This window comes from Cynocephalus volans, chromosome 4, assembly GCF_027409185.1.
Source record: "Cynocephalus volans isolate mCynVol1 chromosome 4, mCynVol1.pri, whole genome shotgun sequence".
Taxonomy (NCBI): domain Eukaryota; kingdom Metazoa; phylum Chordata; class Mammalia; order Dermoptera; family Cynocephalidae; genus Cynocephalus; species Cynocephalus volans.
In genome coordinates, this window is record NC_084463.1 from 156,350,833 (window position 1) to 156,402,979 (window position 52,147).

At 49.1% G+C, this 52,147-nt stretch overlaps 1 protein-coding gene and 1 pseudogene across 1 annotated transcript; one reads left to right on the forward strand and one right to left on the reverse strand.

The window, feature by feature from the left end:
- Nucleotides 1-476: 476 nt before the first annotated feature.
- LOC134376672 (protein disulfide-isomerase A6-like) lies at nt 477-15,944 on the reverse strand (annotated as a pseudogene).
- Nucleotides 15,945-31,653: 15,709 nt separating this feature from the next.
- Nucleotides 31,654-50,074, forward strand: CD6 (CD6 molecule; the record flags this gene model as incomplete). Its single annotated transcript, XM_063095706.1, has 13 exons — nt 31,654-31,675; nt 39,144-39,224; nt 39,951-40,301; nt 40,907-41,218; nt 41,316-41,618; nt 42,805-42,867; nt 45,098-45,238; nt 45,684-45,782; nt 46,769-46,891; nt 48,496-48,567; nt 48,791-49,045; nt 49,316-49,420; nt 50,003-50,074. Coding segments are annotated over 13 exons (1,992 nt in total), but the record flags the coding sequence as incomplete, so codon positions are not given.
- Nucleotides 50,075-52,147: the final 2,073 nt, after the last annotated feature.

Consider the following 52,147-nt stretch of genomic DNA (forward strand, 5'->3'; position numbering starts at 1 on the left):
ATAGGGAGAAAAGACATCAGGGTCTTTACTTCATAATATTAATTTACTGGCTAAATATCACTCTGAATTTATGATGTGGACACTAACTTCATACATTTATCAGCATTTTCCAAAATACTGTTTTATTGTTTAAAGGAAAAACTATTGGTATTCAAATGAAGGAATCACATTTAAAAACCTGTATATAAGAAACAGCCTCCAAAAACATTCAAGCAGCAGTCAGAGGAAGGGGAATTTCAACAGCTCAGTTTTCTTCAAAATATTATGTGACAGAATACAATCCAATTCACAGGCTACAACAATTCATACTATTCTTCAATGTTTTCTTGAGATGCAATAGTTCACTGTTGCAGTGTTTTCAAATGGTACTTCCTGGTTAAAAAGGCCACTGGTAGATTCATCTGATTGTAAAAAAAAATGTTCCTTCACTGCTGGAAAAATCCGCTTGCACCCAAGAAAAGCCTCTGCTGTGGCTCTCACAACTCATCCTTCCCCAAGTCGTCAAGGTCCACATCGCTGAGGTCAATGTCATCCTCCAGGGGGAGCTCCCCATCCCTGCCATGCCAGGGCTCTTTAATCTAAATGGTAGGGAAGGTCCTGCCTCCTACAGGTGTTGTAGAGCCACGCCCAAAGGAGAGCTCCCTGAGAAACTCATTAATGCCTTGCTCACGGACAGAGCCTTTTTAGCAGAGCAAACTTCATCTTGCGGGCATTGATGGCAGCCATTGCAAGGTTTCCAAACCCTCCTATCCCCACGGCATTCTCAAGTTCATTCTGGGCTCCAGCTTCTGTCCACAGCCACCCCTGCATTTTCTTTTTGTATTTGTCTGCCAACTTCAGAAGAACTTGCAAATAAGAATTTCTGCCTGCAGCTGCAGAATAAAGGATGTGGGACAGCACAGCCACCACACAGAGCTGATGCTCCTCACACGTCCTCTTGGCAATGTCCTCGTTGATTATCTCAAGCAGCTCAGGAGGTGAGGCATTATCAGAAGACAAATCAAGGGCCCAGGAAACTACAGCGGATCTTGTCCACCCACCATCATAATCCACAGGAGGCTCGCCCTTCTGAAATAACTTGATTGCAGGAAATCCCCTAATCCCGTGCTGGATGGCTAGAACCTGATTGACTGCAGCGTCCACAACTGCTAGTTTCACTTTTCCTCTTGTTTGCATTTTCCACCTCTGTCGCTGCAGCAGCCCATTCTGGCCCTAGGTTTTTTACAGTGTCTGCACCAAGGAGCATAAAATTCTCCTTGGCAAAGTTGTCATCCGTCAGCTCAATTACAACCTTCTTACTTGAACTATCACTTCTACCTTGTTTTCTAGAACTATATCCCCCACTCCTTCTCCCAAAGCAATCCTTCACGAGCTGGTACACAGCATTGAGCACAGCATCTAAGTGGCTTTACCAGTTCTGCCACCCTGATAATCCTCAGGTCTGTTTTTGTTAGATCCAAAAAATCTTGATGGTCGGATATCCCTGAACACCATACTGACCTCCTGGGGATTGATGTTTATCTGCATCAACTGCACTGACTTTTACAACATCTTTTAAGCAGTTGCTGCTTTCTTTCATGCTGGTGTTAAACGTTGGCAGTGACCACACCATGGAGCACAGAATTTAACAAGCCACAAACTATCACTTTGAATAACTTCTTGGTTGAAATTTGATGGAGTTAATTCGAGTACATCATCCGTAGAGAAATATAGACCATTCAGTGCTAGAAAGAAGGTACAGCCCGCCAGACTGAGCCCCAAATGAGTGTAAGAAAATGATCTAAGTGATTCATTTTCAGAAATGACTGATCTGAGGGTGTTTTATTGAGATGGTAATTAGTTGTTAGCTCCTTTTGTTTTCTTCATTCCCTGGTGTTTCTCCCTTCACAGGGCTTTAGCAGGCCTTTTTCGCAGGCTTGTCCTGAGCCCCCAGACAAAGGAATTCCTTGCAAGGGAGTATTAAATTTCAGGCATCCTTTGGGAAGATTGTGCACCCCATAGTTCTCAGCCAATGAGGAAGTGGGGGGAGGGACTTGCTTACTAGTGAATAAATCGCTTGCTGCAGCCCTTTTCCATGTGCCTGTCTCATTCACAGACACCCGGACTTGCAAAGCTGTAATTAAAGTCTCTCTTCCCTGTGCCTTGTGTCCCCGTGTCCATCCTTTGGCATTGGATGGGTGAGGGCATTTCTCACAATGAGCCATGCCAAGCACCAGGCCCATACAGTCCTGGCCACTGCCACCTTAGCTCAGTCATGTGCTGCACCCCCCATGCCCACATCCCACCCTCAGCCGCTCAGGCAGCTACAATTACCTTTAAGAGGCTATTAAAATACTCGTCCTGTTACCAACTGCATATTGTGAGACCAGATTTTTTCTCCAGATACTTCAACCAAAATAATGTATCTCAACAGATTGAATGAAGAAGCAGATAAGAGAATCCAGATGCCATCTATAAAACCAGATGTCCAAGATATTTGCAAAAATATAAAACAATGCCACTCTTCCTCATAATTTTGTTTGTTTGGAATATGTAGTAATTGTCACAAAAAGTGTTATTTGTGTTGACATGTAATAGTTTATTGTTGCTGTTTTTAAAGGAATTAAATATTTTAAATTTCTTAGTTTCAATTTCTAATATGGTAAATATAAACAAATAGAACCCACATAAACAAAGTTCTTTGGGTCTTACATAATTTTTAAGAACATAAAGGGGTCTTGCGATCAAAAAGTTTTAGGACTGCTGCCCTCTCTGTGCTAAAAGGTGGGAAATACACCCCACAAAGATTTAGGTGGCTGCCATATTGGGGAAGGCTTAGGGGTCTCAAGGTCTGGGGCATGCTGGGACATTGCCTCTAGGGTAAATAACAAGTTTTCACACCTCTTATGCCCCACCACTAAGAACAATGCACAGCACATGGTAGTCCTCTTTGAGTTTTGGAGCATATGCCATCCTTGGGAATTCTGTCTAACCCATTTATCATGTGACTTGAAGGGCTGCCAGGTTCTGAGGGGAGCCCAGAGCAAGAGAAAGCTCTGTAGCAGGTCCAGGCAGTGGTACAAGTGGCTGTGCCATCCTGGCCATCAGACCCACAGGTTTAGTCATGCCAGTGATATCCAGATGGATAAGGATTGTGAAGATTAATTCTAGGTGTCAACTTGGTTGGATGAAGGAATGCTGAGAAACCTGGTAAAGCTATCTTTTCAAGTGTGTCCATGAGGGTGTTTCCAGCAGAGATTAGTGTGAGAGTCTGAGTGGCCTGCATGGGAAAGACCCACCCTCAATGTGGGTGGGAACCATCCAATCCGCTGAGGGTCTGGAGAGAACAAAAGTCAGAGGAAAAAGGTGAAGCTCTCTCTCTATCCGCTGGAGCTGGGACACACTCTTCTTTCCTGTCCTTGGACATCAGAGCTTTTGGGTTCCAGGACTTACACACCAAGGACACCCTCAGCTTCCCTGATTTTGAGGCCTTCAGACGTGGACCAAGCCAGTGTGCCAGCATCCAGTTTATAGATGGCCTATTGTGGGACTTTTCTTCACAATCACGTGAGTTAATTCCCCTAATAAATCCCTCTCATATAGTTATAACAAATCCTATTGATTCTGTCTCTCTGGAGAACGCCGACTAATACAAGGATGCTGTGTGGAGTCTCTGGAAAGCTCCAATGGTAGACAGTTTGTAGCACAAACCTCTAGAGTGCTGGACCAAAGCCATGACTCCTGCAGCAGAGAGCCGCTTGTCATTTGAAAATCATCTCTTGGGGTGCTTCTGAGTCCTGAGAGAGACTTGTACCTGATGATGGTCACAAATGACTAGGTGCCCTGAGGACCCCATTACGAGCTGGGTATTATCATACACACCAGATTATCAGATCTAGGGAGAGGGGCAGCAGCAATCCATTGCACAATAGCTTCAGGCCCAAACAGAAACAGCAAGCACAAGTAAGTGACACGACACCTCCCTCTGTTACATCCACATTCCTCTTTTACCTCAAACTCATGGCCTCAAGGAAGCTCCCCTTGATGGAGGAAGAAAACCTCAGGCATGATTCACAAAAGGGGCAGCACAATAGGTTATTAATAACCAGAAACAGACAGAAGGTGCACTACAACCTCATCCAGAGGTGGCTCTAAAGGACAACGATGAAGGGAGATCCTGGCGGGGGGCAGAGATGGGAGAGTACCGTTGGTCACCCACTGTATATGGAAGGACAAGTGGCTTGGGATATGAATATACACGGACTCTTGAGCAGGCGCCCAGAAGAAGCAAGACTGGAAAGTCGGCAACAAGGACACCTGGTGCCTGTGGATGGGTCTGCAGGAGTGGGCACATGGCATGCAGTTCTTCATGTCTTTAGTGCCCAGCAGAGAAGCTCTACCACAAGGAAGCCTCCAGCAATCAAGTGGACAGGATGCCTTTTCCTGTGGATATTAGCTGGCTTCCCTCCATGGGCCACACTGGTGCTGGTGCAATGGGTGGCAGGGATGAAGGCTACACATGGGCAGACAGTTGAGAAGTCTGAGATCAAGCACACGTTGCCCATAGTGTGACCAACTCAATGGTGCATCCTTTCATGGACACTTCTTCTTTTTCTATTTCATGCCTCCTTGATCTTCACTTCTGTTCCCTGGGGTCACATTCCCAAATAACCTATCTGCAAGCAAGCCCTTGTCTCAGGCTCTATTGGAGGGGGAGCCCAGGCTAGGGTACTACCCTATTTAATATGGTAACCCCTTCCCAGCACTCCTAACCCCCTATTCAGCTCTATTTCTTTTCTCCATATAATTTACTTATTTATTATGTCTATCATTTATTACGTGACTCTCCCACTAAAATGTAAGCTCTATAAGAACAGGAATTTGTCTGTTTTGGCCCATGCTGTGTGCCCAGCACCTAGACCACAAGAAAAAGTTGTGCTGAATAAGTGATTAAGTGATTAGAGCGTATGTACATTTAGGTGCTGAATATTTGGATCATGGTAGAAAACTCCAGGCCTCAGGAAAGACAGGGATTGGCTGTGGCTGTTTGGGGATTGTGGTAAAGGTAGGAGTTTCAGGACTCTGAGGAGTGGACTTGGCTTGGGCTGGAGGCAGGGCTGGTCCAAAGGTTAGCACCTCATAGAACCAGAGCCTTTCCTGGCAGATGCTTAGATAAGGCCTATGCTTACATAATGACACCCCACCCCCAAGCAACAAAAGGGCTGAATTGCCTGTGGTTAAGAACTCGGGGTCTTGGGTTGAATAGAACTGACTTCAGAGCCTAGCTCTATAATTTTTTAGCTGTGGGATCTTCAACAAGCTACCTCTCTAACTTCAGTTTCCTTATCTACAAGGATGTGCTAAGGGTAGCAATTATTTAGTTAGGGTGTTGTGAGAATTAAGGGGGGAAATTCCATGTAAATTGTTTGGCACAGTAGGAGGTGCTCACTAAGTGTCAGCCTGCATTAAACTTTCCCTGTGCCACATGGTGGGGTGGGAGGTACACAGTTCTAGGTCCTCCCTTCTTCTGGTTAGAGAGTTGGGCTTCCCTCAATAATGTTGCCTATTCCATTTTGCTGGGCCAAGGTCAGGAGAGAGATACAGTCCAGATGCAAAATGCCTGGATCTCCCCAGGATGGAGAACCAATAGGTGTCCCTTGCAAATTGAGTTCAAAAGGTCCTGACTCCAAGAGTGAGAAATAAAAATGAGCTCATGGATTTGGGCATCCTGCTGGGTGTATCTCCCAGCTACCTGATCAAAGCTTCGTGTCCATGAAACATGGGCTACTTGGAGTGAGAAACATTCACATCGTGTTGCCCTGTCTGTCTTTACTCTGTGCCCCCTGCCAGGAGCTCCCTTTCTACCACCGAGCACCCATGTCTAGCTGCTGAAACCTGCCCATCCTTCTGTTTGTTCTGTTCTTACTATTCCATTTCTTTCTTTGCCTTTCCTGCCTCCTCTTGGCTTTATAAAAGGCTTTTCTCCCCTCATGCCATTTTATTGCTCTACGAGGTTAGCATGCACATTTAACCTAGAGTCAAAAGGTAGTCAGTATTTTTCCCTCCAGTAAAATTACAGAGCTTTCGAACTCTGATCACTCCTTACCAATTCATTGATGTTTTCTCATTCTTTAGCTTGATCTACTTTACTTTTCTAACCTCAGAAATTAAACATTATTATAATTATGTTATACAATCAATACCTATTTAATTTGCCTCTGTGTTTACATATTTCTTTGCACACTATTTCTACTTGAATCTTAGATTTTCTTTCTTTTCTTTTTTTTTTGGCTTGCCGATAAGATTGAATCTTAGATTTTCTTTCTGGGATTGTTTTCCTTGTTTTTGAAGAACATCCTTTAGAATTCCCTTAGGTGAGGGTCTGTTAGTTGTAAATGCTCTCAATATTTATCTGAAAAGGTATCTTTTCAACCTCATTCTTGAAAGATATTCAAGGTTGATGGTTATTCTCTTAGCACCTTGAGATGTCATCCCACTGTCTTCTGGCTTCAGTTGTTGATACTGAAAAGTTCGCTGTCGGTCTACTTCATAATTATCTTTTCTCCAGTGATTAGCAGTTTTGCTACTGTAAGTGCTTGGCATAGATTTCTTATTCTAAAATCATGCTTGGGTTGGGGGAGCTTCCAGGATCTGAGGATTGTGTCTTTCATCAGTTCTGGAAATTTTCCATGTCCTTCTGGAACTCTAATTAGACATATTCAAGTCCTTGTTCCATCCTCTATGTCTTTAAAACTCTTTCATATTTTCCATCTCTTGGTCCCTCTGTACTGCATTCTGGGAAAGTTCTTCAGATCAATTTTTCAGCTCACTAATTCTCTCTTCAACTATGTTAATCTGCTGTTTAATCTGTCCATTGGAATTCTAGTTTCAAAGATTACGTTTTTCATTAAAACAAGTACTACTTGATTTTTTTGTCACATCTTCCTGGTCATTTTTAATAATCTTTCGGTTCTTATCTATACCTTCAATCACCTTTTATTTCTTTAAGCATATGAAACATCTAATATTACATAATGCATAAATTCAATATCTAAAGTTTTTGACTATCTGAGTCTATTGTTTACTGCTTTGTGACACTCTCACTGAAAGTGCTTTGTGTCTTGTGTTTTATGGGGTTTTTTTGTTTTTTTTTTTTTTGCATGTGAGCTCATGTTTCTTGGAAATCTTTGTACGAAAATTCTTTGAAACCTGAGTTTAAGAAGAGTTACTCCAGAGAGGATTTTTGCCATTTGTTTCTGTCAAATGTCTAGAGAACTACTGTCTACTTTAGGTTCTTTTGTTGTTGTTTGTGTTTGTTTGTTGTCATGTGGTTGTTGTTGCCACACAGGTGCTGTGAATTCCACCTGCAGACCTATTTGCAGGCTGACTCGTGCTTAGGAGCATTCAGGGTTGACATTCCTCTGTCTTCCACTGAGTCAATGCTGAACCAGGCAAGTTCTATGCCAGCTCCCATTAAGTTTTACTCTCTGAGTTCACCCATGGTGGGCGGTGTTTTTCAGTACTCTTTGCTTCAGATGGGGGTTTCTGATTTTGATTTTCACTTTGCTCAGGTCCTAGGTTTTGTCCAGGCCCCTTAAACTGCAGTTCTTGGCCATGTGGGATCAGCAGAGCCCTCATGTTTTAACCTCTGCTTTTGCTTAGTGATCTCTTTGGATTTGTGCTTTGTTGTCATTTTGGATCTCTGATGATTTCCCTTCATTTCCTGCCACCTCAGCTATGCATTTTTAAAGGTGATTTAAAATATGTATACATACATACATACATATATATATATATATATATTTTTTTTTTTTTGGTATTTTGCATCAGGAGAATTTCTCAGCATGTGCCATCTACTATATTGTTAGAAATGGAAGTCTAGCCATCCTTCCTGCCCCATTTCAAACATGTTTCTCTCAGGACCAGGAGACCTCCCGTTGCATTAATTTGGTCACTCGTGTTTATGAACTACATGCTCCTTGAGGGCAGGAGTGTGGTCTCCTTTCTTTCCCTTCCACTGAGTCCATTCCAGAGTTCCTCACACAGAAGTCTCTTTAAATGAATGGAATTGAACACAAGAGCTGGAGGCAACCATGTGCCACCCTGTGCTGCCAGCACCCGTCCACAAGAGGGCAGCCGCAGCTGGTACCACAGCTGGCTCCCCCCTGCAGGGCTGGGCAGGGTCCCACTATGGGAGGGGCCTGGCTCCCTGAGGCTCCATCATCGCCACACCAATGCCTCCTCAGGACTGGGACCTAATGGAGGAGGAATTGTCCACATTCCACAGGCAGGGAAATGAAGACAAGTGAGGATGAAGGAAGTGGGAGGCCAGGAGAGCTGAACCTGAGATGGTATCTTGTGGGGCAGGGCCAGGATGGAACCAGACCCCTTCTGGACTCAATCACTTCAAGGGTTCTGCTTGGACAGCCAAATTAATCTACTCCTTCATTCACTCAACATACATTTATTCAGCACCTACTGCATGCCCCAAAGGGAGTACAGTGGTGAATTAAACCCACTTGATCCCTGTCTCCATCCTATAGGGTCAGTCCAACTGGACATCTCAGTATTTCCCAACCAACCCTGGGCTTCCTTCCTCCAGCTCTTTGCTCCTGCTGTTCCTTCTGGTCCAGAGGCCCCCCACACACACACACACCATCTCTGTATATTGAAATCCAACTCCCATACCTGACTCCCACAGAAGAATGCCCAGCCCAGTACCCAGAGGTGGGGGGAAGTGGACCTGTCTGTGCCATCTCAGGGGGCAGCTCACACCTGGGCCTTGACTCCCTTCTTTATAGGATGTGTGGGACAACCATCTCTCAGACTCTCCCCAATTTATGTGTCTCTGAGGGGAGACTTAGGCTCTCATTTCTCAAAAGTGCATCAAGACCACACCCTCCTTCAGTCCAGCCACCATTGCACCCAAGGATAAGGCAGACTTTGGGGCTGAATCCCATGAGATCCAGATTCGGTGCAATGGAACAGACGTTCACTCTTCCACTCATTCATTCTTCCAACATGTATTGATTGAACATCTACTACATGTGAGTTCTCCCTTCTGGCCACCAAAAATGAGGCATGGCACCTCCACTTCCCTTGTCCTTAGAAGACCCTTGAGGAAGGGTGCCCATGTGTGCATGTCTGACTCTGTCGCTCTCGGGGTTCAGCCAGGCTTGGTGGGCTCCCAGCAGAGGCAGCTGGGGCTCTCCCACCAGCCCCAGATACACCAGCCTGGCTTCCTGGAGACCAAAACCACAAGCTGAACGTAGAGGTGTGAGAGATACTTGCAGACTGGGTTTGATCGCATGCGTGTAAGAGAGAGCAGCAGAGAGAAAGACGCGAACAGGAACAGCAAAGGGCAGAGCGGGCGAGAGGGGCACACAGCGGCCCCAGGATGGCACCTCCCACGGCCAGACACGCATAGCAGAGATGGCACCAGACATGTGGCTGTTCTTCGTGATCGTCGGATTGCTGACGGCAGCTGTCTCAGGTAGTCCCCCCACCACCACCATCTCCTGCCACTCGTGCTGGAGGACCTGGGTCCTGCCCTTTGGGCCTCCTTTCTGGTTGTTTCCTTGTGGTCACCTTTCTGGAGTCTTTTAGCCAAGACTACACTTTGGAACCAGGGAGGCTTCAGCTGTGCCAACAGCAACTGGGCCTTGGAGAGGGCACGGGCTGTGCCTGGACAGTGCTCCACTCCTAAGAGGCCTCTTGGGCATGAGATCAGGCAGGCAGAGTGCTTGGTCATACCAACGTGTCCCCAGCATCTGAGCAAGGAGGTGCATCTCCCACCCATAGGCTCAGGAACCCCCCATTTCCTATTTCTTGCCAACACTCAGGAAGGAAGCGTTCACTTTCCTGTGAGGCAGGAGCACTGATGATCGTATTTTCAATGCCAAAGCTGAGGCTTGGGGTTCACCAGGCTTGTACCAGTCACGGGAGAGCAGTCCCAGATCAGCACTCAGGGAAGCCAAGGAAGGTGGCTTCAGCACAGCCGGTGGGGTAGTTTACAGCACCAATGAGCAGGGAAGCCCTTGAGGGCCAACCCTCTCCATCCTGAGGTGCCCCCAGGTGCCAAGACATCCTCTCTGCCTGCATTGGGGGATCAGGTGGCCGCTGGGCTGTGCTTACCATACTTGTTGGCCCCTGCTGAGCATGGGGTCTGAGCTGGCTGGAGCCAGGCAGGGGCCCAGAGACACAACAGATCCTGTCCTGTTGGGAGTTCACATTCGGGAGGTGGGGAGACAGGCGTGGAAACAGAAATCTGGGCCAGGAGAGTCTGGGTCCACCCCGCAGCAGCGGAGACAAGAGCTTTCGGTCTGGTGTAAGAGAGATCTCGGAAGGCCCCGTCAGGAGGGGGAATCAAGCTGGAGCATGTGGGGGGCTGCGGCGGCGGGGAGCTCTTCTTTCTGCCTCCATCTGCCCCCTGACCTCACGCTGGCTCGGGGAAAGCCATTTAGAGCTCTGGGAGGAGGAATTCGTGCCCCCTGTGCCCTGTGGGGTTGGGCCTCAGCTTTGCCTCTCCAGCCGCAGCAGAAATTTACAATGCAGCAGCTCCTGGAGCTGAGCTGCTTCTGCCCCAAGCTCAGACCAGCTGGTTGACCAGTTGTCTGAGAGTGGCTGTTCCCTTCCTATCTCCATTATTGTTATTTTTTCTGTTTTTCTCCATGAGGCTCAGGATCAAGTCAGGGTCCAAAAGGTCTGCAGGCCACCGCCAGCATGGCAGGCCACTGTCTGCCCTCCCCATCCAGGGCTTCAGACCAGCTCCTTCCACAGCCTCACAGCAGCTGTGAGGGACCGGGCTGAGCTAGACATGGGGCGGCTTCTGTGCTGGAGCCCACGGCAGGCTGGCCCGGCAGGCCTGGGGAACTGGCCTTCACTGGTGCCTGGAAGGGAGGTGGAACCCAGGGGCCTGGGCAGAGCTCAGGGAGGTCGAACCAAGGGGCCCCTAGAGCCCAGCTCCCCCCACTTCAGTCTTCATCTCAATGACTCCTGCCCGACCCACTCCATTCCCCGTCCCCTTGTTTACTTCATGTTTTTGAAACTGTGCTGATATTCAATTGACTCACTTTTTGCTACTCACACAAGTTTAGTTTTGAAAGGAAACTTTATGTGACTATTGTAAATGGAAAACTGATATCATTTGCCATAAATAAAAGGTAAAAGGAAGTATAAAAATAAATGGCGGCAAAAACCAATTTCTATTACATTCTAACAAAAAGTTAAAAAAATGGAAAGGCCCTTGAGCCCGATGCTGACGCCACCCTTTCTGTTAAAGGGGAGATAAGGGAGGTGGTAAAGACATCCTGGCTCCAAACTGTTATTGTCTTCTTGATTTTTTAAGACTATCTGAAAGCACTTTGAGCAGGGAGTAGTTTCCCCGCTATGCAACCGAATGGCATAAAATGCTGCTGTTTCAACTCTCTCAAGGATCACTGGTTGTGGATGTCCTACTGCTGAGAAATACAGGCTGGCAGGAAGGGCTTTCAGGGCAGAAGGAAGACTGCACGACCAGGCAGCCCCTTCCCCCTCCAGGGCTGATGTGAGGGGCTGATCCGCTGTCCCCCTGCCTGCCTGGGCTTTCCTTCCTCCCCACCCTGGCCCAGCAGGACCTTGCCCTGCAAGGGCAAGATTGACCCAGATCTGCACAGTCAGCGGAGGTGTGGGGGGTGGTTGTTGGGGAGAGGGAATTAGGGCCTCCAAGGAGAAAAATGACAGAGAAAAGGGAAAAATGGGAGCTGGAAGAATGTGGCCTGTGAGGGAGTTCCTGGGCCTTCACCCCAAGAGCCGTGTCCAAAGCCTGGGTGGGGCTGCCTGGCTCTGCCTGGGGGAACACAGGCCGGTGGAGTCTGACCGTCTGGCCCTGGAATACCCGGCCGCAGCCCACTGGTGCTCAGGCAAACCTCCCCTCGGCTGTTCCCCTCCCAGTCCCGGCACTAGGTCCTCTCTCCTGGGCCTCACCTGGCTATTTCTCTACCCTGGGTTCTGGGCTGGCCTCTGCCAGGCCTTGGTGTATGTTGTTGAAGGATCAGGGCTGACAGAGCCAGGCCCTCCAGTTCTTTGCTGGTGTCCCCAGAGGCCTGGGTTCAGGACCCTCCAATTCTGTGCCTCAGTTTCTTGATCAGCCAACTGGCGATGAAGGGGCAAAAGAGAGTGAACTAGAAGCTCTTGACTGGGAAGGATTGGATGGGATCAGTAGATCTGGGGTTTTGCCCTGGTCCTGCCTATAATTCACAGTATGGCTGTGCTCCTTGTCTTCCCTGGGCCTCAGTTTTCCCATCAGTGGAATGGGGGTGCTTTGGGCAGACTGTAAGGACTCATCCAGATCTGACACTATGATGCAGTAATGAGGGACCAGACCTTCCCGCCAGGGCGGTGTCGAGGTCCGTGACTCTAATTCTATCCGTGCTGTGGTTGGTGAGGTCCTCAAGGGCTGATTTTGTATGCTGAAAAGTCTGTTTGTGGCTAAACAATAATGATATTTTGTTTCTTTAATTAACAAGCTTAAATATCTGTTTTTCCTTCACTTGTAAGTTCAACATATAAAAACTTATTTATAAGCTTAGTAATTTTTAACAATGACTTTCAAGGAGCCTTTGAAGGATTAATTATTTGGGCAAGTCAAGTTAAACAGATTAAGCTTCCTTACATGATAAGTACCCTTACAAATGTGGCTAATTAAATTCCCTTATATCTGTGCTCTTCAATACAGTAGCCACTAGAAAGGTGCATTTAAAATATGGTAATCCGAATTGAGACTGATAAAGAATATACACCAGATTTTGAAGATAAGTTCTATAAAAGGATGTAAAATATCTCATTAATTAATTTTATGTGAATTATATGTTGGAATAATAATAGTTTAGATATGTTGGGTTAAATAAATGTTATTAGGATTAGGTTTACCTATTCCTTTTTAATTTTTAAAAATGTGGCTAGTGGAAATTTAAAATTACATATGTAGCTTGCCTTATATTTAGGATAGAACTGCCTTTGATAATTCAAAACTGCATTTACAAACATAATGAATTTGATTTTCTTATGGAATAAGAAATAAAACATTGCCAAGGATTTCAGAGAATGCTTTGAGATCTAAAAAACTGACATAAGAAAAGTGAATATTAAGTTCTCTTAGATATTCTAATAATGTTTACAAACATCGTCAAATTCTTTTAAATTTTCAGCTTAAAATTTAAACTAAAGTCAATTACTTGATCACTTTCATAAGAAACTCTAATGGCCAAATGTTCTTAAAAATCACAAATACAGGACTTTTTTACCCATACACGGAACTTGATCTAACATACAGTGAACATGAATATATAAATACTACTGGTTTCTGTTTATGTAATCATCTCTATTTTCTTAATTCTAATCTTCCTGGGGTTAAAAGCCACTTTCTAAGGAAAAAAAAATTGTACCATCGCGGGTGACTTGGGTTATCCCAAGCAGGTTGGAATTTTTCATCTCAGTGGACTGAATTGAGGTCGGCTTTTTTATTATTTTGCCAAATCATAAGATACGGTTGTCCTGTGCTGCGGACGGACGTGCTGCACCCTTTTTGATAGCCCGTGCCCTCTGATTGGGCTCGTCCCCTGACCCATGACCTTTGGATCCAAATTATACAAACCTAATCCCCAGCATCTGCCCCTCACCCAGGGGCCTCACCACTTGACTGGATTAAATTAAACACACGTGTTTAACTTTCTATTCTGATTTCTTTTCACGTTCTTCCTGCCTGGCAAGACTACATCTCCTAGGTATATAAATGGTGTCTGACAGGCTGCCACATATTTCTTCCAGCTTCGTGTGGCTCTCTGGCCAACATCAATGACTGATGGGGACAGTGAGCATGCATGCCTCCCCATAGTGGTGGTGTGCAGCTCCCAGGGTGGTGGGGCTGGCACGTTAGCCAAACGTAGATGATTACAGAGGGATCCAGAATGAGTGAGAAACACTACCCACCCCCTCCCTCATTCAGTCCACATTTATTGAGGCTTCTCTGTTATCGGCTGCACCAGCCGCAGTTCCTGATAGGAAAACTCAGGAATTAAATTGGGCCCCTGCTGGTGGATTCTGAGGCTAAGGAATGAGCCTTCTCCCTGAGGCAAAGAGGAATAAGCAGGTTGCCCTAAATGAGGCTTCAGGACAGAGGCTTGGAGGGCCTCCAAGGACCACCCGCAGGAAAAGACCACCCAGGTACTGGGCCACCGTCCCCCTGCCTGGACCACAGACACGAAACCACCAACTTTAACACCTCTGCCAGGTGCTCACGCCTGCACTGAGCAGACCCTGTGGGACTGGAGTCCCCGAGCCTCATCTCCCAGCCACAGTGTCCTCCAGGCCCTCCAGCTTGTCCTCAGCGCCAGCCCCCTCTGGCCCAGGTCCAGGCCTGGTGAGTTATCCTGAGTGAGCGGCACTTCCTGGGGCCCCTCATTCCAGTCCACCTTCCCAGTGTCTGCTACAGTGCCATCCACCTGACCATTTACTTAACTCTGTTCCTTAATTGATGCTTTAAAGTGAAAATATATTGATTTCTAGAAGAAACGTTGCTCTCTCAAAGGGAAAGCCATTATAAATCACCCTAAGGATTATAACAGTGAGAATAAAAATAATGGAGAAAAAACAATGTCATTGTATTCTCGCCAGATGCATTGCCATTTTCCCTTTGCTAAAAGGAAGGGTCTTAGGTATTAGAGAGGCATTAATGATTAGACCAGCCCCGCAAGAAGGGAATTAAAGGGGCATGACTTCCCCACCACACAAATGAATGGGGTATAACGTCACGTCGGTGACCACCTATAAATCATTTCGCAGACCTTTGGGTATGTGCCCCCCACTTTGAAAACACTGATCCAGAGAAAGGTCAAAGGGGGTGGGCAGCACACCCCCCTTACAGGGACATCCTGGACTTGAGGGCTCCATATCAGGTGGTCCCCAGGCATCCGGGCAGCCCTTGTATTTCTCTGGTGAGTCTTGATATTGGGCATGGCACCCAAACTCACATCCCCAGTTCAGCTCCAGGAAACGGTGCCCCTGCAGTGTGGGGGGAGAAGGCATCCTGAGGAGGGAGAGGTGGGGGTGGACTTTTGGAACTAGCTCTAGCCCTAACTTGCTGGGTAATCTCAGGCAAGTTCCTTCCTTCCTCGGGCCCTAGTTTCCTCTCTGGAAAAATGGGTAAATTGAATGCTCTGAACCCAGCCTAAAAATCCTTGTATTCTTCACACATTCCTCTAGACTTTATAGGTTGTGGAACAGGACAGCTGACTGCCTATGAGGAGCAGAGATCCAGCTGTCAGAAACTTAGCCCTGGGGCGGGCACAGTATAATAACCACAGCCGGCATCCTGCTGTGCAGAATCATGACCCTAGAGTCAGGCAGACTTGGGTTCCGAATTCCAGCTCTGCATGACCCCAGGGTTGTTTCTGTGCCTGCATGCTAGACGTAAAAACACCCGGCTCACCAAGGCGTAAAAGTCAATGTAGATTTTCTGAAAATGCCTGAACAAAATGCAGTGCTCAAAAATGTTAGTTTATAAATGTTACACAGCAAAGCCAAAGATAATCTCTTGTATATGTGAATACAGGATTTAGCGGTTCACATAGCACTGTTTGCACAGTGAGCTCCTGTACCCATGTGACAACCCCATTTTGTAGATGAGGAAACTGAGGTTTAGCGAGGCTAAGAGACTGGTCCAAAATCTGTGAATGCCAGGACTTGCGGTGAGGTCTCCCAGCTGGCAGCCCAGGGCTCTGTCTACCATGAAAGAGTGGCCTGGCTTGGTTCCAGGCTGGCTGCCCTCTGGGCTCCATCTGGGTATGAGATTTGTCCCCAGATGCCACCCCCTGGGCTCACAGCACCACTGAGTCCAGAGTCAGCCCCGAGTGACCTCTGAGGTCCTGGGGCCACCTGGAAGGCTTCTTAGTGACAAACAGGATCAGGTATGGCTGCTCCCTCACCATGGCCCGGCCCCATGTGGTTTGCCTGGCAGTTGCCACACACATCAGGGCCAGAAAGGAAGGTGAAGTTAATGAGGCACCATGAGCCAAGGAGAAGCTTGCCCGGCAGAAGGCTCCATGTTTTCACATGTATTTAGCACCTGGGTGCCAGGCTCTGTGCCGGTACTGAGATATGAGACATGAAGGTTTGCTCTTGAACCCTTGATCGTATTGTAAGGAAGGCAGTAAAACAGGCCAGGGTCAGCGTGGGATGGGTGTGACTACAGGTGCAATCCGTGATAACTATAACCACCACCCGCTGCAGGGGACTTATTCTACAAGCACCCGGTGTGCTTATCCTGTTCCACCCTGACAACATGGGGGCAATCACCCCCATTTTATGGGTGGGGAAACTGAGGCTCAGAAAGTTATGTATTTTGTCCCAGGCTGGTGGCTGATGCTGAATTTAGAGCCATGTCTGTAGGTCTCCAAAACCCATGTTCTCAACCACTCAGCTGCCCTGTCTTCTGAGCTGGGAGTCAGGGGAGGGACAGTGTCACAAGGGGCAGCTGCCCAGAAAGGGGGACATCGCTGTCTCAGAGGGGCGAACATGAGGACAAGAAGGTTTTTACATACAGGGAAGGATGTCAAAAGCACTCTAGGCGTAAAGATGAGAGCATGCAAAACCTGGTGGAATCGGGTAAAGTGTGTAGTTGCATCAATCATTCTGCCGACATCACTTCCTGGATTTGCTAATGTGTTCTGGTTACATCATTTTTCTCTGCTGGAGGAAGCTGGGCGAGGACAATGTGGGACTTCTCTGTGCATTTTTTTTTTTTAAGTTCGAAATCTCTGTGCTATTTTTGCAACTTCTCATGAGCCTATAATTTCAAAATAAAAAGTTAAGGCAAAAAATTATTTCAGGGAGAAGGATGCACTTGAGCAGAAGCCTGGAGGTGGACAGCCCATGAGGGGCTGGCTGTGGGAGCCGCTGACCTGCCAGCCCTGCTGGTCCCATGGGTCATGTTGGGTGGGTGGGACCACAATTCTCAAAGGAGCTGACCTCCAGGCTCTTTCCTTTCTCCTGACTCCTCTAGACTGGTGTGTCCTGAGGATTCAATGAACTACTGCTCATGAAAATACCAAACAGTGACTGACCTGTAAAAGGTGCACACTCAAACACAAACTTGCAAATGTTAGCTGGCCGTGTCACAGATAATGGCCTCAGTGCAGTGCTCTGTAAATACATGAACCTGCCTTCTTACCCCCATTTTACTGATTGAGTGATGGAGGCCCAGAGAAGTGAAGTTACTTTTCCTAGATTGCACAGCTAATAGATGCCAGATCTTCAGCTTGACCCTGTGACTCCAAATCCAGTGCTCTTCTCCAGCCCTGGAAATTGGGCAGGGTTTGGGCAGGGGACACCCACCCACCTCAATATTCATGCAGAAAAAGTCCCCCATTCTGTGGGGAGTTTTCACCTCATCCACCATCAGCTGGACTGTCACAGAACCATGTGAATTCTGAGCTCTGCCACTTCCAGGCCGAACGGCCACTCTGAGCCTCAGTTTCCTCAGCTATAAGGTAGGGTCAATAGCAACCCTCAGAGTTCAGGGCTGAGATGGGGCTCCATGAGATGTTGGCTGTGACAAACTTAGAGAAATACTAGGCTCCTTGGGATGCTAGGAGAGCCCCATAGCCACAGCTGTAGCTGGGGCCAGGGCCAGGGCAGGAGCTCATGGGGACAGCAGAGGGAAGCCCTGGCTTCTGCACACCATTTTGTAGGCTCCAGCTGCCTAAGAATAGCAGCTGAGAGAGGCCAGGAGTCAGAGGCAGGGCTGGTTGCCGAGGAGGAAGCTGTGGGACTGGGCCTCTGGCCCTCGGGAGGTTCTGCACAGGAGCCCATTGTAGGAATCCTTTGCTTCTGCTGCAAGGGAGGGTGCCCCGGGGTCTCCACCATGTGTCGGGGGTGGGAGCGCATTACAAGTTCCAGACTATCGGTTTCCAGGCCACCCCTGACCACCATCATGACTCTGAACCGGGCTGGAGCCTCTGGGCGATGGCAGCAGATGCCCAAGGAGACCGTGCATGGGGCTGGGTGGGGGCCAGGGCCATGTGGGGACACAGGCTGTGAGAGTGAGGTAGAGCCTCAGGGCTGGGGGCTTCTCAGTGTGTCTTGAAAATCCCATCTTAACACCCCATTTCCAATTTGGAGTCACCCACTGAGCCCTGTGCCACTGAAGTCGCTATGTCCCCGAGCCAGGCACAAAGCCAAGCATGGCCCTGCCCATTTTACAGAAGAGCAAACTGATGCTCAGAGAACTTGAGCAATGCTAGGCCCCCAGTCGCTGACAGAACTGGGACCAGAGTCACTCTCTGGCCACTGGCCCACCCCCACCAGCTGCCTCTGTCCAAATAGGGTTTGGGGGAAGGATTTTATCTGCACTTCAGTATATATTTTGCTAGGGTGTTCAGCTCTTCTGGGAGAGGTGCTTGGGGGCAGGGACAGAGGCAGGAAGCACCCCTAGACTAGGAGGAGGCCCACTTCCCACTCTGCTCAGCTACCTTGCTTTCCCTCCTTCCTTTGGCCAAACTAAAGCAAACATGCTCACCAGTGAATTCAGCTCCCTGGAGAAAAGTGTTGCCCCACCCCCCAGCCCCAGATGGGATTTTAGAAATATCGCGACAGTATCTGAGCTAGAAGAAACCCCAGAGAGCTGCCAGCCATCTCCTCCTATTCATCAGAGGAGGAAACTGAGGTGCAGAGGTGGAGGGGGGGTGATGTGTCCAAGGTCAAGAGCAGGGTGAGAAGCCAGGTCTGTGGGGCCCCACCTAGGGCCTCTTCCCGCATGGCCCAGCAGGGCAGGGTTGGGTCCTGGGTGATCCAGGAGCACACTCAGCTCCCACCTCCATGGTCAGGCTGTAGGGGAGAGCGATGGTCCCACACGGTCCCACATGGTCTGACCTGAGCACAGGTGACCTGAGTGCAGGTGAGGCAGGGACCTAGCTTTGTGCAGCCTCTCTGCATGCTCCAGCCAGCAGCTCCCCCAGCCCTCAGCCTCTGCCATCTTTTTCGCCCAGCTTTGTTTTTGTAAACCTTTTATTTCCACATAATTTCAAACTTACTGAGAAACTGCAAGAATGATACAAAGACTTTCCATAGGCCCTTTCCTCAGACTCCCCAACTGCGAACAGTTTGCTTTAGCATTTTCTCTCCAAGTCTGTTTTTCTGTCTAATACTTTTTTCCTACCCCACTTGAGAAAAGGCTGTAGACATAATGTCCCTTTCTCCTAAATACTTCAATGTGTTTTTTCTTTAAAAAAAAAAATGACATTCTGTTACATAACCACAGTTCACTTATCAAAATCAGGAAATTGACATCAATATGCTACTACTAGATAATCTACAGGTCCTATTCAGATTTTGCCAATTGTTCCAATAATAGACTTTAAGACACAAAAATCCCGTTTCAAATGTGCTGCATTTAATTCTCACGTTTCTTTATTCTCCTTTAATCCAAAACAATTTTGCAGATTTTCTTTCTCTTTCATGACATTGATCTTTTTAAAGCATACAGGCCCGTTATCCTGGTTTGTCTGATGATTCTTCATGATTAGATTTAAGTCATGCCTCTTTCAGAGGGGAAATCACAGAAGTGTCGTGCGTCCTTCTCAGTGCATTGTATTAGGAGGTACATGAGATCAGCTTGTCCCGTCACTAGTGGTCTAAGATTGATCACTTGGCTAAGGTGCTGTCTGCTAGGTGTCCTCACTGTGAAGATATGCTTTTCTTCTTTGGAATTAACATGTATCTTGTGGGTAGATTCTTTGACAATATGTAAATATTTCTGTCCTGTTCAAACCTTTGCCCACTGGTTGGAACATTATTCTGAGGGCATTTGTGCAGAGACCTGAGTAATGAGACAAGCTGTGAATGCTGAGCTCAGGGAGGACATTCCCAGCAGAGGAAACAGCAGGTGCCAAGGCCCTGAAGTGGGAATGAGGTTGACATGCTATAGGAGATTTCAGAGGGATGGGAGAGTCGGGGAGATGAAGAGGTTGGCAGGGGTTGGGGGCACAGATCATGGGGTTTGGAATTAATACTAAGGAAGTGGGAAATCATCAGAGAATTTGAAGCATAGAAGGATGTGATCCGATTTGCCCTTTATGCATATATAATTATTTAACAATTTTTTTTTGACACCAACACCTTTTTTAAACCTAAGTAAGTTTATTTAAACCTAGAAATCTTTTGTCACTACCATATATCTCAAACCAATATTACTTCAGTAAATAGAATATATCCGTCTAAACAAATAAAACACTGAAAACAAATGAGTCACTAAATGGCCTCCCATCCAAGCCGGGGTCAGCTCTCCCTTTGTTAAAAAGCGTTAGGTGTTAAAGGCTGAGTAGTACCACTCTGAGACTTTCTCCTTAATATAGTTAGAAGGAATGAAGAATTGGAAAAGGAATGAGTTGCTTACTATGTAATTTAATACTATCTAATCTTAAATTGTCTTCTGTCCCAAGCCTGGTTTGGAAAATATTTCCCTAACTGTTAGAAGGATCAGGTGAGTGGAGACAGTAGGGACAGAAGGGGCTGTGTTGTGAGGGAGGGAGGTTGGAGGTGGTCATAACTGGAGAATGCCTCTCAGCTCCTGCAGGCCAGACCCAAATTGGCCCAACGGATTCATTTGCCCATGAAGAAATGGAGGTTCTGGAAAGACGCAGGGACTTACCCAAGATCATAATAATGGCAGGTCTCAATTCTGCGAAATTTCGTGGTTCTTCTACCCAATTGTAGCTAAAAATTCAGACACGATGTAAACATTAGTCATCCTTATTATAAAAACGGTATAAAAACCACATTAAAAGGAATGCAAAGAGAGAAAAGAAATCTCACCCAGCACCTTCATACAACATAGCCTTTCGTTCTTGAAGGAGGGAGTTTTTAAGTCTCTTGCGCATTGAGGGCATTTAGTCCAATCAGCATGAAGGTGGGTGGGCTGATGGGCGTCAGGCTGGTTAGGATTAACATTTGTCAGTGGCTGTAAGAACAGGGACTCTGGGTGAGACCGGCACTAATTCCAGGCTCCTCCACTCCTGCTGTGACCTTGGGCAAGTCCCTGGACCTCTTGGAGGTAAAATGCCTCCGACCTCTATGTCAGCTCATCAGCTCTTGTGTTCTAGATGGCCTCTATAGCCCTCCCTGAAGATCACTATGGATAATTTTTAGTCACCTGCATCTGTGGGGCTGTCTCAGTTGTAGCCACGTCAACGTAGATTGGAAAACCAGTCCTGAGAAGCACTTGTGGGTTTACAGACCCTCTGGCATCTGGGAGGAAAAAGAGGACATCCCTCCATCTTGCTGGCTCCTCTCCCCACCCCCAGAATTCCCTGGAAGTTCCTCTGGGCTCCCTCTGGCCCCTGCCCCTGGAGGGAACTTTCGTTGAGGTATGTGTAGATGTGTGTGACTTAATTTGCTAGGGCCAAAGTACCACAGACTATATGGCACAAACAACAGGAAATTATTATCTTCGAAGTGTGAGATCAAGGTATCAGCAGGTTGGTTCCTTCTGAGGGCTGCAAGGGAGCATCTATTCCGTGCCTCTCCCCTGGCTTCTGGAGGATTTCTGACCATCTTCGCCGTTCCTCACTTTGTAGAAACGTCACTCCGATCTCTGCCTTCATCTGAACGTGGCGTTCTCTCTATGTGTGTGTGTGCCTGGGCCCAAATTTCCCCTTTTTATGAGGACACCAGTCATATTGGCTTAGGACCCACCCTGATGACCTCATTTTAACTTAATTTCCTCTGTAAAAATCTGATCTTCAAACAGGGCACATGCTGAGGTACTGGAGTTAGGATTTCAACCTGTCTATTTGGGGTTGGGGGGGCACAATTCAACCCATAGCAGTGTGTGTGTGTGTGTGTGTGTGTGTGTGTGTGTGTGTGTGTGTGTGTGTGTGTGTGTGTGTGTGTGTGTGTGTGTGTGTGTGTGTGTGGTGACTACTGAGTCATTTGTTACTGTGGGTTCAGATAAAAAAGTCAGAAAGCCCTACACTTCTCTGGAGTGGCCTCTCTGGGTCATTACTACAGAAATGTCTTCTAAAGTGGTTGTACCAACCTTGTCCCCCCAGCAATCAGCAGAGTACTTCCTGACCCCCTTCTCACCAGGCCTCATTCTTGCCACACTTCTTTGCCCATCTAGAGGGGGGGTCTCTCTGCCATCTTCCTTTGCATTTCTCTGATCACTACAAGGCGGGGAACTTTTCGTGTTCATGGGTCCTGCCTGCTTCCTCTTCTGTGAGGTACCTATTTCTTCTGCTTTTTGCCTATTTTCCATCGTTTGCCTTTTCCTTATTCATTTATAGAAGAGATCCTTTTCTGAGGAGGGTTTCTATGGGGGCACGGGAGAGAGAGGATGCAGAAGGGGAGGTTAGGGCGGCTTTTCTGGCCTCACATTTTAATTGAGAACTGATCATTATGGCCACTCCTTCAGGGGAGAGACGAGAAACCATTCTCAATCTCTTTCTGGAACCTGTGGGGCCAGGGGCAATTCAGAATTTAGAGTGTTTTTGGATTTTAAAAAATACGATATGCTACATATATCGTCTATTATGTAATGTCTCAGCAGGGGCCTGGTCAGCCACTGTAACCAAATGCATTCACATTTCTGCAGCAAAGTATGTGATCTTTTATACCATGCAGAATAAAGACTGTGAATAGCCTCACATCAGTTCAGGTCTTGCCACCAACAGAGTTATGACAACACTTTCAGTTTGGGGGTGTCAGGAGCTTCAGAATTGCAGTAAGGGACTGTGTAAGTGCTCTCAGAATGGCTAGTGAGAGCCAGGCTCTGTGGTGCCCATTCCATCTTCTGCTCTCCCAGCAGCCCTGAGAGGTTACTATTAATGTCACTGTCTATGTTGACAAGGGTCATTGAGGCTCAGAAGGTTAAGAAATCCAGACACTGATATTAAGAGGAGAAGATGGGATTCGAACCCACATCAGTCTGATTTCAAAGCCCACTTGCTTCCAATTCTGCTGTGCTCTGCCCAGCCCCATGGAGGCTGACTTCTAGGCTTCTTTTATCTCTAGGCCTCCAGAGTCTGGGAACAATGTCACCAGCCAGAGAAGTAGACTGGGGGAACAGGCTGGAGGTGAGTAGGTGGGAGGCCAGCTGGCTGGGCCAGACCCTCACCCCAAAGCAGTGGGTGCTGGTTGCCAGAGACAGAGATGCCCACCTCCAACCTTTTCAAAAGTTCCCAAGCGTCCTTCATACTTTAGCACTGACCAAACATTCATCAAGGTCTCTGCTTGCCCCAATTTGAGGGCCTAAACACATTGCACCATAGGAGAGTCATTGACCAAAGACATTAGCCATCTTTAGAGTTCAGTGGTCGAGAAAGCAACAGTGCCTTCCCAGGATTAAAGTCGTGGCTTGGGGCCGGCCCCATGGCTCACTCGGGAGAGTGCGGTGCTGATAACACCAAGGCCACGGGTTCGGATCCTATATAGGGATGGCCGGTGCGCTCACTGGCTGAGCGCGGTGCGGGCGACACCAAGCCAAGGGTTGCGATCCCCTTACCAGTCACAAAAAGGACAAAAAAAAAAAAAAAAAGTCGTGGCTTGAGTACCTTTGCCAAGAAGGATGGGCAATCCCCGTGACACCAGGCCACCAGAGGGTAGAAGTGTGCGTGTGTGTGGTGGGGCTGGTGTTCACACTCAGTGGCAGGTCACTGCCCTACATCATCGCTCCTCTTAGCCAGCTTACCCTCTGGAAAGGTGCAAGTTAGATCTCTCAGGTCATTTGGCAAAGGCCTGGGTATCCACTTCTCTCCATCACTTTCTTATCCTTGAGAGCTCCTGCTCATCCTCTAAGGCCCCTCCCAATTGTCCCCTGCTCTTTATTCCCTCCCACCTCTATTTTTTCCCTGAGCACTTTGTTCTGAGCTCTGGGATAGCACTTATACCTGATCATAATCAACTGCAAGCACATCTGTGTCTTCCTCCAGGGCATGGAGCCTGGCACGGAGCCCGGCTGAGGGTAAGGAGTGAAGGAAGAAATGAATGGATGGCACCCCTGACTAAGGGTTTGAGTAGGTAGGAACCTGACAGAACGTTGAGCCACCTTAGAAGCACCCTAGATGTGACATATGGCCTGACGGCTGAGTGTGGCTTCGGACGTAGAGAGGCCTAAAGTCGAATTCTGGCTCCACCTGTTAGTAACTGTGACCTTGGGCAAGTCATGTCATGCTGCAGAGCCTCAGTTTTCTCATCTGGAAAACTGAGACTTCACAGGCCCCATATGGAGATTAATAAGAGAGCATGTACTGTGTATACAAAGTAGGGGGCACACAGTGGGCATTCAGATGTCACCTGATGTTCCCTCCTAGGGAACCCACATTTACTTCCTGAACCTGACTCCAGGGGTCCAGTTGGACCCTGAGCCATGTTGACCCATGCAGCCATTGGCCACTGCCAGGCCCCAGCTACTAATGACACGAGGTGGTCACGGGGCATCAGTCTGAGTATCCCCAGTGTCTCCCCCAGCTTCTCTTTCAACCTGGATTCAAATCTGGATTTCTTTAAAGAGAGGAGGTGGGTGGTGGGTGGGGAGGGGACTGTGGGAATGTGGAGCTGAGGGGCACAGGACATGTGCCTGGTGAGCCGGGCTGCTGAGCCGGGGCTGGTCCCTGGTGCCCCCAAGGAGACATTCTGGTCCCAGCCAGCTGAAACTCCTGCCTGCTTGGGAAAGGCTGCTTCCTTCCAGGAGGGATGCTGATGACTTCCAATGGCTTCTGCATGCCCGACCTCAGGGAGTTTTCTCTGAGAGGGCTTTAGGCCACCTCAGAAAGGTCTCAACAACACCCCCAGACTAGGGAGGATTTTCATCCCTTGCCCACGCTTCATTCATCCAGAAACTGCTATGCCAGCAGCTCTGGGAGACTTGGAACCAGGCCCCCCTGAAAGCCGGTGGGTGGGGGCAGGCCCTGGGAAGTCACACAGGCTCAGCAGTTTCAGCCTCCACCTTTCCTCCAGGCAGCGGAAGCCCAGCCCAGCCTTTGCATGGAGGCCTGCACTGGGGATTCTATTCTTGAACTTCATGTCTTGCACACCAGGTCCTGTCCTGCCTCCAGGCATTTGCCCACTGTGCCCTCTGCCCAGAATGCTCTGCTATCTCCTCTCACTTGCCAAGGACACCTGGTACAATGAATAAGTGAATTGGGGGAACAAATGTGGATTTGAATTCTGGCTCTGTCAACTCTAAGCTGTGTGACCTTGGGCTAGTAACATCATTTCTCCAGCCTCTTTGTCTGTAAAACGGCTTTTATCATAGCACCTCCTCACGGGGTTGTCATGAGGTCATGTACCAAGAACTTCTTCACATGCACTTAGCACAGAGTAAGTTCTTAGTAAACGTGGATCTGCTTCCCTTGCCCCAGTGAAATGCTCCTTGACCTTCAAGCCCTGGTCTGAAGATCACCTTCCCTGCGATAACTTCCTGGACTCACTACTCCCACCACTATGCTGTAGAGCCCAGAGAGGCAGAGCAGGTCTCTCCCTCTCCGGGTTCCTGGAGCACGTCATCATTCATGCCTCTGTCTGCACCTACCTCGGAGAGATAGGATTGGAGTCAGCTCTTGACACCTGGGCCTCCTCCTGGACACTGGGCTGAAGGCAAGTCTGGGGTTCCTCACTGCCACCCTCCTGGAGCAGTGCCCGGCATGGGCCTGACCCCAGGCATAGCTCAGGAAATGCTGCTGGAGGCGAGGTGAGTTGTAGAGCCTTCCATTGATAATAAGAGTCTTTGAGATTTGTTGAGCATTTACTGTGCACCCTGAGGTGGAAATCGAGGGAGTCCAGGAGACTCTCTGTCTGGGTTCAAATCCCTGCTTTGTGTTTGATGAGCTCTATTGTTCCAGAAAGTTGCTTGATTTCTTGGATCTTAAATTTTCCCATCTGTGAAGTGGCAATAATAATAGTACCTACGTGCGAGCATTGTCAGGGAAATTTATAAAAACCCATAGCTTTCTTGCCCATGGAAGAGCACAGGAAACATCAGCAGGGTGCACTGATATGGCTCAAACAATTGATAAAGGGTTTCACATATGCTTTTGTGGACTGAAATCAAGGCTGTCGAGGCAGAAATAATTTTATAAAACTTTATGGGAAGCCAAGCTTGAGGTTCAACGCAGGAAACACAAGCCAACAGAGCTGGAAAGTGCTCCAAAGTCTGCTACCGGCAAAGGCATTTTATAAGGGAGTTTCACAAGAGAAGGGAAAGCTCCAAGTACAACCGTCCTTTTCTCACAGACACAAGAATCACAGTCACTGGTTACCGATTACAATCTGGGAGCCAGAAACGTTTACCTGCAACCTGCAGCAGAAGCTTCATGCTTCAGCTATTCTTGACAATATCTCAATGGCTTATTCAGAACTAGTAGATTACACATTAATCAATAAATCAGCAGTTCTAACCACACACATTGTTTATCTTAAGAAAAAGATGTCGAGGGAGGGAAGAAGGAAGGAATGAAGGAAAGAAAGAAGGAATGAAGGAAAGAAAGAAAGAAAAGACCACAATACGTCGAACTTTCAGAAAGAGAGAACAAGCCTAAGGATACCAGAGACGGTGGGAAGGGGAGAGGGGGCTTGGGAAGTGATAGGTTGGGCGAAGGGCATAAAGAAACATCACAATTTATAAGAATGAATATGCTAATAATAAATTTTTTAAAAAAACACGATGTCAACATTAAATTCATGAAACTTATCCCAAGACAGCAAGTTTTGGAAAACCTACTTCACATGGATTATTTCCTTCATCACTTTTATTTTTTTTTATTGTTGTTTTTATTTATACTACAGAATTTAGAAAATACAGAATAACAAAGAAAAGGAAAAAAACTTATCAATAATGCTACCTTCAAAGAAAACTCTTGTTACCACCCTGTTGTAGAATCTTGCAGACATTTTGTTAAAGAGAAATATTGCAAACACACTGAAATGCACTGAGAGTGTTTTAACAACCCCCAGGCATCCCTGCCCAGGGGATGAAATGTTTACATTTTCACCCAGGTTTAAGAAATGTTTACATTTTCAGCATATTTGCTCAGATCTATATGAATAAGAAAGAAAAGAAAACGATACCTATACTGTTAAAGTACTTCCTTATTCTCTCCTCCAGAACACTTGCACTCCAGAGTGTGGTGTGTGTACCCTTCCTTCCACATTTTTATACTTTTATTACACAAAAATGTATCCATATACAATGGATGGTATGGGGACATGCTATATCTTATATAAATGGTATCCTACTGGACATACTCATTTTCTCATTGTTTTCAAGATGGATCCAAGTGGATAAAGATCTAGTTCATTTGTTTAACTGAATAATCCAGTCTATGATACAACACAGTATATTTATTTCTGCTGTTGGGCTGTTATATTACTTCTGGTTTTCTTTTATTACAAACAGTGCTTCAGTGGACATCTCTGTACACATCTGCATGTAAACATGCCAGAGAATATTTTTCTAGAATTTATACATAAAAGAATCATTTGGGGATCTAGGTATGAGCATCTTGAACTTTATGAGCTATCATACGCCATTTTCCTATGCACTATATTTATACGGATATGATCATCCTGTATATTTATTTTGTAATCTGCTTTCTCCACCTGCTATATATATGTTTGCGGGCACACATCTATTACACACATGCATTTGTATTCATTGACTCAGCAAGATCTTCTTGGGCACTTACAGTGGGCCAGGTACTGGGTTTTTCTTGTAACCTTACATCAATCCTGTGAGGCTTTTATCCCTATGAGGTGAAGGAAGCAAGTTGGGCATATGAAGAGACTTACCCAAGGTGACCCCGTAGTTAGCAAGAAGCTGGGTTTCAAACCCAGGCACGTCTGATTCCAATCCAATGCTCTTTCTGCTACCTAAGACCTGGTAGATGGTTTCACCCCAACCAGATGCAAGGGCCCCATCCAAGACCAAGTGAATGGAAATTTTAGAGGAGAAAACTGAATATCTTCCTCCTCCTCTCAATGGTCTGAATTTTTATGGCAGATCAGGAAGACGGAGTCTGTGAAAGGTCAGTGTCTCTGGCCTATTGGGCTCCCTTGAAGCCAAATCCTTACGGTTATTCCTTGGGATTTTTATTGAGTTGCTCATGACCCTCCATGCTTTGTGGTGTCTTGTCTTACCATCTGGTAGCTGCAAAGAAGGAATAGTCTGGCATGGAGCCTGAGCAAGCCTTGGGGCCAGGACCACAGGAGTCCTTTCTTTTGGAAGAACTCCTGTTACCATGGCAACCACAGCCCATGTCTCTCCAGGAACACTGGATGCCATGTTTGCAGAGCCAGGGAAGGGAGCGGCCAACTTGTGAGTCTGAGGCAGTTCCGATAAGGTTCATGAGAAAGACGGAGAGAGAGGAGGAAAGAACGCAGCCTTTGGGGACCTGGAATCGTCCTTTGCGGAGAAGAAGGCAGATGGGGCCCTCAAAGTCATCTTTATTCCTAGGATGGAATATAGAATTGATGGCCAGCTGCGCCATTGTGTCCACTCAGGACTGAATGAGAGAAAGGGGGTCAAAGCCTCAGGATGGGGGATGATAACAGCAGCTGCCATATGCCACGTCCCAAGCATTTTACATATATCATTCATGCACCCCTTCAAGCAATCCTGTGTGACCTGTGTATCATGCACAGTGCCTGGTAAAAGCTGAAACCTGGCTGGGCTTAGTGAGTTTCCCAAAGTCACACAGCTAGTGATCAGCAGAGAGGGACTCAGATCACTGTTCTATCTGTCCCCAAAGTCCCTGTTCAAAATCATGAAAAACAGATTTCCGGAGAGTGCAGGCTGTTACAAAGACAAATTGGTACCGAGAAGGCTGTGACTCTGCTCCTCTCCGGGTCATCCCATTTACTCTTATCTCCCTAATACCAGCCCCAGTTCCCAGCACGTGGAGCAAGTTCAGCAAATGTTAATGGAATTGAACGCAGGCTGGCAATAGACTCATTTCTCAGCTTTCAGGAGGAGAACGTGGCTCACACACTCTCACTTTCTTGGGCAAGAGAGAAAGAGGGGAGTTCCAGAAATTGGACATACTCCAAAGCCTATTGTGTTGCACTGATCTTATCTGTGAGCTTCCTGACAGAGGAGGTTATGAATCGTCTTGTCCTTACTTCTCCTTGGATTTGGTGGAGGGGAGTTAAATCACAGGTGTGTGTGGAAGATGCCATGCAGGGGAACCTCCTCTGTTGTGTGACATGGTGACAAAAGAAAGTTAAAAAGCTTGAATTTCTTCGTCCTGCATGGCTAAAGTCCTTTAGGGCCAAGACTCTGAGCCTTTGCCATCCACTTGCCTCTGTCAATCAAGTGAGTTGAGTTTTCCTTGTGTCCCCAAGCCCTTCTTGGGTATAATGGAAGAGTGTGAAAACAAACAAACAAAAATCCTATAAAATAAAGTAAAATAATACCAAAACACCACACTGCTGACTTTCCCTTGGGCTCTAAGAGAACAGAAGAGAAGTTGCCCCAACCTTTCTGGGCTCCAGCAGATACAACCTGGTCTGTTCGCTGCCATTAGTCACCTCTGCAAGCAAGGGTGACACTGTCTGCCTGAGCCCCCAGCACAGCCTCAGTTCCCTGAAACAAAGTAAACTCAGCCCAACTGGTGTCACAACCTCTCCAAGTCCCTTCAAAGGTAGAACACATCTACCCCTTTCCAATCAAATTCATTTACCCGTGTGAGCCAAGTAACATGAAGAAAGAAGGAAAAAACCTGTATAAATTGGAAAGAATTACAGGCTTTTTCCTTCTTTCAGGCTTTATTGATTGCTCATCATTAACAATGTCAAGGGAATTTTTTAAAGAACATTCACAACAGTCCTGGCACCCTCCCACTCTGGGCTCCTCCCCCAAATTCGATGGTTCTACCAGTCTTTGGCCCTCCCTTTCCGGCTGGCCTGTCTCTCTTCTGGCCTCAGAATTGGAACAAGGGGGTTTTAGACAGTGTTGGGGCCAGCTGGTGGGGAAGGGGTGGGGATAGCTTGGGGCTAGATCACCAGAGCTCATTTTGTCCATGCTGTGAGGGCTATGGGACAAACACCACCGGGGACCTGTGCCCTGAGAAGGAAGGTCTTCTCATCGTGTGTCACCATTGGGGGAAGGGGTGGGTTGTCATTTCTAAGTTCAGGGCTGGTTGAGCTTTGCAGAGTTGGAAGGATTTGGAAAACCACCCAGGCTGTCTCTCACCTGTGGAATGGTCATTGAAGCAATTAGGATGTTGGATTCCAGCCCGGTGGAGTGGAGTGGTTAAGAATGTGGGCTCTAGAATCAGACAGCTGGGTTCAGATCCCAGCTCTGCCATTTTCTATCTCAGGCAAATTACTAAACCTCTCTGCACCTCAGTTTCTCCACCTTGTGGGCTTGCTGTGAGATTTAAATTGGTTAATTCAATCTGAAGTATTGAAAAAAGGGGGGGGGGCTCATGTGTAAAAAGCACTGGGTAAGTGTCAGGTAGCATCACAGAGCTGTTCCAGGAGGTTTGTGATGGATGCTTGACGTGTCTTGTGGCCTCCCCTTTCCCCATCAGAGCAATGGGAAGTGTCACAATGTCCTTCTCTTACTTCCCTACATTTTGGACCCAGGATGCCCAAGATAGGTAACTGCTCCCATCAGTGTGGGTTGGAAGTAGAATACTAGGTACCCATCTGGCTGCCTCTCAAATATCCACCTGCAAACTAGGAACATCAGTCCATCTGCCCACCCATTGAAACTTGGGGACAGGGACAGATGAGTATTTCTGGACAGCTCCCTGAACCAGCACTGCTCCCTTTGAATACATGGAGCCTGCGCCAGGGCTTCAGGAGGCAAGCCAGCCAGGGTTCTCATAACCTTTGTGATCCTTATTCAGGACACAGAAGACCAGTCTGCATAAACAAGATGTGTGGTGGTCTCCAGGTCAGCAGGGCCCACACCTCTCTCAAGGCTCCAGGGTACTAGTCCCAGGGGCCTGGTACCAGTCATGCAGAGTACTACCCCATCCCCACCCAGCAGTGCCCCAGAACAGCATCAGGGCTAACTGGGAGATCACTGCACTGGAAGTCTGACTCCCCATGGGCCTTGGGGTGCACTTCCGCCAGGCCTCAAATTTTGCAACTGTTCAGCAAGATCATTGGTCTGGGCAGTGCTAATAACCACATCTGCATGGTCTCAACACTTGCTCACAAAAAGCCTTCTGAGAGAAGCAATATTAATCCAGTTTATGGATGAGATACTAAGGCTCAGACTGGCAAAGTGACTGGCCAAAGGTTGTGCAATTAATGAGGGACAGAGCTGGACTGCAGCCGAAGCCTTTGGATGCAGGTCCATGTCCTTCACTCCATACACCTCTGTCTGGTACAGGTATGATGTGAGCCACATTTTTAATTTTGAATTTTCTAGTAGCCACATTTTTGAAAAGCAAAAAGGTGAAGCACTAATGTAACGTGTCAATAATAGGAGAAACTATGTATGTGCATGAGGTGAGGGGATGGCCACTATCTGTACTTTCTGCTTAATTTCTCTGTAAAACTAAAACTGCTATAAAAATAAAGGAAAAAATATGACTATTAAAAAAGTAAAAAGAGGGCCGGCCCCGTGGCGCACTGGGGAGAGTGCATCGCTTGGGAGCGCACCGGCGCTCCCGCCGCGGGTTCGGATCCTATATAGGAATAGCCGGTGTGCTCACTGGCTGAGCGCGGTGCGGATGACACCAAGCCAAGGGTTGCGATCCCCTTACTGGTCACAAAAAGACAAAAAAAAAAAAAAAAGTAAAAAGAAACAGGTGAAGTTAATGTAATAATATATTTTATTTAACCCAATATATGCAAAATATTATCATTTCAACATGCCATCAATAAAAAAATTATTAATGAGATATTTTACATTTTTTCCTTACTAAGTCTTTGAAACACAGTGTGTATTTTACATTTAAAGCAAATCTCAATTTGGACACTGAAGTTTCATCAGAAATACTGAATCTGTATTTAGACTTTATAAAATTACACTTGAAAAAGAATTACATATCTAAGTGGTTCAAATATCTTTAAACGTTTTCCAGTGATTGAATTGAGGATCTGTCTTTAAAATTAAGTAGGAATGAACTGAATTAAAGGAAAGGAAATTTTCAGTTCTTCATTTGCATGAATCATATTTTAAGCACTCAGTAGCCACATGTGGCCAGTGGCTACTGTATTGGACAATGCAGCACTGTATGATTCTCCGTCCAAGCTGGACAGAATGATCTGTAAGATATCAAGGTTTATGCTCCTCCGCTGCATTTATACAAAGGAGCTCTTTGCATACGATGACGACGATGGGTCCAGCCTCTGTAATGGCAGACTGAGGGTGCAGAGAAGATTTGCTGTTGATACGATACAAGGTTGGAAGCTGTGCACTGTAATGGTTAAAAGGGTGGTGTCTAGAGCCAGACTGTCCAGGTTCAAATCTTGCTTCTCTTACTGACCAGCTGGGAGACTTTGGGTGACTTAATTAACACTTCTGTGTCACAGTTTTCTCTGTGATGACACAGGGATGATCATAGGATAGTTGTAAAGATTCAAATCTATGCTATATGTAAAGCCCACAGATAACAGCTCTCACCTATCAGGTATACAGTAAGTGCTCAATAGATGTTGTCTGTTATTATATATTTTATCTAATTATAATGAAAGAATGTAAGGACTGGAGCAGATCAGAAAACTCCTCAATCTGTTGTTTATGCAAGTGAGAAAACAGGTCTAGAGAGGGCAAAGGACCCAAGGTCACACAGCAAGTTAACGACAGAAATCAACCAGAACCCCTTCTCCTAATGCTCAGCCCAGTGACCCGTCCACTATGCCACCCCCAGTGCTGACATTTTCAGAAGAAACGCCCTGACCCACCAGCCACATGAGCTATTCATTTCTTCCCAGGAGCGAGTTCCTAGATTTTGTATTTAGATCTAAATTTACACCTAAATCTAGATGGCTCTGCTGACAGAGTCACATGAGTCTGCCCAGGCCTTCTGCTCAGGCTCGAGGAGGCAGAATGTCTGCGTCGTCAGTGTTAAAACTCGCTGTTACCTCATTAGTACTGCGAGCTAGACACACGGCCCCCTGGAAACAGCTCTGTGTTTTTATTTGGAGATTTATTTTGATGTAGAGCATTTGAAAAATTTAGAACACAAAGGAAGGAGAAAACATGGATACTTGCCATATGGGCATGTGTTTTATATCTCCAATAATGTTTTTTTCTGTAGTAGAGATTGAATTTCATTGATTTGTATCCTTTTAGCATCTCTTCTGGGCAAGACACTATGCTGGGTGCCGAGTGTATGGGAGTGAAAAAAAACAGATACAGTCCCTGCCCACGTGATGTTTAGGATCTAGTGGGACTGATCGATGATCATTAAACAGTTCATGACCAGAGTAACTATGTAATTACATATGGCTGGGCTCACAAAGGAAAAACCCAGAGTACAATGAGTGGATATGGTGGGGGACTGAACGTGGGCCCTCTCTGCGTCCTGGAAGACCTTCAGAAGCTTTAAACCTGGCCGAGGGCAGAGGGCAGGGGACTGGCAGGGAGATCACAGACCGTATTAAAAATTGTGTGCTCGCTTCTGTCACTGAACATTGCGTTAAGTGACAGAAAATTTCCTCCACACCATTAAAAACCCTGTAAATATATATATATATATATATTTTTTTTTTTTTTTTTTTTTTGCAAATAATTTTAATGTGTTATATTTTCCTAACCAATTCCCCACTCACTTTTAGACAATTCAGCTGTGTCCAATTTGGGTTTTGTTTATTGGTTTTTTTTTTCTTTTCTTTCTTGTTTTTGTGTGCTTTTGTTTGGTGGCTGGCCGATACAGGGATCTGAAACCTTGACCTTGGTGTTATAACACTATGCTCTAACCAACCAAGCTAACTGGCCAGCTTCTTTCTTCCTTTCTTCCTTCCTTCCTTCCTTCCTTCCTTCCTTCCTTTCTTTCTTTCTTTTTACTATCAGAAACAATGTGACTGGAAGCTTTTTGTCTCCACCAGCACAGTGCCTCAGAGCACTCAGCTGCCCTAAAGGCTATGTGTATCTCATTTTATTTAATCCTCGCGATAAGCATGCAACATGGGTACATCTCATCCCCATTTTATGGAGGGGGTACCTGAAGCTCAGAGAGGTTCAATGATTTGCCTGAGTCACACAGTTAGAAAAGGGCTCAGCTGGAAAAGGGAGTCTAGCACCATCCAATTCTGAAGTGTGGACTCCAATCTCTGTGTAGTATGGTATTCAGGATTGCTTCTTTAGGGTAGGTCCCAGAAGTGGGACTACTGAATCAAAAGGGCTTGCGTGGTGGTGGCTGTTGCTGTTGTTAAGGCTGCTGACCCATGAACCTGCAAACACTACCGATTTTTTTTTTAATGTGCTTCTAGCAGCAATATATGCTACACTGGCCACATGGTTCTTTGTAGATTCCTCCTCCATATTTCCAGTTCTCCCTTTCCAGCCTGCCTCCAGCTGTATCCAGCATCTCTTCATCCATCACCTGCTCACCAGCATTTATTATGCACCTACATTTTTCCCAGCACATCTGACAGAGCCAAGGGGCAGCAGGTGCCCTCAGCTATAGCTGACACTTACCTAACACCTGCCTGCAACTGGGTGTGCCCAGGGCAGTGTTCTCTGAGCCCCTGAGGAGACCTGAAAGTTTCCCCACCGGGCTTGCTCTGACACTGGGCTGACCAACTGGGGCCTCAGCTTTCCTCAGTGTCTGTGCGTCCTCCCTCCCCAGGCTCCCCACCTCTCAGAAGCCTACAGGAAATCCCACCGGCCTGGGTGACACGAGAGGAGGATTGGTGTCGCATTTTCTCAGGCTCTGGGCTAGGAGGCTCTTCTTTTCATTCTTTCCGTGCTGTTTCCCCTGCTGCACCTGCCCTTGCAGTCTTTTTCAGACTCTCCTGTCTGAGGTCCTGCCCTACTCAGGGCTTCTGCCTGGGACTGACCTAAAAAAGCTGCCTCCTCCCTGGGCTGGGGGCAGCTCTCCCAACCTCTTTCTTCTACTGTGAAACGTCTCCCCTCTGGTCCATCACTTTCTAGAATGCAGGGCACAACCGGTGATGATTTTCGGAGGCACACAGGATAATTTCAGGTGGTAAATGAACTTAGCACTAAATAACACTGAATCATACAGTAATAAAGTTTAAATAATTATTTCATTTTCGGTGCTCCGTCATGCCTTCTCATTCTACCAAAGAGACAGTCTATTTGGTGATGAGGTGTCTTTTAACATTTCTAACATGGTTTTATTTTTAGCATGCTTATTTTCAATTACCTTTGATTTTAGGCAAGCAATATAAAAAGTCCCTTTATGTTTCAATATTTTCCACCTTTTTACATATCAACATCGGTACCTAATTTTACATAAATGCAATCATATCACACATGATCTTTTTAAAGGACAGCCTTTCATCTTTTCCTTTCATTGCTTGCTTCCTCTCTTCCCCTCCTCTCTTCTTCCACTGGCATGAGTCTGCCCCAGGACCAGCTACATAATTTGCAGAAGCCAGTGTAAAATGACCATGCAGGGTCCTTTGTTCAACAAATTATTAAGACTCTCAAGATGGCAACAGTGCAGAACATTAAACCAAGTCGGGGTCCTTTTAAGCACCGGGCCCTGTGCACAGGCCAAATGCCCCTGGAACCCACCTTTTCTGTTTATCCATTTTAATCATCTGCTGTGTGTCCTTCCACATTTATCTTCATATCCATATAATCATGCCAGTTCATAGAGGGGTGTTTGGGCGATTTTTTTTTTTTTTACAAAAATTGTATCATATATATTTACCTCCATGTCATGCTTTCTTTAATCAACATAGCATGGAAATCCTCCAACCGATGTAGGTCCATTTCTCTCTTTATAAAGGCTGCATAAGATGCCATGCTGTAAATGGACCAGAATTTATTCACCAGTTCCATGGATGGGCATTCACTCTGTTTCCAATTGTTTTAGCTGATCCAAAAACCTACGATGAACATTTTTATGTTCAGTCATTTTAATGATTTAAAGCAAACTCACAGGAAAGGGTAAAGGTTCCTTTTCATATAAATTTATTGCAGCAAAAAAGTAAAACAATTCAAAGAAACGTGTGATGCATAGTGCCAGGCAAAAGTGACAGTGACATCTAGGAAGCACGATCCTGCATCAGGCCCACTGGGAGCCAAGCCCTGGACAAGAGGAGGGTTTGAGGTGACTTCTGCTTTTGTCCCTGCAGCACAGAAGTCAGAGGACAGAGAAGCCACGGATAGAGGATGGGAGGATGCCAGTGACAGAAAAAGCAAGATCCTTGAGTATATCTGATTTCAATAAACTGCCTTGGTGACAGTTTTCCTCAGAGCTGGCACCTCTTGCTCCTCATTCAGTCAATCAACAAACACTGTGTTGGGCACCCTGGGGGACACAGAACTGGCCCAGCCTTGGGCCCTGCCCTCTAGGGTTTTCTGATCTAGTAGAAAACATGTGTGCCTTTGTGCATGAAAAAGTGGTTTCCAGGGCTGGCAACTTAGCTCAGTTGGTTACAGTGAGTGGTGTTACTAACACGAAGGTCAGGGGTTCAGTTCTCCATACTGGCCAGCTGCCAAAAATGAAAAAGAAAATGGTTTCCCAGACCCAGACAGAGACGATGCAGAATTCCATACACACACACTCACATGCACACACACACTCACTCACACACTTACATGCACACACACACTACAATCATACACACTGCAGCCAGCTTCCACACCCCCCACCCATTGAAAACTACACTGGAGCATTGGGACCGTTGCTGTGGGAACCAGGATTCTGAAATCCTAACTCATGGGCATCTGAATTCTTGCTCTGAATATTATGTTAACCGCAGAGTTTGTGCTCTGAATTCTGACCAGTTTCCCCTTCAGGGGGTCAGGCAGGGCAGCCAACCAGGGAGTTAGTGAGGACGGGCAATTAAAGACCTGATGACTTTCGTCTGGGTGAGGGAGAGCCTGCGAGGGCTGTGTCTGCAGGGGTGCGTGTGCACATGCTCATGTGCATGCTCGTGTTCATCTGAGTGTGCATCTGTGGAATCTTCTCAGGTGAAGCTACGAGAATGCTTCATGCTTGAGTCTTCAGCCTCTGTATCAATGAGGCCAGGCTAGGCCAGGCGGTGGTAACAAGTCACCCCCAAATTTTCATGGCTTAACACAATAGAGGTGTACTTCTTACTCAAAATCCAAGGGGGGTCAACATCCCCTCCATTTTGTAGTTGCTTCTGGAACCCAGGGCATTGAATATCCTACACCAGGGAAGGAACAGCTGGAGGGGGGAGGCTCATGCCTCTTACCTGCCTTGGCCCAGAAGTGGACATGCGTGGGCTCCGCCCAGACTTCAGTGGCCCCCACCTAACTGCTAGAGAGACGGGGAATGCAGAGGAGCTCGTTTGCAGCACAAGGATCCCCGTCTAGCTCTCTCTTTGTGCTTTGCAACCAGAACATCCTGACCAGAGTGGAGCCGATTCCTCGAAGACACTTCAAATCCTGACTGGCTAGCTGTATGGCCTTGGTCAAGTATCAGTCAGGGTCCCAACAGGTGGCATACTCAAAATAGGACAGTTGGAAGGAGCTTATTTACAAAAGGACTATTTACAAAGGATAATGCAGTAACCAGGAGCTAGGAGCAGCTGAGCTGTTACCACCCTGGTCCCAAGGAGACAAGACCAGGGAGGGGTCAGTGAGACCAAGAAGGAGATAGTCAAGGAGGGGCAACTACCTTGAGGGAGCAATGACCTTCAGAGGAGGGACACAGCCTGCCCAAGGGACCGCACAGGAAGGGAGCCAGGGAATAAGCACCTGACTTCTCTCTCCTCCCTCCGTCCTCTCTCTGCTGGGGCTCCCCATTAGCTGGACCCAACAGAAGCCAAAAGGTAGATCCCGACTTAGGTCAACTTCCCACGGCAGAGTGGACAGTGCCTTTGGAGGGACAAAAGGGCGCTATCTGGCATGGGCAATCGATTTCTATTCTTTGGGCCTCCCTTTTCTTTTTCAACTTTATTTATATTTATTTTTGTGGGGTACAGTGTGTTGTTTCAGTACATGCATATACTGCACAATGACTTACTTAGGGTAGATGGCATCGTTTTGTCCCATTAGTTCACCCCTCTTTCTCCCTCTCCACGTCCACCCCTCCCAGCCTCTGTAATCATTATTCTACTCTCTACTTTCTCTTTTTTTTTTTTCTTTTTAAACACACAAAAATTAACATCCTTATTGCAAAAAGAACTCTTGAAAATGAATTAGAAAAACCTAAGCAGAAATTTGGTGGAGGACATGAGCAGATAATCGCACACCCCAAAGAAACACACGTGGTTAATACATACATTCTAAGATCTGGTAGTGGGCCAGGGAGGGGCTGGCCAGCCCATCTCAAGACCCCCAGGCTTTGGCTGGCTCCACTGCTTACCTGGATGTGGGGCAGAGGCAGGACTAAGGCCCACAGCACGTCTCAGGACCCCGGGAAGTCGGGGCCTCCCTTTCCTAATCTATAAAATGGGACTGTTAATTAATACCTACCTCGCTGTGTTGTTGAAAGTAAATTGATAATATATGCAAAGACCTGGCACATTATAGGGCCTCAGTGAATGTCAATTTCTCAGTATGTGAAAGCACTTTGCAGTCCAATGGTTCCCAACCTGGGATGTGCCAATTATCTTTAAATCTGATACAAAATTCTCAAACAAATTCTCCAAACAAAAACGGATCACTCCCATTTTGGAACTTCTTCTGAATGTCAAGCATTTCACAGGTGTTGTCTCCTTTTAGCCTCACCATACTCTCCTGAGTGTTACTGCCAACCAAGTGAGACTGGCAGAGAGAGGCTGAGTCACCTGTTCATGGTCACACAGCAACTTTGTGGGGCTGGCCCCAAAGCCCACGGTCATTCTGCCCCGCACTACTCTGATTTCTGAGGATGTGTGTGCAATTAACAGATGAAGTAGAGGATACTGCAACTCCAAAGCTTGAGAATTCTCTCTGCCCTGAAGGGAGGCAAATGCACCCAGGTCAGGCACCCTGTCTTTCCAAAGGCCTCATGCAGCCACCACAGGCTCCAGGAAGTCCCCACCCGTCCCTATGCCTGAGCCCCCTCACCCATCTTGCTGCTGCTGGTTAATTTCAGGTCATGGGTCTCCAGCCCCCTCCGGCCAGCTGAACACCAGCAGTGCAGAGAGCGAACCCTTGGAGCCAGGTGAGCAAATCTCTATGGGGGGCCCACTGTCAACTTTCTGAGACCAAGCAGGTGGTCTCCCAGGGTGACAAGAAAGGGAAATGGACTTTTAGGGTACTAGGAATGCACCCGGACTTCAGACAACACTTCTCCATCCTGACCCAGTGCCCAAAGTTCCACTGTTAGATTCATTTTGAGATCTTAGAACAATCATCTTTGAGAGGCCACTGATAACTCACATACACGTGGGCAAGGTATTTATTCACCAAGCACTTTAAGAGGATTTGTTGACAATGAGCTAAAGAATTCTTTTGGGGTGGGGGGTGGTAACCTCGAGCAGCAGAGGGGCTGGGAGGGGAAGCATGGCACCCAAGGGGCCAGGGCCCCTAAACCCAAAAGGGTGTGCCCTGGAGACAGTGGCAAGAGAGGAGGGTTTCTGGGGATTGGACCTCTGGTTCACTGTCACCCCAGGCCCAACCCTCCTAACCTCTACAGTCACTGAGCCCCACCTTCTCCTGACTCTAAGGAGAACCAGAGGGTTAGGCCTCAAAGGGGGCTCAGGGATGGGCACTGCAGCCCCATTTTGCGGACTTGGAAGGCTGAGGCCCAGAGCCGGGCACAGCGTTGACCAAGGTCAAGCGCAGGGTGAGTGGCCGAGCCTCGGCAATGGCCAGCCCCACCCCTGCCCCCAGGATGGCCATGGTCAGAATCCCAGCTGAGGTCCCAGCTCACGTCTGACTCCTCCAGGGGAGCAGGTCGGGGTCCGCCTGGTGAACGGCAGCAGCCGCTGCAGCGGAACGGTGGAGGTCCGGCTCGAGGCGTCCTGGGAGCCAGCGTGCGGGGCGCTCTGGGACAGCCGCGCCTCCGAGGCCGTGTGCCACGCGCTGGGCTGCGGCGGGGCGGGGGCGGCTGCCCAGCCAGCCCCGCCGACCCCCGAGCTGCCGCCCGAGCTCCCCGTGGGGAACACCAGCCGGGCCACGAACGCCACGTGGGCCTTGGCACCAGCCATCCTGTGCAGCGGCGCCGAGTGGCGCCTCTGCGTGGTGAATGACCACGAGTGCAGCCGCGACGGGAGGCCGGCCCAGGTCACCTGTGCAGGTACGAGCGACCGCTCCCCGCGCCCGCCACCCGGACCCTGCCCTGCCCACTCCCCAGGCCTTCAGCCACCGCCCCTCGCTCCCACCACTGGACCCAAGCGTCACCCTCCCGACTTCCACCCCCAGCCCCCATCCACGCAGACACAACCGGTTGGACCGCGGGTGGTGTCGTTTTCAGATCTGAGCATTGCCTCAGACCCCTCCTAGACTAGCTTTTCCAGATTGCCCGCCTGGTCCCCATCTGACCCCTTGAGTTCCCAATGCTAAACCGGTCTCCGGCCCTACTTCGGGCCCGCCTTCCCGCCCCCTCCATCTCTGGTCCTTCTCTGCCCCTCCCCCATACCCCAGGTCCTTTCGCGCTGTGGCTCCCCCGCCCCCCACCTGCTCCCCGGGCCCCGCCCAGCAGGTGTCTGGCCCCTCCCACCAGCCCGCAGCTCCGCCTGCCCGCGGGCAGCCCCGAGACGATTCCCAGTCCTGCCGGCCGTGTTTCAGCCCCTCTCACTGGGCGCACAGCCCGGCCCCCCACCGTGCTGCCCGGTCCCGATCACCCCTCCCGGCCCCGCCCAGCCCCGTGCCCCGCCATCCACAAACCCTTCCCACCCCCAGAGAACCGCGCGCTGCGCTTGGGGGACGGTGGCGGCCCCTGCGCCGGCCGCGTGGAGATGCTGGAGCGCGGCCAGTGGGGGTCCGTGTGCGATGACACGTGGGACCTGGAGGACGCCCACGTCGTGTGCCGGCAACTGAGCTGCGGCTGGGCAGTCCAGGCCCTGCCCGGCTTGCACTTCGCGCCCGGCCGAGGGCCCATCCACCGGGACCAGGTGAACTGCTCCGGGACCGAGGCCTACCTGTGGGACTGCCCGGGGCTGCCGGGAGACCACTACTGCGGCCACAAGGAGGACGCGGGCGTGGTGTGCTCAGGTCAGTGCGTGGCCTCGTGGACGGGGGTTCTGGGCTGGCGGGGATTTCCCCCCACGAGGATCCTGACCTGACCCTGCCCCGTGCGCCTCCCCCGCAGAGCACCAGTCCTGGCGCCTGACCGGGGGCGCGGACCCCTGCGAAGGACAGGTGGAGGTGTACTTCCGAGGGCTATGGAGCACTGTCTGTGACAGCGAGTGGTACCCGCCGGAGGCCGACGTGCTCTGCCGGGCCTTGGGCTGTGGGACCGTGGTCGAACGGCCCAGGGGTCTGCCCCACTCGCTGTCGGGCAGGATGTACTACTCCTGCACCGGAGCGGAGCTCACACTTGCCGACTGCTCCTGGCGGTTCAACAACTCCAACCTCTGCAGCCAGTCGCTGGCAGCCAGGGTCCTCTGCTCAGGTATCCCTAACATCTGTCCCCCCCTCCACACACACACACAATTTGGACCAAGAGTTCCACCTGAGTCCAAATCCTAAGAGCTTGCAGCCCAAGGACCACAGCTTGGACTAGATCAGCAATGGCAAATACTGGCATAAGAGAGACCATTGCCCTTACCGAGCCCAGGCAGACATCACTAATCAGTCAGGGCGTTCTTTTCTACAGAGGCTCGACTCAGCCCCAGCATCGTGAATCAAATGTTTATAAAGGCATTGATATGCGCTAAGCAATGGTCCCTCCCCCTTGACTGGAATTGGCTCAAGAGTTTAAAACAATTTGTGATCCCAGGACTGGTGATCACAGTAAAAATAATATTAGGATACGCTAATAACAATGTCCATGACAGCATCTGGAACCCTAATCATGTGCCAGGCAGTGCCAAGCACTCGGTAGCTCTTATTCCAGCTAAGCCTCATTTTCACTCTATGAGTTGGGTTCTACCATATTTCACCAAATCTAAGATGGCATTGATTATGTCATGCCCTTATTATTTTATGTACCATAAACTAAAACAAAGGCTGTCAAAATAAACTCTTGATATGCCATCAAGTATAATGATTGAGGCCATCATCCTGATTTCACAGGCCTTTAAGTGTGAAAAGTGTTAGACCTGAAGAAACATGGTATTAGCATTCTTACAGAGTTCAGACACCTGGTTACAAATTCCAGCTCTGAGGCTAGGGCAGTCCCTTAACCTCCTAGGGCTTCAGTTTCGTAAATATGTGGATGCTGATACTAGGCACTTCACACAGTAGCTGGGAAATCAGATACTATCTACAAGGGGCTTTGTAAGCTCCATTCCATGGTAAGCATACCTGTCAAGTGGGAATGCTGATTATAATAATGAAGATAATGTCAGTTCCCCATTGCCTGAGACCATAAGAACAAATTAAAGACTGAATGGAAAAGGGATTTGTTGTCTGTAGCAGATTATACAGAAAGAAGGGATAATTCATCTGTTAGCTGCTTTTTCTAACCAACGAACCTTCCCAGCATTTAATCTTTGAGCTCCTGCTTATTGCAGGAGGGTGGGAAAGGCCCCAGTTCCAGGTCACTTGTCTGTCCCATACAGTCTCTAGCACAATGCCTGGCACACAGTAGGTGCCCAGTAATATGTGTTAAGTGATCGGGTGGTGCTTTCTGATAGGTTCCCGGAGTCTGCACAATCTGTCCACCAAAGTCCCTGCAAGTGTCCAGTCGGTCACCGTAGGTGAGTGTTGCTGGCTGTGTGGTGTCTCAGAAGTTGAGGTGTGCATGGACGTGTGTGTGTGTGTGTGTGTGTGTGTGTGTGTGTGTGTGTGTGTGTGTGTGTCTTTCGGGGGTGGGAGGGACTGATGGTTTGTTCCCCAATCCCCCATCTGCAGCCAGTGGACTTGCCTCCTGGGGCTCTCTGGGTACTTTGTGCTCCTCCTGCCTCCCTTCCCTGCCAAGTCAGCCCACAGCTCACTGAGTCCTGATCTTTGGTGGACAGGAGTCCACACCCTCCCCCCAACTCTCCTGTGAGCTCCTGTAGGGCAGGAGGATAGAGCTGGAGAGAGAGCCAGAGCTGGCCCAGCCAGTGGTGGGGATGCCGAAGCCCAGCCACTGTGTTTATTATGTTCCAGGAGCCAGGCCTAGCACTTTACAGCCATTATTTCCCAGCCCTTTACTCTTCTCAGCAGCCAAATGGGAGAATTCTTGTTGTAGCCCTTACAGTGAGGAAGAAGCTGAGGCTCCAAGGCTGAAGTGACAGCCAGCTCTGTTGGTCTGAATTTGCATCCAAGGCTCTAACTCCAGACCTGTGCTTGATCTGTCCTCCAGCTGTGTGTATCTCGGCTGGCGACAGGGCAGACTCCTGGGACTCAAATCCCAGCCGTGCCTTTTGCTAGCTCTGTGATGCTGGGCAATTCTTAACCTCTCTGAGCCTCAGATTCCTCAACATATAATGGAGATGATAATCATAGTACCTTTCTCCTTGAGTTGCGAGGCTCCAGTGAATTAATTTTTGTAAAGCACTAAGAACAGGGCCTAGTGCCCAGTGTGCCTCTCAAGGCGTCAGCTATTCTTATGATTATTCAGTCCAGGCAGAGAGCCTCTTGCCACCCTAGGACACCCACAGGGGCAGGCCTTGATTCCCTTTCCCTGTCCCCTGGCTCCCTCTCACCCTTTCTTGGACGCACCAGAGGAGGGTAGACAAGGGCATGGGGACAGAGTGAAGGGGCACCAAGTCCTGACGGAGACCATGGCCATGGATGAGGGCACAGAGAGGGAATGAAATGCTGGAGACCATACGCAGGCTGTGGGTGAGCTCCTGCCAGGCCCATGGCACCCCTCATGCACTCTATTTGAGGTCAGGGTGGGGAGCCACGCCGCCCCAGAAGAGCAAAGAGGACCCAGCCTCCAAGGACCATGCCCCAGCCCACGATTCATCAGCCCCTTCCCCGGCCATAGCCCCTCTGGATTGGTCACCCCATAGCCCCCACAGCCCAGCCTCTCCCTGGCACCCACATCCTGCTGCTATCCAGCTCCCCATCCTGGCCCGAGCTGCTCCCTTCGCAGATAGAAAGGGGAGGGGAGAGAATGAGGACAGGGAAAGGGTCATCTCCCAGGGGAAGCAGACACTGCCCCCAACCAGGGTGCTGGGATGATTTCATCTGCCCTCTCCCTTGCTGCCGTCACCACCCTCCCTCCAGCCCTTGTGGTCGGGACACCCCAGGACCCCAGGATTGCTAAGCAGGTGGGAGGCCAAGAGGGAGCGGAAGGCAAGAAATCACCCGAGCAGGGTCTGCAGAGCTGGGAGGCCCGAATCACTGACCACGCTCCTGCCCTCATGGAGGGTGTGTCTAGTAGGAAGGAGGGGTCCAGGCACAGAAAGAAGGCCCAGCTCTCTCGATAGTCTGCTCACGGCCAGGGGTGGCTCAGAGTCACCTTCTCTGGGAAACCAGCCTCAGTCCTCCCCCACAGAGAATGAGGTGTCCCTTGTCGGGCCACATGCCCCCAACGTGCCTGTTCATACCTCCCTCACAGCAAGTGTCTCACCATATTGGATTGGGTCTACTTGTTGACCTCCCCACTAGACAGAACCCCTCAGGGCCTGTGATACTGTTGTCATATTTGTATCCCCAGGGCCTCGTGCCCGGCACATGGTGGGCACTTAGTAATTATCTATTGGACAAAGACAAAGGACTAAAGGGCTAAAAGAGAGAGATCCCTGTAGGCTGGTGGTCAGAGGAAATTTTCAGGTAGTTAATTCATTTAGTCAGTTACTCATTCATTCAACATGCACTAATTGAGCAGCTACTATATACCAGACACTTAAAAGCAGCTGGGAAAAAGTGAAAAAAGGAAGATAGGTTAAAAAGGGAAGTAGGTCAGCTCTAGAGAAAACGCAAAGGCAAGAAGGATGAAGAGAAGTCTGCGTCTGTTCCTCTTTCTCCCTAAATTGGGTTTCTTGTTTCCAGAATCTTCTGTGACCGTGAAAATGGAGGACAAGGAATCTCGGGAGCTAATGCTCCTCATCCCCTGCATCATTCTGGGAATTCTCCTCCTTGCCTCACTCATCTCCATAGTCTTCATCCTCTTGAGAGTTAAAGGAAAATATGGTAGGTGCCAAGTTCTGGGAGCCATGGGAAAGGTGCAGGAACAGGAAGAAAGAGGCCTGGGGTACAGCCATCCCAGGGGGATGTGAGCCTCTGGGGAACCCCAGCAGGAATGGTGTGATCCAGCAATGGCCCCCCAGCCCTGGCCCTGGGGAGCACCTCCTGATGGAAAGGATTTTCCCAGCATGCCCAGCAGTGTGGGTCCCACGGGAAGACCAGATCCTGTGTGCGTGTGCGTGTGTGTGTGCGTGTGTGCATGTGCGCGCATGTGCGTGTGTGCGTGTGTGTGTGTGCGTGTGTGTGTGCGTGCACGTGCGTGCGTGTGTGTGTGTGTGTGTTGGGGGAGTGAGCAGGGATGAGAGTGAGCAGTAGGATGAGAACAGAACCAGGTAGATGGGGAGAGAGGGCAAAAAAATGACTTGTAGAATCTCTGCCTCCCCTCCCTCAGCTCTCCCTGTTACAGTGAACCATCAGCACCTACCCACCACCATCCCAGCAGGGATCAATAGCTATCAAGCGGTCCCCATCACTATCCCCAAAGAAGAAGGTAGGATGTCACCCATCCTGGGTGTGGGAGGGCTGGGGAGGACAGGAAGGAGGTATCTTCTGGAGGGTCACTACTCTTTAGGTCAAAGCAGTGCCCCTGCTGGAGATGAGAGCTGGGCCAGCCCATTCGTGGACCTTGAGGGACAGGTGACCTTCCAGTTCAGTCTTCCTAGGCTTGCAAGTTCTGGACAAATACAGGCTGAGGGCATTTTTGAATCTTGTTTCCTGAAGGAAAGCTCTGTTTTGCTAATTGGCTAGTAGGTTTGTGATATTGTCACCTCTTTAAATGGCCTGCCCAATCAGCCACCCTGCAGAGTCCCATCAAGATTCTCCTGGAACATAGTTTTATTTCACATTTTCTGAGTAAATAAAAAAATTGGATCAGTCATCTATCCTTTAACCACATTGCATTATGAGTGTATTGAATCACCTTTATTGGAAAGAGTTCAATGACATGAAAACCAATACAAAATGTAGCCAAATAGTATATTCTTTGCACACAGTATCCACATATTTGAAAAGAGAATATGAATATAACACCTAGCGCAAGGCTAAGCACAGAGCAGTCACTCACTGAATAGTATAATCTAGAGAGTTAGAGCCAGACTGCCTGCTTCTCTGGGCAAGGTGAGAACCTCCCTGTGCCTCAGTTTCCTCAGCTGTAAAATGGAGATAATAAGGTACCTACTTCACAGACTTCTGAGAGTTAAGTGAGATAGTATTTGTAAATGTTAGAATAGCACCGGCACATAGTGAGTGCCGTGTTAAGTGTTTGCTAAACTAAAAAATGCTGTTTAGTTTCCCATATTTGAAATGGGTGGGAGGAGCTTGGAAAATCCAGGCTGGGCAGTCCTGTACAAGATGGGCCACCTGGTACTCTCCCCACCACTCTGTCTCCTGGCCCTGCCATCCACGCTCTCTGCCACTTCTCCCTATGCCTTTCCTGCCCACCACTTTGCCATGCCCTCCACTCTCTTCTCTCCCTAGTTCCCAAGCTGCCCATCCAGGCCCAGGCCCCACCCCCCAAGGACTCGGACTCCAGCTCGGACTCAGACTATGAGCACTATGACTTCAGCGCCCAGCCTCCTGTGGCCCTGACCACCTTCTACAGTGAGTGCCTGGCCAGGCTCCAAAGAGCCCACCTGCCGAATCAGAGAGAGGGCCTACCTTCAGTAGGTCTTACCTGGTGACCCCTGTGGGGTGACCTCTGCAGGGCATGGGCAGACCCCCCCCCCCGTAAATGGTCCCACATTGAAGTTTTCAAGGTGCTTTGCAACCCTGGAAACATCTCGATATCTCCAACCATTTCCACTCTGACCTCCATCTCTCCCATGTTTGGCTCTGACAGTGTAGGGTCTTAAGATCATAACTAGGCCCTTGATATTCACCTACAGGTAGCTGTGCCTGTGTAAGACATGAGGGAGTCCAGGCGAGAGACGCAGTTGGGATGGTTTTTTGCACTCTGATACCCCTCTGTGTCCCATCCTGCCCTGCCCGACCCCACCAGTACCACCCTCCGCCCTACCTCACTGTTATGCCAGCTCGCACCTCTTAGCCAGCTTGTCCAGCTCTTCACTCTGCCTGTGGGGGTGGAAAGAGGAAGACAGGGCTTAAGGCAGGGCCCAGGCAATGCTGGGACATTGGACTAGACCAGAGAATCCCACACCTACTGTGGAATCCCTTAGGAGCTTGTCAAAAGTTCCTGAGCCCTGCTCCTACTACCTAAGTTAGAATGAGAGTTTGGCTGTGTGTGACAGAGACCCCCAAGTGACAGTGCCTGAGAAGCTGGCAGGGCCCAGGCTCCTTCTTTCTGGCTGCTGTGCAGTCCCTAAGAGGTTATCCTCATCCACACGGTCCAGAATGGCTCACCACCATGTCCACATTCCAGGCAGCAGGAAAGGCAAAGACAGGATGCTGGAGATGCCCACATCATTGCCGCACATTTCACGGTCCAGAACATTAGCCTACTAGCTTCAGGAGAAGCAGGGGACGCAGCCCGTACCCTGGGCAGCTGTGCATCCAGATAAAGGCCGAGGGGCCCCTACGACAGGAGAATGCACAATCGGGGAGCAGCTAGCCATCCCTGCCCCCCCTGCTGACTCAGGGCTTCTGGGTGGGCCGTGGATGACTCCACCTCTGTTGGAACATGGACAGGTGTTTGGGAGCCACAGGGATGAATTGTCCTCAGAACGTGAGATTCTGAGCCTAGGCATGTAAGATGAAAGACTGAGAGTCCGAAATCCTCTAACTAAGACTACAAGTCAGTGGTACCAGGTTCAAAAGAGCTGACCCCAAGAGCCCAGACACTCAAATTCTCAAGACTATGAATCTCCATCTCTCTGATTCTGAAACTTGAAGGCTTCTGCTCCAGGAAGGTTCCTCAAAGGAACAAACATTGGCCCTCTTCCTGCCCAGAGCTGCCAATGCACGAGGTGGAGGGCAGGGTGCGGGACACTAGAGTTTCTGGCCAGCAGCAGCCTGTCCCCATGCTGGTTTCCGGTGCCCTAGATAGAAGTTAGTGGTCTGCCTGGATTAGGACGTTAGCCTGGGATCTGATGAGAAAAGCTAAGCCCCTCTCCACCTCTAGGGCTGTCCTCCCCCCCGTGCAGCCTTGGGGCACTCTCCCAAGCCCAGAGAACACCAGCCCCTCCTCCAGGCTCCCAGAATGAGGAGGTTGAGCCTTCACGCCTCCGCATTGCCACCTCTGTTTGCAGATTCTCAGCGGCACCGGGTCACGGATGAGGAGGTCCAGCAGAGCAGGTTCCAGATGCCGCCCTTGGAGGAAGGTGAGTTGGGCTAGGAAGGAACATGGAAGGGTGATTAGGGTGACAGCCCTGCCTCCAGACTCAGTAGCTCAGCTCACCTTGAGTAGTACCAGCAGCAACCTCCCTCAACAGGTCTTTCCTGACTTTAACAATTCCCATAGGCAATACACTCTTTCTCGAGTCCAATTTAAAGCCCTCTCACTGCATGGCTTCTGTCCTCACCACTCTCCCTTTCCTGTCCCAGGACTTGAAGAGCTGCATACCTCCCATGTGCCAGCTGCCATGCCTGGACACTGCGTTGCAGAGCCCCTCTCCCTAGGCCCTCAGCACCACCCAAGGAGCAGCAGTGGGTCCAGCACATCTTCCGGGGAGGATTACTGCAATAGTCCCCGCAGCAAGCCACCTCCATGGAACCCCCCGGGGTTTTCTTCAGAGAGGAGCCCATTCCTGGAACAGCCCCTGAACCTGGAGCTGGCTGGCTCCCAGACAACCTTTCCAGGTAAGCTGCACATCCCCAACCCCCAACCCTGTAACAAACTTGGCTGGAGGAAGTGTAAGGCTGGGAATCCTTAGCAAGGCTGAGTTCAGAATGCCAGTCCCAGCTTCACAGCCACTCGCTGTGTGACCTTGGACAAGTCTCTTTCCCTCTCTGGACCTTCATTTCCTCATTTGTCAAGCTAGAGACTTGACTCTCTTGAGTTGTGGGGCTCTGGTGGGTCATGCACTGGCTGTCTCCTGGCAGAGGGTGACTGGCTCTGGGGGTTTCCAGCAGGGTCCTCGGCTGATGACAGCTCCAGCACCTCATCCGGAGAGTGGTACCAGAACTTCCAGCCACCACCCCAGCCCTCTTCGGTGGAGCAGTTTGGGTGTCCAGGTGCCAGTGGCAGGGGAGGGGACCTTGGGAGGTGGGACAGAGAGGGACTCAGGATTGGATGAGTTGGGGGAGCTATGGATCTGTTGGATACATTAGCCAAAGGGGAAAAAGGAGAAAGGAAAGGGAAAAGAAAAGAGGGAAAAGTTCTTTGTTGTTTTTTTGGTTTTAATCTTTAAACAAAACAAGGAGATGAGGAGGTGAGGAAAATGGATGTGGATGGGATGGAGAAAGACTGAAAGAGTCCTAGAGGAAGTGAGCTGCCCGTTAGTGGAGGCATTCAAGCAGAAGCAGCTGGCTGGCCCCTTGGGGAGGCTGTGGTAGCAGAGAGTCTCCCAGCGCTCAGTCATTGGTCATAGCCACTGTGCCAGTGTGAGTTTACAGCCCGGATACAGACAGACAAGGCTCTGCCCTCACGGCTGACATTCTAGCCTGGGAGACGGCAGTGACCAAGATGATAAGATGGTCTCATGCAGCATCATGGGGGAAGGGAGATGTGGACTCAGACCCGCTCAGCCTGTCCCATGGGACAGCAGCAGGGGCAATGGCTGGGCCTCCCGCTGACCTAGCCTTCCGGCCCCACAGGGTCCCACAGTCCCCAGCCCGACTCCACCGACAATGATGACTATGATGACATCGGAGCAGCCTAGACTGTCCAGCCGAGACTCCTGGGTGGCTCCCTTGCACTGGCCTCCCCTGCCCCACCCCAACCTCCCAGTTCATCCCCCATGGGGCTGAGAGACCCCCCTGGAGAGATGGAAGGAAACCCCATCCCCTGTACTCTCAGCCCCTGCTGGCACAGCCCTTCCCCGGCCCCGAACAGAGCCCCAGGATGGAGGATGCTGCCTCCCAGAGGTGTGAGCTCTGTCTCAAGGTCAACAGCAGTGCCTGGGCCACCTCTAGCAGCTGTGTGGAGGGGCCAGACTGGATGGCTCCTGAGGTCACTTCCAACCCTCAGGGGTCTAGTGCTTTGATTCCCTGAGTCTCAGACAGCTCAGGGCCCAGATCTACTGAGAGGGGCAGAAAAGGGACCCTGGCCCAGTGCTGCCAAGGAGGCCCCATGTGCCAGCGGCTGTTGTCGCTCTGATAGGTGGGTGCTGGGGGTGGGGCAGCACACCAGCTGGCCCAGGCCTTTGCTTGGGGTGGCAACTGCACCTGGGCGGGGAATACAGCCTTCCTGGGTACAGCAGCTGACCACAAGCAGGATGACTGTGCCACCAACCAAGGGGCTGGGGCCTGAGGCCAGTCCTGCCTCAAGAGATCCTCAGACCCCACCAGGGGCACAGACCTTCCTGCAGTGACTACCCTTATTCTGAGCTTCCTGGACAGCTAATCCTTATTCTGAGCTTTCTACAGTTTACAAAAATGGTCCCAGCCCACGCCCCAAAATCATGGGCACAGTTTCCATGGGGGCAGGAGTACAGAGATGTCTGCCAGGAAGGGGCTCAGAGGCTGCCCTAAGTCCTGAGTCCCCACTTGTCTCCTTGGATCAACCAGGGTGCTGCCAGGATGAACAAATGATTATGTGACATTGCACCAGAGCTGCAAACGTGTCCAGGCAGCCTCAGAGAGAGGCCCGGGGCTCAGGCCAGGCTCTGGTGTCCTGCTCTGAGCATTCTGAGATTAAACTGAATTGCTCAATGAAACCAGGACATAAAGTCTTTGAACTCTTATAGAACTCAGGCCGTGGGCGTATGTGCATGTGTGTGGTGTGCAGTGGAGTCCCTCAGCAGCAGAGGAGGGAAGGCATGAGCTCAAGTCCTTTATTTGGAAGTGGTTCCTGGAAGCTCTGGTAAGAAAACAAGGACAAGAGACTGGGAAAGAAGGAAGACAATACAGAGTGTGCTCACAAACAGGTTGCTGTTGTGGGCAACTGGGGCTCAGTCCTGCTGGGGACCATGGGAGACACACCTTAGAATAGTCCTACCAAGGGGCAAGGGAGCTGGATAGTGATCCACCACCCTCTGCCTGTCATGGGTGGAGGGACACTAACCTGCCGTCCCACCACTATGGAGTGGAGCACACTCCTGTGCCCAGAGAGCCACAGGTCAGAGTAAAAGGCGCATCCCATGAGAAGTTGTCTTCCGTGGGAATGGTCCAGGAGGAGCACTAACAGCACCTGCTATGTACAGCATGTGTGTGTGTGTGTGCACGCATGTGTGTGTGCACGTGTGTATGTATGCATGTGTGCATGTGCATGTGTGTGCAAGTAGTGTGCATGTGTGTGCATGCGCATGCGTGTGTATGTGCACACATATGCGTGTGTGTGCATGTATGTAGGGCAGGGGCAATGGTGGGGGCAGCTCTGTCCACTGAGGTGGAAGTGTTTGGGTGACCTGGAAAACTGGCTGTGGCTCAGCACCATGAAAAATGCTGGGGACATGAACAAGAAGACACAGGCCTGCCCTCCTGGGGAAAATGGACTCAGAGACAGAAACCTTGAGCATTCATCAACCACTGCCCTCCCCTGTCTGCTCCACACCAGCCTGGCTGGGCGGGCAGGGGATGCTGTGCTGAATGAATTCCAACCTGAGCCCCCAAAAGCTCTTGAGGCAGGACAAGGTGAGGGGATTTCATGTTACAGCTGCCTGGCAAAGGGATTGTGCCCAGCCCAGGAGGAGTTGGAGATGGGGTGGGCAGATACAGAGGAGACAGTGGAGCGGATTCACAAAAGACTCTGGGCAGTTCCTCCATCCTTCACCCACTCAGAGGGGGTAATTTTAGCCCCAC